The sequence below is a fragment of the Acipenser ruthenus genome, chromosome 52, assembly GCF_902713425.1.
Source record: "Acipenser ruthenus chromosome 52, fAciRut3.2 maternal haplotype, whole genome shotgun sequence".
Taxonomy (NCBI): domain Eukaryota; kingdom Metazoa; phylum Chordata; class Actinopteri; order Acipenseriformes; family Acipenseridae; genus Acipenser; species Acipenser ruthenus.
In genome coordinates this window covers 866918-938300 of record NC_081240.1, presented here as the reverse complement: position 1 = coordinate 938300, position 71383 = coordinate 866918, and the positions used below count along the sequence as shown (strand labels likewise).

At 41.0% G+C, this 71383-nt stretch overlaps 4 protein-coding genes and 1 long non-coding RNA gene across 7 annotated transcripts in view; 1 reads left to right on the top strand and 4 right to left on the bottom strand.

Annotated features, from left to right (window-relative positions):
- Positions 1-8126, bottom strand: part of LOC131722997 (tripartite motif-containing protein 16-like) — a 10333-nt gene extending 2207 nt beyond the window's left edge. The window contains exons 1-6 of the mRNA XM_059016253.1: positions 7483-8126; positions 5850-5863; positions 4974-5055; positions 4554-4787; positions 4240-4399; positions 947-1012 (exon numbers count right to left, since the gene is read on the bottom strand). Of these exons, the coding sequence (XP_058872236.1) occupies positions 947-1012; positions 4240-4399; positions 4554-4787; positions 4974-5055; positions 5850-5863; positions 7483-8064 (1138 nt within the window). The 5' untranslated portion in view covers positions 8065-8126. The remainder of the gene's footprint in view (positions 1-946; positions 1013-4239; positions 4400-4553; positions 4788-4973; positions 5056-5849; positions 5864-7482) is intronic.
- Positions 8127-15395: 7269 nt separating this feature from the next.
- Positions 15396-24556, bottom strand: LOC117432991 (butyrophilin-like protein 1). The gene is made up of 8 exons (XM_059016238.1): positions 24481-24556; positions 24044-24122; positions 21430-21481; positions 20221-20357; positions 18827-19022; positions 18053-18316; positions 17208-17241; positions 15396-16764 (listed from the first exon to the last, which is right to left on the bottom strand). Exons 3-7 carry the CDS (start codon positions 21479-21481, stop codon positions 17222-17224), a joined length of 669 nt encoding a protein of 222 aa, XP_058872221.1. The 5' UTR covers positions 24044-24122; positions 24481-24556; the 3' UTR covers positions 15396-16764; positions 17208-17221.
- Positions 24557-26671: 2115 nt separating this feature from the next.
- On the bottom strand, positions 26672-29224 carry LOC131723005 (uncharacterized). The gene is made up of 3 exons (XR_009320099.1): positions 29194-29224; positions 28530-28634; positions 26672-27040 (listed from the first exon to the last, which is right to left on the bottom strand). It is a non-coding gene; the product is annotated as an uncharacterized LOC131723005 (long non-coding RNA).
- A 223-nt stretch (positions 29225-29447) lies between these two features.
- Positions 29448-31294, bottom strand: LOC131722935 (scavenger receptor cysteine-rich type 1 protein M130-like). The gene is made up of 4 exons (XM_059016093.1): positions 30869-31294; positions 30458-30775; positions 30180-30221; positions 29448-29467 (listed from the first exon to the last, which is right to left on the bottom strand). Exons 1-4 carry the CDS (start codon positions 31191-31193, stop codon positions 29448-29450), a joined length of 705 nt encoding a protein of 234 aa, XP_058872076.1. The 5' UTR covers positions 31194-31294.
- Positions 31295-37445: 6151 nt separating this feature from the next.
- Positions 37446-68010, top strand: LOC117965748 (tripartite motif-containing protein 16-like). Of its 3 annotated transcripts, XM_059016210.1 has the most exons (8): positions 37446-38074; positions 61153-61248; positions 61459-61692; positions 61847-62006; positions 62651-62705; positions 63137-63144; positions 65867-65923; positions 67010-68010. In XM_059016210.1, exons 1-8 carry the CDS (start codon positions 37493-37495, stop codon positions 67543-67545), a joined length of 1728 nt encoding a protein of 575 aa, XP_058872193.1. In that variant the 5' UTR covers positions 37446-37492; the 3' UTR covers positions 67546-68010. The 3 variants fall into 3 exon arrangements, with proteins under 3 accessions (XP_058872193.1, XP_058872191.1, XP_058872192.1); XM_059016208.1 differs by lacking the exons at positions 61153-61248; positions 61459-61692; positions 61847-62006; ... (2 more) ...; positions 65867-65923; positions 67010-68010 and adding exons at positions 41946-42041; positions 42204-42437; positions 42592-42751; positions 46294-46359; positions 47568-48486; XM_059016209.1 differs by lacking the exons at positions 37446-38074; positions 63137-63144; positions 65867-65923; positions 67010-68010 and adding an exon at positions 56424-58766 and having other exon boundaries at positions 61847-62798.
- The last annotated feature ends 3373 nt before the right edge of the window (positions 68011-71383 follow it).

Sequence of the window (71383 nt, the reverse complement as noted above, 5' to 3'; positions counted from 1 at the left end):
ACAATGTTTATTTTTGGAGAGGTTTGGGGACCCTTGGGCTTAGCTTTGTAAAAACTCCTGTAGAATTTGATCCCTTTGTTCAAACAGTTCCAAATTGTTACCCAGTATAGTAGACAAGTTGGTGAAGCACTGGAAAAAAATCTGGCTCTTTTCATATGCTACAAGTTGAAAAAATGACTATAGAACATAAAAAAATGAAAAGCGTTTGTTGTTTTTTTATGTATTTTTTCTGGATATCTCCTTCCAGTGTGGTACCGAGTAAGACTTTTATCACACCTGAGGTTTTAGTCTTGATGCCCAAGGGGTTACCTTGAATTCAAGCCCTGAACCATGCCTGTGCTGTCTATACTTTAGAAGATATTGTGATTTATTTAAGGGCACAGCCCCCCAGGCGGAAATTGTCTGTGAGGGGCTGGGGTTTTGAGAGGTTAATGTTCCTACAGGGTATGTGTTGCCATTTTCTCCACTCAGACCCCTTGCTTACTAAATATCTTCAATAGAATATCACCCACTCTTCAAATATCTGTCTAATATTTTAATGAGCAATCCATCCCACAAGTGCAGTGATACTGCAATATACATTTACTACCAGCACAGGATGACTGGGAGGGATAGCTGTTCATTTTACCCCACAACTGGTTTCACATGCATTGTACATGTATTAAAAGATGGGATGATTATCTATTCAGGGATACCAAGATATTTAGGGAGAGAAAGGTCTGAGTGGAAAAACAGGCAACAAATGCCCCTCCCCCAGTCATTCTGCATGTATTCATCTGAACCAATACTTGTTGGAGAGGAGAGTAGATTAACGGCTTCACAATTACTAATAAATAATAATAATTGCTGCCCTCAAGCTCCACCCCTCCCTGTTCTGTAGTGTTAGCTCTTCTCACAATGGAGTGACACATCTTTCAATCAAATGTTTCAGTGAAAACAGACTTACATTTTAAAAACTCAGCTCTGTTCCTTGGCTCTGGAGCCTGCAGGCTGTAAACTGCAACTTCATTCACTGGGCAGAAAAAAAGAGAGAGAAATAGAATTGAAACATACAACAGTCACTGTCTGCGCTGTCCTCAAATCACTCCCTCCTCCCTGCTTCATCAGTCCCTGTTCCCTCCTCCATCCTCCATGCTCCTTCCTCTATGCTTCCTTCTCCCTCTTGAATGCTCCCTCCACCCTCCTGCCTCCTCCCACAAGCATCCTCCCTGCTCCCTTCTTCCTACTCCATCCACCCTGCTCCCTCCACCCTCCCCCCTCCACCCTGCTCCCAACTGCATCCTCCCTGCTCCCTATTCCCTGCTCCCTCCTCCATCCTCCCTGCTCCCTCCTCTATCCTCCCTGCTCCCCCCTGCCTGCTCCCTCCTCCCTGTTCCCTCCTCCCTCCTCCATCCTCCCTGCTCCCTCCTCCCTGCTCCCTCCTCCCTGTTCCCTCCTCCCTCCTCTATCCTCCCTGCTCCTTCCTCCCTGCTCCCTCCTCCATCCTACCTGCTCCCTCCTCCCTTCTCCACAAGTAATCAGACATGTTTTTTTTGCTGTTTTGGGGCGATCAGCCAATAATACAACCGTTTCCACCCTTTCTGCGTTTTCATTGGTCAGGTTATATGTCAGTCACACAGCCTGACGAACCTGCTGAATGTGAGCTGAAGCAATCGTAAAACGTCATCACTGAGAGCCGCAGTGGAACGTTATTATAGTTTAAAAAATAATGTTTACACACAGACACACACACACAATAGAAATAATAATATGTTTTTATATTTCTGATAAATAAAACGAAATAATAATAATAATAATAATAATAATAATAATAATAATAATAATAATAATAATAATAATAATAATAGGTGTTACACTTATGGAGCGCCGTTTCAAGCCCAGAGATACCAAAGCGCTGGGATGTGAATCTGCCCTCACAGCAACGAACATATATAGACATGTTTTATTTTTAATATCTCTTTATACATTATTCAGCTTCGTGTGATTCTTATTCTTCAGCAGCGTACTGTAAGGTGTCTGTACGCGTATGTTATTAATGTAGTTATAACGTTATATTAAACAGCAGCACATCCCACAATCCTCTCGGGAGCGCTTGATAAAGAAACCCGTCCAGCCCTCCCTGATCAATCCAAGAGAAACCCGCGTTTCCAACATCGGAACCACCTCGGCAACAGCCGCTCCGCATCCCATCTGAGGACAGAGCTGCATTTCCATGAGGGAGTCACCGCGAACATGGAGAAACCGGACACCCGAAAAATCACCCGGACCCGCACCAACGGGCTTTGAAATACACTCTGATTCGGACTGAAGGGAATCCACTTCACACAAAAAGGGTTCACAGAAATGTGAGCAAACACAACCACCCTCAGAACAAACCCGTGAACACAGAAATGGAAAAATAGAAATGTGAAAGCGCGTCATTTTAACACGCTCCCTAACAATTGCCACGGAAACCCTGACGACAAAAAAACAAAACAAACACAAAACAGGAATGTCACTCTGCAGAGAAGAAGAATTCAGCTCCACAACACCTGAAAAACTCCAGGAAACGTCAGCTTATTATCAGAAGAGTGTCTTTTTTAAAATGTATTTTTATTTATTTATTTTTTAAAGGGGTTGATACCCATTTCGTGCTTGAAAGGGAACGTGCTGTTTTTAAGTTACAAGTTCAAAGTGTTCTCTTTGGTTGCAGTCTCCTATCACTCCTAGTACAGACCACAGCAATCGCGGTTTTCTCTGTACTGTCTCACACAATGCAAACCTTATTTTAAACTGTGTTCACGTTATCAAAGTTGTTGCTGTTTTAAATACAATTCTTTATGGAGTTCACTCTCTGTTTAAAAACTCACTGACATAAACTAAGCAGAGTAAGGAAAAAAATGGCTCACCTGAGATTATAAAAATACTGCATGGGGCAGCGTGTGAGTGTGTGTGATAGGCAGTGTGTGTGTGTGTGATAGGCAGGGTGTGTGTGTGATAGGCAGGGTGTGTGTGTGTGTGTGTGTGTGTGTGTGTGTGTGTGTGTGATAGGCAGGGTGTGTGTGTGTGATAGGCAGTGTGTGTGTCCTTTTCTCCCACCTTTTACAAATTCAATTGATGATTATTGAGTCATTAGTGTCTCAACGACAATGCAAAAATGTGTCATTTCTGTGCTCTGTGTTGTTTCACATCGAGGTTTTTCAAAATATAACTTTGCTATATCTTACATGACACAGTTTTTCTTTTTGTATCCCATGTATAAAAAGAAGCTGCTTCTGAATAGCTGAGTTATCTAGTTTACTTGACATAAATATAAACACTGATAAACTTTGATTAGCGTTCCTCCAGTTCACATCAGTCTAGAGACAAACGCATTTGAATAACGTTTAAAATGGAAAATGAAGGATCACACCTAATTTAACCCCTGTCACAATTCACACAATTCACCTGCTCCCTCATCTCTCCTGCACGCTCCCTGCTGCATCCTCCCTCCTCCTTTTTCCCTGCTCCCTCCTCCCTGTGCCCTCCTCCCTCTATGCTCCCTCCTCCCTGCTTCCTCATCCATGCACCCTTACTGCTCCCTCCTCCCTTCTCCCTCTATGCTCCCGCCTCAATCTTCTTTTCTCCCTCCTCCCTGCTCCCTCCACAGTGCTCCCTCCTCCTTCCTCCATTTTCCCTGCTCCCTGATATCTTCTCCATGCTCCCTCCTCCCTGCTCCCTCCTCCCTGCATGTATTCATCTGAACCAATACTTGATGGAGAGGAGTGTAGATTAATGGCTTCACAATTACTAATAAATAATAATAATTGCTGCCCTCAAGCTCCACCCCTCCATGTTCTGTAGTGTTGGCTCTTCTCACAATGGAGTGACACATCTTTCAATCAAATGTTTCAGTGAAAACAGACTTACATTTTAAAAACTCAGCTCTGTTCCTTGGCTCTGGAGCCTGCAGACTGTAAACTGCAACTTTATTCACTGGCCAGAAAAAAGAGAGAGAAATAGAATTGAAACATGTGGATTAATACACAACACACACAAGACTCCAAACAGCAATCTGAAAAGAAACAAGGCTTATTCACGGCATTTCAGGGTGTAAAAATCTCTCCTCCCTGCTCATTCTTCCCTGCTGCCTCCCTCCTGCAATATTCATATAGCCAACAATCTGCAAGAGGTCTTTATTAATGTCTTGCAAGTCCTGTCCCTCCTCAAGCCAGGGTCTATTTGAGAAATCTCTACCAAAGGAATCTATTTCACACCAACCTGTTGTGGTTATTTTGACTAATTCCCCCTTGCAGAAGTCCTCAATATGGTCTTTAAGTTCAGATACAGATTTCCTCACAGCCCCAAAAGAGATGTCTGTATTGACAGTAACGCTGGGTAAGTCTCCAGCTTCAGGAGGGGCACAGAGAGACTGGAAATTCTACAACAGGAAAGTGGAGAAAAGGAGTTTTCAGTGAAACAGAATGGGGTCCAAAACATTCCTGGGGAAAAGCAAGGATTCATTCAATTGGAGAGGTCTGTCTGAAACCGTCCCAGTTATGGACTTGAGATTTTCTAACAAGCAGTGATGTTACCTGTAGAAAATGGATGTGATCCTCTGTCTCTGAAAGCTGTTTCAGCTCAGTGTTTCTCCTCCTTAGCTCAGCAATCTCCTGCTCCAGTTTCTTCATGCGTCCTTCAGCCTGATTCACTGCAGCCTTCTCGTTAGCTCCAATCAGCTCAATAACCTCAGTGTGGATCTTCTCAATGGATCGGATCAGCTCAGTAAAGATCTTCTCACTTTCCTTTATTTCTATGCATGCAGATCTCTGAGTGAAAGAACACAGTAGAGGAGACATGGTTAGAATTGATATCAAAAACACATCAGGGATAGACAGTAAACTTCTGTAGATGTGTTCCAGTCCATCTGTTAATAATAATAATAATAATAATAATAATAATAATAATAATAATAATAATAATAATAATGATACCCCCCTCTTGTCAATACCCACTTTCAGTGTCTCCACAGCCTGTTTCAGCTCATCAGTTTCTTTCAGTCTCTCCTGGATTCTCTGTCGTATTTCTGTCTTGTCTCTCCCAGCTGCTTCTGTGTAGAAACACAGTGACACAGTGACATTTCTGACAGGGCATTGAGTGATATCCTGTCACATTCAATACAGACTATTTCAGAGCAGGCTGTGTTTTCACACCTCTCCCCCCTTTATATGAAGTTAGATTAACATAAGAACATAAGAAAGTTTACAAACGAGAGGAGGCCATTCAGCCCATCTTGCTTGTTTGGTTGTTAGTAGCTTATTGATCCCAGAATCTCATCAAGCAGCTTCTTGAAGGATCCCAGGGTGTCAGCTTCAACAACATTACTGGGGAGTTGGTTCCAGACCCTCACAATTCTCTGTGTAACGATACACACATTATGCACACAGATACCCTAAGGGTCGAATGCACCAGCGTGGATTAACCACTAACCCAGATTAAATCAAGGATTATATTTGAATCATGTTGCACAAAACTTTAAACCAGGATTTATATGTAATCCTTGTTTAAAATTAATCCAAGGTTAAACATTTAAAAGATTAAATATAATGAAATTGCTCCACTCATTTTAATCCATGTTTAAATGTGATAGCTGAATTAAATTGAAAACTTCCTTGGAGGTGGTTTAAACTTGGACAAAGGCAGCAGTTTCAGACAACATGTGTGTATAGTAGTAAGATACAGCACCATCTAGTGCACAGCTGCCAGCAATACAAAAGGACACTTGATCCACAGTAGCTGTCCACTAGATGGTACTGTTTCATACTAGTAACAGTGAATGATGGCTGATCTAGCATGTGTTACATGTTTGTTTTGTTAAGCACCTAGGAAACTGAAGCAGATTTCTCTTTAATGGATATTTAGGGCTTCTGATTTCCGGTTTTAATCGATAAACACAGATAAAACAGCACTGATACAAAACAATGAAATCAGTGTAAAAAATGCCTAAATACACAAAATCCCCAGAAGAATGAGCCCGTGAGCAGAAGGACTTCACTGTGGAAGAGAGCAAAGGAAAGAGGGGACTAGTAGGGTGAGCGAAAGAAATTGTAGATTTTAATAAACAAAATCCTAAATAGATTATTACATTTCGTTTTAAAGTAACTTATACATATCTGTTTTAATCATGTAAAAATGTGTTTTAACGCACCAAATTAAGCTATTTTTTTCTGCCCGATTTATATTGTATATAATGTAAATATTATATTTTGTATATCATATTAATCTTGTATATTATTAATATTATTAATTTATATCTTAGCAGATGCCCTTATGCAGGGTGAATTACAATTGTTACAATATATCACTTTATTTTTTACATACAATTCCCCATTTATACAGTTGGGTTTTTACTGGAGCAATCTAGGTAAAGCACCTTGCTCAAGGGTACAGCAGCAGTGTCCCCCCCCACCTGGGATTGAACCCACGACCCTCCGGTCAAGAGTCCAGAGCCCTAACCACTACTCCATATCATATTAATCTTGTATATTGAATATCATATTAATCTTGTATATTGTATTGAATTGTGGTTTGTCACACTTGAGAATTATTGTATTTCTTGTTCTATTGTATGACTTATATTGTAACACTTGAATGTATGTGTATTTGCTTGCGATTGTAAGTCGCCCTGGATAAGGGCGTCTGCTAAGAAATAAATAATAATAATAATAATAATAATAATATTGAATATCATATTAATCTTGTATATTGTATATCATATTAATCTTGGTCTTTTCTGCTTTTTTTAAATTAGGAGCTTGACTTTTCTGGGAATGTCATTTTTAAAAAGTTTAACTAATTAAACTATAATATCTTAAACAATGAAACTGATCTATGATTTTATTAAGTTGCAAGATACATATAAAAAACACTAGGAATATAAATCATGCTAATTTTACAGTACAAATTCCAATGCACCACAAAACAGCTGAACAAATCCTTCTTACCCTGTGAGGCAGGGCTGAGGTCCTGCACGTGTAAACAGTGTGTTTTTGTGTGATTGTAAATAATGTTTTTGATAATCAAGTGTGTGCTAGATATGGCAGGGTATATTCAAATCCAGGATTTTAATCCCACCCAAGTCTAGAGAGGAGGTGTCAGGGAGACTGTTCCTGGAGCGGGACCTCCTTTCTTGTTTGGTCAACTTTTATTTTCTCGTTGTTTTCAAGCAGTGTTTTGTTTTGAATGTTTTGTGTTTTTTGTATCAAAGAAAACCTCCTGTGTCTCTCCTGTCAATCAGCGATAGCCACACCCGTAACAACACCCCTGTTACACCCTGAAATACATTGTAGTACATCATAGTTTAGAAAGAGCAATTAAAAAACTAGGGCTCTTTAAATAGCTCTTAATATACAATTAAAATCTGATCTGATGTGAAACTGTATAACCTAGTAAACAGACATGTTAAATATCCCTGGGAATTCTTATCTTCTAGGATAGCTACAAGGAAATGTTTCAAACCCTTACCTGTTTCACACTCCTTTCTGTCTCAGCTGAGACTGTATCATGGCTCTTGTGTTCCTTTTCTGTACACAGCCAGCAAATACAAGTCTGATCTGTTCTGCAGAACCCCTCCAAAACCTTCTGGTGTTCAGCACAAAGCTTCTGTTCCAGATTTCCAATTGCATTGATCAGCTTGTGCCTCTTGAAAGCAGCCCCCTCATAGTGAGGCTTGACGTGTGTCTCACAGTAAGAGGCCAGGCACGTCAAACAGGATTTCACAGCTTTGAACTTTCTCCCAGTACAGAAATCACACGACACCTCTCCAGGTCCAGCATAACTTTGAGCAGGAGGAGGACTGAGTCCTGTCTTCTTTAATTTCTCCACAACTTCAGCCAGCATGGTGTTTCTGCGCAGAACAGGCCTTGGGGTAAAGGTCTCTCTGCACTGGGGGCAGCTGTAGACACCTGTATGATCAGCCTGATCCCAGCAGTTCTTAATACACCCCATACAGTAACTGTGTCCACATGCTGTAGTGACTGGGTCCTTCAATAGCTCCAGACACACTGAACAGCTAAACTGATCCTCTGACCATAAGTTTGAAGCCATTCTTGCTGCAGTGAGACAGAGAGACTGACGATTTCACAAGAAACGAAACTTCACTGCGCTGATTTCCTGGAATTGAGTAAAGCTCTAAGAGGCGGGGTTTGGGACTGAGGCCAGGTTTAGACAAGCAGGCCGAGCAGAGACTGCTGAATCAGTGTGAGAGGAGCGGAGAGGAGAGAGTTGTGAGTGGGACTGGAGTTTGAGAATGGCATTGTCACAGTAACCCTTCTATAGCTACAGTATGTATCTGACTGCACTAGACCTTCACTTCTGTGTGGGTCTGAATCCTCAGAAGTTCACAAGGAAGTGAGTTTGGTGGAGTTCGATCTTCGTGGGCATTAATCCACATCTCAAAGTCCATTAGTCCTCAACCACAAACTTGTCTCTGAGCACCAACTGCTTTCTTCCCTCCAGTTCAGGGCAAGCTTGAGGCACAGAGTCTGAACTGCTCACTCCCCCTAAGAGAACGTGAAGGGTGGTCCATCCAGTCCAAGGAAGGCTGTATATTATGAGAACTAGACATGTTCTAGTGTTATCAGACAGGGTGTGTACGTTACTGACATGCTCATTTATTACAGTGCTGATTTCATGAGTTAAAACCATTTTATAGAGAACAGACACTCAAACAAAGCTTACAATCAAGGGACCTACTTTTCAAATCTGTGCACTATTTGTTTTATTCATTTCAGACAATGTCTTCCCTCTGATCAGCAGAACATCGTTCTCTCAAGTCCCTTCTTGTTTTGCTGTTGCTCGTTTTGTTTTCCACACTTCTTTATTTCCACTCTCTTTGACTCAGGTGAAGCCCATTGATCCTGCAGCCCCCACACTGGTTTCCTCTCCCCGTTCACTTCCTTCCTTCCTGTGTTACAGGTAATAGGACCCCACCTCCTGACCCCCTTCATCAAACATTTCAAAGAGATTTCATTTCAATCAGCCATGCTGCTGTGTTTTCATGAACAGATACAATTGGTCATTTTGAAAACTCTCCTGATAGATAGATATTAATGAACACTCATGGGGACCACACTGAGGTTAAAGGTTTAAACGTCATCTTTACATTTCTTACCTGATGAGGATTTTCTACGGCTGTTTCTGATTAGATTTTATTCACCATGCTTACTAACTATTCAAGCAAAACACTGCTTCTGAAAAGACTCCTGGAGGCTGATTGTGGGGAAGCGTATGACTGTTGCACGGGCTGCAGTGCACAATGCTTACCCTGTGGACTTCAGTGCCCAGCGCACCACCAATATGCTTCCCCACCTCGTTTCCCCACAATCAGCCTGGAGAAGAGTTTTCAGAGGCAATTCTTGCTGGAATAGTTAGGAAGCATTTCAAATAAAGATCTAAGCAAAAATCACATTGAATCATTCAGCACACACATACTAGGATATTAAAGATCAGAAATGTAATATTAAGAATATATAGATGATATAAACAATACTTTAATCAGCCTATTTTCAATTGTATTTCTTTAATAAAAATATTTACATGCAGTTATTGCTGATCAAATTTAAAACCATTACATTGTTTTGATTAAAGTGCAAATTAAAAATCATATTTCTTATATTAAAACTTAAATACAACCTTATTTAATCATTTTAAATTAGTTTATTTATTTATTTTCATTGTGAAAGTAAAATGACAATCTGACAATCTTTAGCTTGTATTTGAAGACGGTGCTATTATCTTTTCAGATGCACCAATATATTTAGAAAGCGATGGATCTGAGTGGGTAAAATGGACAGAAATGCCTCCACTTCAGTTCTCAATTGTTTTTGGAGGGGAGGGGAGTTTTCTTCTTCAACAAGAAGAACAAGTGGAATAACAAGAACAAGCTTGTTTCGATGTTTAGACTGTCCATTTCTCCTGATTTATCACAGTATTAACAATGTGTTTGACTGCTGTGTTAGAGTGTCTAGTTCTGTACAGGAATATAAGAAGGATGGAACTCCAGCCATTGGAATAGTTGTGTCAATACCCTCGATTCACCATGAAGTGTGATCCTGGGCTGGAATCACAATATGTGCTTCTGCTGTTTCTGTTGAGAGGATACAGAGACAGGGATGGGTCTCACAAGAAATGAAGCTTACCAGTGTTTCTGAATTCCAGGAGTTATATAAAGCTCTAAGAGGCAGGGTTTGGGACTGAGGCCAAGTTTAGACAAGCAGGCTGAGCAGAGACTGCTGAATCAGTGTGAGAGGGGCGGAGAGGAGAGAGTGGGACAGGAGTTGTAATCATTTTAGGAACAAATAACAACATATTTAGTTCTGTGGAGATTTTGTACTACTGTCATAAGGCTTGATGCAGTGAGGCAGAGACACTGATGATTTCACAACAAACAAAACTTACCTGTCTTTATGATTTCATGGAGTTACAAAGATATTGATGATGCAGTTGAATGACCCCAGGCAGGAAGCACAGGTAGTGAAGAGGTCCCCGCACAGGAAGTCATTGAACACTCTGAAATATTTACCCTGTGTTGCTTAAAAATATTGTGCTTGAAAATCAAGCAATGGAAATGTTGTTTGTCATTTTTAATTTTTAATGATTTCAGTGGGTTTCCTACCTGGGAGCAGTGTGTTCATGAGCAGTGAGATATACACCCCTTCCCTTTACACCTCTCTCCCTCTCTCTTTCTCAACCACTTAGCCTGGGTAGACTGGCTGCACGGGGCTTTCATGTGTTTTAAATGGCATGTTTTAGTCTTTTAGGGGCTGTTAGCTTGACTAACCATCTGGAAGTGTCTGATAGCTTGATCCCAGAGTCGAGAAGCGACTGAAATCATTTGAACCCGAGCTTGAGCTCTGAAGACAACAGAGCCTCACAGGCTCGTGCCAGCTGGGCACGATGAAGATGTGAAAAACCTGCTTTTATTTGATCCCACAATATTGTCCTGTCTCCTTTCATTCAGTTTGTAACTTTGTTATCTTTTTGGTGTTTGTCTATCCTGAGCGGACATTTCAGTTCTTCTATACTTCACACCCTCAGCTTCTGGGAGGATTCAAGTCTGTACCTGTAGTGTTCCTTGAGCAGCTTCACAATAGTATTACCCTGCTATCATTGGCTCCTTCAACTGGCAGGCAAACCTTTGAAAGATACAATAGGCTGAATCGCTCTGTTTTTTTCTTCTTACATCAGACCCAGCAGTCACTGGACAAAGACCTGTATGAAATAGGCTGGTCTGCTGGTATAGTTTAGTTACAAAGACCTGTATGAAATAGGCTGGTCTGCTGGTATTGTTTAGTTACAAAGACCTGTATGAAATAGGCTGGTCTGCTGGTATAGTTTAGTTACAAAGACCTGTATGAAATAGGCTGGTCTGCTGGTATTGTTTAGTTACAAAGACCTGTATGAAATAGGCTGGTCTGCTGGTATTGTTTAGTTACAAAGACCTGTATGAAATAGGCTGGTCTGCTGGTATTGTTTAGTTACAAAGACCTGTATGAAATAGGCTGGTCTGCTGGTATTGTTTAGTTACAAAGACCTGTATGAAATAGGCTGGTCTGCTGGTATTGTTTAGTTACAAAGACCTGTATGAAATAGACTGGTCTGCTGGTATAGTTTAGTTACAAAGACCTGTATGAAATAGGCTGGTCTGCTGGTATTGTTTAGTTACAAAGACCTGTATGAAATAGGCTGGTCTGCTGGTATAGTTTAGTTACAAAGACCTGTATGAAATAGGCTGGTCTGCTGGTATAGTTTAGTTACAAAGACCTGTATGAAATATGCTGGTCTGCTGGTATTGTTTAGTTACAAAGACCTGTATGAAATAGGCTGGTCTGCTGGTATTGTTTAGTTACAAAGACCTGAGCGAAATATGCTGGTCTGCTGGTATTGTTTAGTTAAAGCAGCACTGTGTGGTCATTGTTATAGTAGAATATACAGTGCCTTGCGAAAGTATTCGGCCCCCTTGAACTTTGCGACCTTTTGCCACATTTCAGGCTTCAAACATAAAGATATGAAACTGTAATTTTTTGTGAAGAATCAACAACAAGTGGGACACAATCATGAAGTGGAACGAAATTTATTGGATATTTCAAACTTTTTTAACAAATAAAAAACTGAAAAATTGGGCGTGCAAAATTATTCAGCCCCCTTAAGTTAATACTTTGTAGCGCCACCTTTTGCTGCGATTACAGCTGTAAGTCGCTTGGGGTATGTCTCTATCAGTTTTGCACATCGAGAGACTGAAATTTTTGCCCATTCCTCCTTGCAAAACAGCTCGAGCTCAGTGAGGTTGGATGGAGAGCATTTGTGAACAGCAGTTTTCAGTTCTTTCCACAGATTCTCGATTGGATTCAGGTCTGGACTTTGACTTGGCCATTCTAACACCTGGATATGTTTATTTGTGAACCATTCCATTGTAGATTTTGCTTTATGTTTTGGATCATTGTCTTGTTGGAAGACAAATCTCCATCCCAGTCTCAGGTCTTTTGCAGACTCCATCAGGTTTTCTTCCAGAATGGTCCTGTATTTGGCTCCATCCATCTTCCCATCAATTTTAACCATCTTCCCTGTCCCTGCTGAAGAAAAGCAGGCCCAAACCATGATGCTGCCACCACCATGTTTGACAGTGGGGATGGTGTGTTCAGGGTGATGAGCTGTGTTGCTTTTACGCCAAACATAACGTTTTGCATTGTTGCCAAAAAGTTCAATTTTGGTTTCATCTGACCAGAGCACCTTCTTCCACATGTTTGGTGTGTCTCCCAGGTGGCTTGTGGCAAACTTTAAGAAATGTCTTTCTTCTTGCCACTCTTCCATAAAGGCCAGATTTGTGCAGTATACGACTGATTGTTGTCCTATGGACAGAGTCTCCCACCTCAGCTGTAGATCTCTGCAGTTCATCCAGAGTGATCATGGGCCTCTTGGCTGCATCTCTGATCAGTCTTCTCCTTGTATGAGCTGAAAGTTTAGAGGGACGGCCAGGTCTTGGTAGATTTGCAGTGGTCTGATACTCCTTCCATTTCAATATTATCGCTTGCACAGTGCTCCTTGGGATGTTTAAAGCTTGGGAAATCTTTTTGTATCCAAATCCGGCTTTAAACTTCTCCACAACAGTATCTTGGACCTGCCTGGTGTGTTCCTTGTTCTTCATGATGCTCTCTGCGCTTTAAACGGACCTCTGAGACTATCACAGTGCAGGTGCATTTATACGGAGACTTGATTACACACAGGTGGATTCTATTTATCATCATTAGTCATTTAGGTCAACATTGGATCATTCAGAGATCCTCACTGAACTTCTGGAGAGAGTTTGCTGCACTGAAAGTAAAGGGGCTGAATAATTTTGCACGCCCAATTTTTCAGTTTTTTATTTGTTAAAAAAGTTTGAAATATCCAATAAATTTCGTTCCACTTCATGATTGTGTCCCACTTGTTGTTGATTCTTCACAAAAAATTACAGTTTCATATCTTTATGTTTGAAGCCTGAAATGTGGCAAAAGGTCGCAAAGTTCAAGGGGGCCGAATACTTTCGCAAGGCACTGTATTTTATGTGTGTTTAACATTTTCTCCAAAGCTTTTTTGTTCACTTCACGTTTCCAGAGAGCAGCTGCTGTTGACAGTCCACTTAGTTTATGTTCATTTCAGAAGTAGGTGCAGAACAAAACATTTATTGAAAATTCAAACTGTACAAAACATTATATGGGGAAAAAATGTTAATTGATAAACAGAAACATTAAACATTAAAAAAAAGTTATTAAACTGGGTGCTTTTTTATATTTTGGTTTTAATTTAAAACCTGATTATAAGTATTATTGACCTTAAACAGTGCTTTGAATAATAATACAAAATAAATGTAATAAAATTAATAATAAACAATGCATTTCTCCCACTCTCATAAAACGTTATTTAACTTCATTTAAACCATTAAAAAAAAGAAATCAAGAGTCTTTAACAGAACAGTGCTTGGAACAGTCCTGAAGGTTGTGTGAATAGAGCCCTACATTTCCAATGGAACCACACCAAGTGAAAAGAATTATTTTCAATCAGGCTCTGCGCAGGTACAGAGTTTGTCCTGAAGAGGGCGACAAAGGCCAGGCTTAAAACATGTTTGTGCTTTTCCACTGTGGGCAGATTGCACATGTAATGCAATTTGATTGTGATTTACGATATCCATGGAAATGTCTTCTTTCCTGTAATGATATTTCATTCACATTATTGTTAAAATAAGCAAAAATAAATAAATATTGCAACTGAACTGCATAACAAGTAGACCAAGTGCATCTAATGAAGTGCTTGTGAGGGTAATTATCCAACCATTTCAGAAATCAGATGAGATAATTTACAAACAAAATAATAATAATAATAATAATAATAATAATAATAATAATAACACGAGGAAAAGGCATCCTGTATCTATTGGTTGCCTGTATAAAGGTATGCATGTGGCTCCAGGTTTATAGATTTACCAGATGTAGCTAAATTATATAAATAATGCTTGTCATTGTCTAGATTATTGTTTAACAGACACACACACGCACGCACACACGCACATATATATGCTGAATAAATAAATTGTTACCGAACAGATTCCCCAGTGCTGTAGCATGCTGGAAAAAAAAAAAACACCTTGATCAAAGGGAAGCCGCTATCCAACCACCCTTGTATTGAGGAGACTAAACTGCAGTTCTTTGTTTCTCCCAGCAGGGGGCGATAATTTCTCGGTGTTGGAGGTATTTTAACCCCTTCATTTTTCACTTTCAGTTCTAGAATTCTTCAATGGTGACAAAAAATGGGACAAAAACATTGGAAAACCTGCTACATGCAGCACACACTTTTGTGTCATCCACAGGCCTGATTGAAATGGTATTCCTGACATGTATTGTGTTACATGTAAAAGATGCATCTCCCTGACACAAGTCTGTTTCAGTCATGATGGGACCACAGGGCAATAGATCTGACAGACTTTGATAGAGGGCTGATAAGAGGTGCTTGGCTGGCAGATGCTTCCTTTTTCAAATAGGCACAAATTACTACTGAGGCTTTTTCACAAGGAACAGTCTCTAAAGTGATGTGACTCTCTCTATGTATGGACCATTCTGACTTGACTGCAGATTTCCACCCCCAATACAACACAACCTGAAGGAATTAGAGGCTGGTAATCATTGAGGAATGGTCCCGTATCCCTCCAGCACAATTTAAAAAGCACCTTGCAGAATCGCTACCTGCCACGTCCAATCATTGCCATGCTGGCTGCCCATGGAGGCCCTACACCATATTGACACTGCTATGGCAGGTGTTTCTATTTGTTTGTACAAATAATGAAAAACCTTTTTTCTGTAAACAGATTATTTTAAAATACAAAATAAATGACCCAGACAATGAAGTGTAAATCATGTGTGTTTAATGTGATTTGTCCTGATTTGTTTACAGCTAATATACAGTTTTATATTTTCATTTATTGCAGACTTCTTATATCATCTATTCAGTGTTTATAACACATTATAAATGCTGTTACTACCCTGTGTTACCGTATTACTTCAATTTGGCGTCGCTGCGTTTATTTTAATAGAGCAGCCTCTATACGAGGGCGATCTTTATTAATACGATTTTCAAACGCTGCCGATGTTTTATTCCATGACTCATGACATTTTAGAAGTCAGGCGGCTGCTTATTTTCTGTAATACGGTAGCCTACCTGTATGTAGCAGCATGTGTGGCTCTGACAGTTACCGAGAGCCTATTAGGTGGGATTACAATACACTAGAAAAGTCGCATTCTTAGCAATGACTTCTTAACAACCACAAACCTGCTTCTAAACAAACCAACAACATTGTAGTACAGTCAGACATGGGGTCAAATGCATTTAAATACAAATGTCTTCATGTATTTGAAATTCTGAATTTGCTCGAAGCAAATGTGATGCATTTACTACCAAACGAAATACAAATATGTGACAAACACCAAATGCATTTCAAATACTCTTCCATACAATAGTTCTAAATTGATTGAGCGCTAAATTACTAAATTGAACTCTCAATTAAAAGTAATAATTGGCCTTTCAATAGCTTTTCAATTATTTGTAGCTCTTAAATGGCTAGATAATAAACATTTACTTTTCAAAAGTGGAGTCCTTCAGTTTGTATCTTTCAGGTTGATAAACTTTGCTTCCAGCAATACTGAAAAGTCTCTACTTTTATTAGTAGTAGTCGTAGTATTGAACAGTATTTAAATGCATTTGAAATGTTTTTGAAGCTTTCCCATGATTTGAAATGCAAATGCTTGTATTTCAGAATGCAAATATCAAGTCAAATGCAAATAGTTCAACAGTTTGCATTTAAATTTGCATTTGACCCCAAGTCTGAGTACAGCACCTCCTCGCTATGATGCCCTTTATTATTATCAGGGATGCTAGAAATCCGTTTGCATTGGAATGACACAGAAAAACACGGAATGTGCATTTTACACAGCATAGGTCAGAGGATCACAAAATATATAAAAACTCTGTCACTGAATACGAGAGCACGCCAGATCAGGCTTCGTGCAGAACCAGATGTCATGTTGCAATGAGAATGCGACATCACACTGTTCTGCATATAGATCTTATAATAGAAACTTATTCCAGCTACAGAAAGTAAAAAAAACGAACAGAAATAAGCTTGCGTTTACATTGATCTTAACAAACATCCTCATCATTTCAACACGACGCTCACTTCAAGGGTTTGCATTCGCTCTTCTCCACTTCATGGCAGGGGAGCTAAAAGATAACAAAACATTAGGTTACCTCTGTAGAAAATAATGATGACTGTTATTGAAAGGGTTACTCTTGTATTGTGTTTCTGGTTTTTGTTGCAACCACCAAGCTATTAATCTGTTAGTTTACTGCTCTAAGTATTTGGTTATTAGAAAAACAAAAAGTGAACACTTTTGCTCAGGGGCTTTACAATGTTTACAACAAGTAAACTGTATCTTCAATAAATAAAGACAGTGCTTCATTTAAATCATCAAATGAAAAATATACCCCCCAAAAAATGTCTCTTAAAACCTTTTTCAAATGGCCACATAATTGAGCAATTAAGAGCTGCAGTTGGAATGGAATGCAGAACCACTTTGGTGGCCCTGGAGGACTGGTATTGAAGAGCCTTGCTGTACAGTGTGATGTAATTAAACTGTGAGGTTTCAAAATAAATCAACAATTACCTCTGAGAGAAGACTTAGAGCTCCGTCTTCCCATCTGTACAAAAATTGAGAAAACGAAAGTCAATGAAAAACAAATACCTGACTGCCAGTACTAGTGTCTAAATACAACCCATTTCAAATATATATAAAAGGTGTATTCACAAAATGACATACTGCTGCAGGTTACTGTTTCTCAGTCATTACTGCTTGTACATTGTTTTAATTATTTGGAATCAATTATTTTACCCCCTGATAATGGCCAATTGTTTTTAAGACCTCACTGCTTCAACCCACGCAGTGACTCGGGAGAGTCAAAGACAAGCACGCTCAAGCGTCCTCCGAAACGTGTCCCGTCAAACCAGCTACTTCCTCTCACACTGCAAGCCGACAGTGAACCCAAACAGACCCATCACGTCAGATCTGGATACAACACAGCTAGCTTGCAGGCGCAGGGCCACCCACAGGAGTTGCTGGTGCGCGATGAGACAGGGATTACTTGACTCGAACCCTCCCCGCCCAGGCAGCACTTGACCAATCGTGCACCATCAAGTCAGCTGGGTAATCCTTGCCTGACTCTGCCAGGTGCCTGTGAGTCAGCTGTGCTGTCCCCTGCATAGTCCTCCAACGCGATAGGTCTGGTGACTTAGCTGTGGGCTTGCAGTGAAAAAAGAAGCTGGCTTGACATGTACATTTCAGAGGACGCTTGAGTGTGCTTGTCTTCACCTTTCCCCAGTCACTGCGTGGGGTTGCAATGGTGAGACAGGGTCTTAAACCACTGGATATTCAAACTGGGGAGAAAAACAGGGGTAAGAAGAATTGACGATTGCAAATAAATAATAATTAAATAAATAAATAAACACACGTACTTGTGAGGAAGTTGCGTATTGCTTTTTCTATCCCTCCTTCTTGGACAGCGCAGATGTACTGCTGGTGAAGATCACTAGTTTTCAGGACAGACATCACTTTGTACACTTCACCCTCTTTCTCTGCTGGTGCTGTTTCTGACTGGTCAGTCAGATTCTCTCCTTTCTCATTGGTCCACTGGACCTTCGGCTCACGATACCAGCCAGTAGAATTACAGGTAAAAGTGCTGGTCACGGAGTCGAAATACACTGTGGGATACTCAGGCTCTGATTGGATGAGAGGAGGGAGGAGGATATGGTTTTTTTAGCAATCATGACAATGTGCAAATGTAGGTCATCATCATTTTTTTTATATATATTTTGAAATATAATGGTGTAATTATATACTATTGCTTCAGCTATATCAGTGGTTTTCTACCCTGCTCTACCCCTGCCCTGCTGTTTTTTCTTCCAACATACTTTTTAAATCTCTGCTTAGCAAAGGAAGTTGATTCTTTTTACCCTTATCATTGAGTTAACAAACGTCATCTGATCTCACCTGATTCTTTTTGAACCTGCACTAATCACCAAATCCAGCTTACTAACTTCCACTGCTTTAGTTAGTTTCCAGTAGTGTTACTAGTTTGTTTTCTCTCCCCACTAATTTAAACAATGTTTCTCTTTATCCAGTATGCAGTTAAGGCTTAACTATGAATTAATGAAGGTTTAAAGGGAGGGAGAGAGCTGAAAATGAAGGGGTCTGGGGTTATCATATCTACCTGTAGTTTAAAGACTCACCTGGTATAAACAGGTTGACAGTTTCGTCATATTTCCTGGAGCGAGTGGCGACAGTGCAGTGATAGGAGCCCTGGTCTGTATATTGAACGTCTTTGAGGAGCAGCGACATGTCTCCTTTGTCAAGCCCGTCCTCTCTGACCTCTGCTCTGGGATCTCCAGGTACACCTCGCTTCCCCCTTTTTACACCCGGGACAGCCTGAAGACCAGATATACATCAATCAGGTTTTAAATGCCTTCTCTAAAACACTGTTTCTAGGGGCCCCACAAATGATATCACAGTAGTTTAGATTGTACAGACAGTCAAACCTGCTCATGTGACCTGCTCCTTTATTTAGAGACCACCTGGTCTAAGTGACCTCTTTAAATTTCTCCCAATGATATCTGTGCTTTCATTTCCCTGGATTAAGAGACCGCCTGTCTAACACGACCAGTGACATCAATTCTCTTACCCAACAATGGACTCAACCTGTATTAATAGTAATCAAAGTAATGTAATCAATAAACAATCTATTAAAACAACAGCGCTTTCTTGTAAAGGGAAAAGTGAGGAAAATGAAAGGTCTTCCTCATCCTAGATAACAGAATTAAAGTTACTGAAGCTGGAAAGTGATAGGTCTGGTGGCTTCACTGTGGGCTTACAGTGTGATATAAAGACGCTGGCTTGACAGCGCATGTTCTGGAGGACGCTTGGACGTGTGCTTGTCTTCACCTCTCCAGAGTCATTTGCAGGGGTTACAGCGGTGAGACAGGGTCTTAACAATTGGATATTTCAAATTTGAACAATAACTGGTGTAAAAATAATTGTAAAAAAAAACTGTCAAGGAAGATCAGACGTATTTGCTCTGATTTCTGCTCTTGGTGTTTGAAGTCGCCGCTAAATCAGAAACACATTGGCAGTAATAACAAGCAAACGAGTCCCATAGCTTTGCTTAATTGCCACATGTTAACAAATAAAATAACCCAAAAGCAGTCTTTTTTTATGAAAACCTTGATGATCTGGTAGGGGCTGTGTTTCTTCAGTTAGTCATATTGTTATCAAGTAACATGACGATGTACACAGAATAAAAAAGAAATACGTGAGAGAATGAATGACATGTTACCACTATTGTGTTACTATGTAGAGTAATAACAAACATGCTAGAGAAATTCACTGCTCACGTGTGATAAATGCTTATTGTATTTGCTTGGTATTTATCACCTGTGAACCAGTTTAAAAGATGTAGAAATGAAGCAGAGATATGGGACTCTTTGGCTTGTTATTACTGTCAATTTGTTGCTGATTTCACAGAGACTTCAAACATTAGATCCATTCCAGGCTGGAGTCAGGTTGAAAGCAGTGCGCAGAATTCCTGCAGGAGTATTAGGTGGGGTAGTACAGTAGAATGCTGGTTCACCTGAGCAACAACGTCATTTCCTTTCTTCCAGGTGACAGCAACGACATCCTGGGGACTGACGCCTTCCAGACGACAGCTGAAGGTGACATCACTGTAGGGTTTCTCTTGCAAATCCCGAACACAACGCAATCCAGACTCTAATGAGAATAGAAAAGAAGCATCAACAGGTAATTCAGTTATCTTATTATCTTCTTATTTGATTTATTAACTGTGAGAAAAGTTACAGTAAATCAAGTAACAAATAGTTTATTAACTGTTAACAGACTAGTAACTAATGTTTATTAATATATTTACTATTCGTTAACAGTTAATAAGCGCCCCTCAAAATAAAGCATGACCCATCGATCCAACAAGACACTTGTTAAAATGTTGTGCTTTCATTTTCTTCATTCTGCTTTGAAAGCAAAGTGAAACGAAATAACACCCCAACCACGACTCCCCACCCCAACCAGGACTCCCCACCCCAACCACGACTCCCCACCCCAACCACGACTCCCCACGCCAACCACGACTCCCCACGCCAACCACGACTCCCCACGCCAACCACGACTCCCCACCCCAACCACGACTCCCCACCCCAACCACGACTCCCCACAACAACCACGACTCCCCACAACAACCACAACTCCCCACCCCAACCACAACTCCGCACCCCAACCACGACTCCCCACCCCAACCACGACTCCCCACCCCAACTCCCCACCCCAACTCCCCACCCCAAACACGACTCCACACCCCAGCCACGACTCCCCACCCCAACCACGACTCCCCACCCCAACCACGACTCCGCACCCCAAACACGACTCCCCACCCCAACCACGACTCCCCACCCCAACAACGACTCCCCACCCCAACAACGACTCCCCACCCCCAACCACGACTCCGCACCCCCAACCACGACTCCCCACCCCAACTCCCCACCCCAAACACGACTCCACACCCCAGCCACGACTCCGCCCCCCAACCACGACTCCGCCCCCCAACCACGACTCCGCCCCCCAACCACGACTCCGCCCCCCCAACCACGACTCCGCACCCCAACCACGACTCCGCACCCCAACCACGACTCCCCACCCCAACCACGACTCCCCACCCCAACCCACGACTCCGCACCCCAACCACGACTCCGCACCCCCAACCAAGGCTCCCCACCCCCAACCACGACTCCACACTGCTTATTCATACTGAAGAGACAGATACAGTACATACCCACTGCACCATACAGCAAGAACACAAGACACAGTTGGAAGAGTGACATCATCTAAAAACAGAAAAAAAATGAAATTTGAAAGCAAAATATTTGTGCTTTTATGTATCAGTGCTTTTAATCCAGCCACTTCCTAATGAACCTGGCCAAGTGTAAATTGTGATTTCATCCCTTACAAAAAAGTTTTGTTTATAGAAATATATCTGAAATATTGCTGTTATATTGCAACAAACCAAAATTCCCCAGGTAGCAACAGGTTGCAGGCAGCCTTGCTGTGATCCAATTCTAAGTTAACAGAGAGGTTGCAAAAAAGATTTTGTGGTTTGCTGCAATATAAACAGCAATGTTCCAGATATATATTTTTTGTAAGGGATATAATAAGCTGTGTTCCCTTCCTGTTTACAGTCAGAAACTTGAATATACTTTAGTTTGAAAATCATTTCAATGTGATTTCCAGAAGCAATTGTAAATGAAAAGAGGCTCTTATACAGGAGCACTCCATAATTTAATATGAGAATAATACAATGCACACAGCTGAATCTCTTTTAATATTTATTTATTAGCAGTGACGACCAGAATTACCCATTTATACAGTTGGGTTTTTTACTGGAGCAATCCTTGCTCAAGGGTACAGCAGCAGGGTGTCCCCCACCTGGGATTGAACCCACAACCCTCTGATAAAGAGCCAGCGCCCTGACCACTACTCCACACTGCAGCCATTTATCAGCCTGCCTTGGGGGACAAGGGTCCTCAGATATGTGAAATCCACAGATAAACGAGGTGTGGTTAAATATGAGGAGAATGTATCAAAAATGAAGAAAACAGTAATGTAAACCAAAAGAATATTTATTATATATATATATATATATATATATATATATATATATATATATATATATATATATATATATATATTTTCAGTTCGCAACTCAGAACTCTCAGTCAGCAGCCACCTGGCTTACTCTATTGTAGATGCTCCTCGTATTAAGGCTGGTTTATACTTCTCTCGCAGACAAAAGCCGAACGTCAGCTGCAGACACTTCTACGGGTGAGCCAGAAGGACTGAAGCCCCTCCGAGCTGACGCAGCAAAGTGGTCGTAGCTGTCGGTCACACTTTCAGCCAGTCTGCGTTACTGTCGACTTGTGACTACGACTGCCAACAGGCTCCACAATCCCGCGACGCTTTGAGACGGGATTTTAAAATTGCCCGTCTCATGAATGAAGTGAATGTGTAAATTGGCTCTATATATATTTTTAGCAGCAAACAAATAAAACTGTAGCCTATCTAAGCACCAATATTCATTGTAGCAAAGGTTCATTTACACTTCAATTCCATTCATTTTAAAGGCAAGTTTAAAATCCTGGTTCATGTTTATTGGGTTCCTCATAAACTTGCTCTATCTCGCTTCACTGGCTTGTGAAAATCAAAAAATTGAACTGCGTTGTTTTACTGAGTATATTATTTTTTTGCTTGTGTGTTTGAGAACGTGTGACGCCCTGCGGGTAACTGAAGTCACAGATAAACAAACCTGCCAGTTCAGTTCTTCCTAGCAACCACTGATGCAAACAAGGACCTGCTGTATCTTAAACGTGATTGGAGGATTTGTATATATGACTGTTTGCTTGTCTAACCTTCAGGATGTACCACTACCGGTTACAAACCTGTACAACTCCGTTTCCCCTGGCAACAGGCGACGCAAGGACTTTTCTTAAACGTGATTGGAGGTTTTTTTTTTCTTATATATATTTATGCTGAGTAGAGGGAGGACTCGTGTGTGTGGAGAGGAGAATTAAAAAACAAAACAAAACAAGATTGAATATTGAGGCTAAAGTCCCAAATCTCTATACAAACCAACACAACCTACAGAATAGCCAACAGAATTCTATAGAATTTCAATCGACTAGACTATAAGTATTTAAAATTATAACCTATAGGTTATATAAGGGTTTTTGACGTCTAAAAAATAATGTGAAAACGTAAAAATATATTAATGCGGAAATTAGTGCAACAATAGATTTAACAAAAATACAAATATAAAGACGTGAAAAGTTGAAAAAAACGAACTTTATATTATATTATCTAACGCCTGGGTTCTCAGCTCAAACCGGGACATTCCTAAAACAATGTAATTCGTGCTTTGGTTAATTTTCACCAAATAAAAACGAGTTCCCGGATTAGAGAGGTGTGTTTTTAAAGATACTTTTAAAATGTAGGCTGAATACAATATGCAGAATACAAAATATATCTCGTTAGTTACAAACATTGGCTATTAAAAATGTAATGTCTGGAGGTTATACATGATGAAATATAGTCTTACGATTTAAGATGCAGCCCACACCAACTCAATTATTAAAAACTGCGCTTATCCCTCCTTCAGAATATTTACATGCTGTATATCATCTCTGTTGTAATTTATTTTATCAGGTGTGCTGTAACTGGAAAAGACATTCAGGGTTCAACAACTGCGACACTAAAGTCGGCTCTTCCATGTTTGTTCTCCATAGCCTTCTTTGTTTAAATTGTAACCATTTTTGTTTATCGATCATCATACAACATTAACACACCTTAAGTCTAAATCTACAACAGAAATAAGTTATTTGTGGTTTTGTTTTTACCTTTAGTACGGGTTTATCTTCGCCGTGTCTTCTAATTGTACCTGTGTCGTTCCCAGTAATGATGAGGCGCGCCGCGTTTCTGATAAGCGAAAGTGAAAGTTTAAGAATGCTAAATGTATCACACCCAATGACGATGTAGGATAATTAAATGAGAACATTCCCAAAAATAATTAAGGTAATTTGGAGTTTAGTAAACCTAAACTGTGTCTCTAAATTGTAGGGGAATGAGAACTAATTGGCCTATAAAAGGAAAATAAATATTTTTGTAAGAATTGATGCAGCTGTTCAACTTTTAATACTGTAATAATTGTTAGTAAAAACAAACAAAAATAAATCTTATTTGGGGAAAAAACAGCAGTATTACCAGTATTATTGAGATCATGATAATTGAAATACGAATTACTGGTGTTTAGGGTTTGGTTCATTTATAAACTCACCTGTTCGTATTGCAGTTGGTTTTCGGGATTGGTGTGCAGTAGTGGATAGGGTTGTTTCGGGGTCTTGTATTCGATAAGCTTTATTGACAGCTAAATGTGTTGAGAGACAGGGAAGTGTTTATCAGCTAGCTGCAGTAATACAAATAAAAAATGATACATTGTAAAACGTCTGCGTCCAGCTCATTTATTCAAATAATATTCGAATAATTTACACCGCGTCCGTATTTTGCATGTTGATGATTTAGAAGGTGCACTTGATTCAACTTACACTAGTATCTGAACATTAATAGGCCTGAGCATGTTTTAAATGTTTCTAATTTATCAAATCATTATGCCAGTTAACTAAACTGACAGATTAGTTTTGACATTCCAGAAGACACCACGGCCTACTAGGACTGGAGTTGGGCACCCCTGGAGTAAAAGTTTTGACAGCTGCTACAAAAACCAGAAGACACCAGACAGGTAGCTGGCTCTTCTGATTGCTAGAGAAAGCTAACTGTGGTTATAATGAGAACCATACAACTATGAACAGAGCAGAAGAATGAGAACACAATCACATGTAATCTTATAAGAAAACATACAGGTTAATGCATGAATATTACACACTACAAGATAGCTGATAACAAGAGATTTGTATGATTGCGCTATTATTATTGTATGATTGGCGAGTTATGGATAGTTTCCATCTGTTATGTTCACAAAACCCTGTGCATTTCTGAACACTGATGCACTGCCAGATTACACCAGCAGGGGGCAGCATTACTGTACATTGAATTCGCAACAGTAGAATTCCAATCCTTGGTAAAGGCTTCGCTTTACACCAGGGGTAGGAAACCCGTGCCACAGACACTTTTGTTGTTTGTTTTACCCAAGCCCCTTAATAAATTAATTGATTCAATGATTGTCTTAATTGGTCAGAATTCCCATTTGTTCCAGGTATTTAGCAAATAATGATTAGAAGATACCTACAAACCCTGCAGGATTGTGGCACTCCAGGACCAGGGATGCCTACCCCTGGCTTACACCCTCAACTTAAGTATTTTCAAATGAAAATATCAACAGATCCTTTTTGTACCATTTGTCAAAAAGGTGAAATAGATTCTACATTCCTTGTGCACTGGGAGTGCTCCGTTTTGTGTAATTTCTGGGAACGTGTGGCTATCGTAAAATTAAATAAAAATAACAAAATTCTGTGTTCTGAAAAAAGGACACTATTTCCAAGATTCTACTGTAAAAAAAAGATTTTTTGTGAATGTTTGTTTACAGGCATAGTCAAATACAGCCAAAAAACACCTGGTCCTGGGGGAGCATCCCACTGAAACGCCTGGTCCTGGGGGAGCATCCCACTGAAACGCCTGGTCCTGGGGGAGCATCCCACTGAAACGCCTGGTCCTGGGGAGCATCCCACTGAAACGCCTGGTCCTGGGGGCGCATCCCACTGAAACGCCTGGGGGAGCATCCCACTGAAACGTCTGGTCCTGGGGGAGCATCCCACTGAAACACCTGGTCCTGGGGGCGCATCCCACTGAAACGCCTGGGGGAGCATCCCACTGAAACGCCTGGGGGAGCATCCCACTGAAACGCCTGGTCCTGGGTGAGCATCCCACTGAAACGCCTGGTCCTGAAGGGTTCTCAATATGTAATTAGTGTAACGGTCACGTCAATCACACAATGTATGATTGACGTCTAAACTAGCCTATAGGATTTGTTCAGTATGGAATCCAGGAAGTTATATTTCAGATTGTACTTTGATCTCATCAACTCATGATGGCTACAGCACTTAGGGCATGCAAGGAGCAAGGAGCACATTTTTGGCAGACTTGTATAATGAGATTTTTTGTAATGTTGTATTTTGTACTGTGAGATTTTGTAACAACTGTAAGTCGTCTTGGACAAGGGCGTCTGTTAATAAATAAGTAATAATTTCATCTGGCAGTGACTTTAACCACACTGACCCTCCCCCCCCCCCAGGTTTCCCCCTCCTCCATGGAAAAGCCTGTTGGAGAGCCAGAAATAGAGACTTAGGAACATCCCTACACACCTTGAACCTGCAGCTCATGTATCTAGCTTTGGTGGCACAACATTGGGTGAAATTAAGAACAAAGGCACACAAAAAAGTAAATATATGTAAGGCTTGCTGTACTTTTATTCCAAGCAAAATAATGCCACATAGATTGAATATTGTATTTATCTAGTTTTAAAATTAAAATTTATATTTAAAATTATGTATATTTTGTTAGCTATCATGAAGCACAGTATGTTCACACTCATTGAAACAGCTATTCAAGAATGCAGTGAGAGATCGATCTTAAGATGCATCACAGTTACACAGGGAATCAAACACCATGCCGACTGCAACAGGGATAATGATAGACTAATTACCTAACAATGAAATTCTACTTAACAAACATCTACATAACAGCAAAGCAATATGAGCTCTGTAACTAAAAGCTTTCTGTTTAGCCATGGCATGTATTTAGCAAAAGTGATTGATTTGAGCCGAGTTAGGAGGACAGCTCAGCAGGATTCGAATCGTCTGCTTTTTTGATCCGGGAGTAAACTGTGGAGGAAATGAAACTGGGTTAGGGAGGCAGGTATGGTCGTGTGCACAGTGGTGCTCACAATTATACATTCTGGAGACTTTAATGTAGAGCTGGTAACTATCAGTCCCATAGTGTGCACCCTATTGACAGTGCTATGGCAGGTGAATCAGACCTATGGTGTACACCCTATTGACAGTGCTATGGCAGGTGAATCAGACCTATGGTGTACACCCTATTGACAGTGCTATGGCAGGTAAATCAGACCACTGGTGTGCTTTTGACAGTGAGAGTGATGCACTGCAGTGATTGGAGGAGAGCAGGTTGGGGTGGGGAGCATGCCAGACGGGGGGTACAAGAACAGGAGGGGCATCAGTTGGAGCGCGAGTTGCGAGAGAGAGAGCGGTGAATGAAAGGAAGAGATGAAGTGAAAGTGGCAGTGAGTAACGACCTGACAAACTGCAAGACCAGGAGCTGACAGGAGTCTGTGAGAGCGAGAGAGCGAGAGAGCCGGTACAGGCTGTGAGCGTGTCCAGAGGAGCACTGGAATTAAGAGAATTAAAAGAGACGTGGAGTGGAGAACTGGATAGCTAGAGAATAGGGGGGGGGTTATTGTTTTGGCGTGGTCTTAGCCTATAGAGACCACAAAATAATTAAAAAAGGAGGATATTCCGTTTGCGTCTGCAACCCTCGAGTCTGTCCACTTATTCTGCTTAAAATAAAAAGTAAAACAGACCCAGTTTCGCCACAATATTTTGCCTCTCAAATCTGTTCTTTTCTGTGGCCACATACCTGGGTGGTTTGAGTGAGACGGGTCACTCGTAACATTCTGGAGATGCGCTGTCGCTGAGATGTCTTATTTTCCCCGCGGTGAGTGACTGTCAGATCCCAACACAGAGCTACAGCTGCGTCGTTGTCCAAGCTGCTAGAGCTGCAGTTAAACTCTCAGTTAAACTCTCCTGATTTGCAGGAGTTCAATACTTACGAAGCTGCTCGTTTCTCAGTTCTGATGATGTTTTCTCACCCTTTTCTTTCTTTGATTTTGAGAGCTAGATTTATGGCGATACATTTTTGTAAAGCCGTTAACCTCCAATAATACCTGACCGTTTTGTGCACTGCACACGTGATGGCGCGCAGGTGACGCTGGTCGCGCGCACACTGCAGTAGCAAACCTGTCCTGTGCAAACTATTATTATTACCACTGTTCAAACAACACGAAAAAAAAAAAGTTTAGGGTATCATTTTAATGCACCCCTCCCCCCCCCCCCCCCCCCCCCGGGCCCCGACGGTGTTGAAGTGCTGTAAAAACTCTGCAGTGTGTTTGCAATATTCCTCTAAGTATTTGGAAGTTGTGATTGACTTTCATTCTTATTTTGCGCCGTGATTGCATAGTGCCCAATAAAATCAATGATTTAGAATTCACATTGAAGAGTATGAGCTATAAAAGGGGTTCCATCCCAGGGAAAGGTTCCAAGCTGATTATTAATATGTGAGCACTCAAGCAGTTACCTCTTTCAGTGATCACAGCGGTGCTCATTACCAGCAGGTAGCAGATGATGAAGACACAACGGACTGTGTAGAAAGTTGAACTGGAAATGAAATCCAGGAGGTCATCTGGACAGAGAGAGACATTGGAAAAGTGTTACTGAAAACACAGCTGAGGCAGTGAAGGGTTACCCCAGATCTGTGCAGTATATGAGGCACAGATGCTCGTTTCAAAATGTCTATATGATATATTGATGAATATTGTAAAGGGATGCTGAAATATGTCGGAATATCTGCTGGAACATATTGTCAGGTCAGCAGGGTGGTCTGTGATGAAGCCGTGCCCTCCCCCAATACAATAAAGTAGAGGCTGGGGAGGTGGAGGATAACGTTTAGAGGAGTTAGGGAGGAGCGATCGATTGGAGAAGCAAACCCCATGCCCCCCCCCCGTCCCCCCCCGATCTCAGCTTATATATATATATATATTGCACACTTGTGTAGTTCAGTAAATGACTACACTGTATTGTTGCTGTGAAGTCTTACTTCCTGATCCTAATCCTGTATCCAGCATCAGCACCTGCTGGCCCACTCCAGTCACTTTCCTAACCTGACCCTCCTCAGTCTTTGCTCCCCAGAAGCAGTCCCTTATTTTGCAGTAAATGCAGCTCACAGTGTTTGTGTTACTCACCGGTGAAGGTCTTCGGGGCAGTGCTAACTGTAAAAGCAAACAGAAAGACAGCTTGTGTTTTCTAAGTGCACCACTCTCTGCCAGCCCTAAACCCGTCTTGATGTTCAGTTACATTGGTTTGTTTGCACTGCAAGAGTTATCTAGTAGTTTAGAATAGCTTTGTTTGGGAACTTTGAGATCAGCCACCTGTGTCATACATTATAATGATGACTTCAATAGTTCAGTAAACAGAAGGGAGGAATCCGTGCTACAGATCAAGTTGAGAAATCCTTTCCTACAGGAATCCAAACCCCTTCACTTACACATTCCCACAACATTGGCATATGCAGGATATGGAAAGTATATATGGGGTAGCTTGATTGAATTATTTGATGTGCTCGATGTTTTGAAGCTATGAAGTGGTTGTTCCAAACTGAATCCCAGCCAAGGGGTTGCTGATGATGTCAATGACAGAGATGCACAGGCCCAATACAACTAAGGTACTGCATCTCCTGTAAATAGCCCACACATTTCTCAACACACTGGATGACTTAATATTGCCTGTTTAAAACTAAAGAGCCTTATCTTGATGGAAGTGCAAAGGCACATTTTAAACTGCATGAAACTAGCGAAGAACTGCTCTGAACAATCACGTAACTGCTCCTTTCTGCATCTCGGGTGTTTCAGACTTTGCTGCATCATTCCATGGCCTCAGATGAGACGTAAAGCCGAGGTCCTACTGGAAGTGACTCTACAGCAGCAGCAGCTGTGGTGCATGGTTCAACCCCAGTGTCTAAGTCGCTTTGGATGCTAAATGACTCAATAATAATAATAATAATAATAATAATAATAATAATAATAATAATAATAATAATAATAGGGGTGAGAAGGTCGGATGTCAATTATTGTTCCTTTGCTCTATTTTCCTCTCTGGGTTTATCAGTTTGCTCTTTCAGTTCTACCCATCACCATTATTCTATAGATTTGAATATAACAGCCCCACTTGCCTGTAGGAGTGGTGGTGGTAGGGTGCTGTTGGGAGGCATTTCCTAGAAAGAAAAAAAAATAGGTTGAGGTTTGTTTTGAATGATGGTTGAAGCTAAAGAGTTAAACAAAAAAAAATAATAAATTCAATGACAAACGTTTCAACTAGAATTATTTTCATTGTTTTCAAATATGTTCTTGAACATATTGCAAAATACTTCAAGTCGAAACGTCTGTCTTTGACCTTTATTTAATATTTATTTATTTATTTTTTACAGTATTTTTTAAAAACTGACTTTACCTGAACACACAGCCCCTGCACTATACTTCTGGCTGCAGAATGATCCTACAAGTTTATGTGAATCACATCTCTCCAGTGATGATTCTCTTCCAGTACATTCCATTCTATACTGCCAGACAGATCCTTGCCCCTGTCCAAAGTGGGATCCTCTTAGAGCAGACACAGCAGAGCCACAGCCCAGCTCTCTGCACACAACCTCCGCATTGTTCATGTCCCAGTCACTACCACACACTGCCCTCCACACACCAATGGAATTGAACTCAACTCTCCCAGAGCAGCTGCTGCTTCCATTGACCAGTCTGACAGGAACGGCAGCACCTGACAGTCAATAGAAGAGGAAATAAACTAGACATGTGCTGATTGGTCACATACCTGCACATATATACTTAAGAACAACACTGGAGTTCCTACCTGAACAAATTACACTGACCGCAGAACCATCTGTGCATTCCTGTATTCCGTTCTGTCCTGAAAGGCACCTCTCTAGAGAGGACTCTCTTCCTGTACAGCTTACTCCCAACAGCCAGGAGGGGTCTGTCCCTTCTCCAAAGAGTGCGCCCTCTTGAGGAGATATAGCGTAGCCACAACCCAGCTGTTTGCAGACCACATGAGCGGAGGCATTATCCCATCCATCGTCACACATTCTCCTTCTCTGACCTTCGAAATATAGCTCAACTCTCCCAGAGCAGTTATTACTCCCATTGATCAGTCTGATATCAAAGCCAAGTTCTGCCATTAAACAGAAGGGGAATACACATGCATTGCACTTTGAAATGTTAACACGTTGAAATGAGTTTAATGTGGAATCATTTCAAAGCAGTGGATTACATTTAAGAAAGTGCAGAATGATATTGTGTCCTGTCAGGGTGTGTAAGAGGGAGAGAATCTCATCTGAAATTGGTATAGTGGAGGACAGATGTTACCAGAACAATAGACAAGTATGCAAATGTAAAGGGAAGGGTGAAGGGGATGGGGGTGGGATCATTCACAAGAAAACAGAGTTCTGATTTCAATAAACTAATTGAGAATATCTGCTGACAGCTCTCTTTGCAGAGTACAATGTAACCAAATACATTTTGATGCAGACACATTGACAACCTGAGCCACTCTATAATTGTGCATTGGTTTTGAACAGGAGTCAATATAAAAATAATTGAGCAGTTCCCTACGTGAGTCGTCATGTCCGCATTGCAATCAATATGATAACGAAACAGAAGAAACGCCTTAAACATGCATGAGCCTGACATCTACATGAGTTACACAAACATGTTTTGCATTATTGTACAGAAAGCACATTGTGTGTCATTTAGACATTATAACACAGCAGAGGTTTTACATGTGCAGCGGCTCATTGTTTGTGAATCGCTGTAGCCTTCTTTTATATAATAATAAAAACACTTATTTATAAGAACCTACACCTGTGTTCTGTTGTATTTGAAATATATTGCTTTGTTTAATAGGTAGTATTCACTGAACAGCCCTGGTACAGTGGATTAATGCACACTCAAATATAGAAAATACAGAGTCAATGCTTTCATTATCTAAATCATTATTTCAGATTGATCATTTTAGGTCACATTGCCTGTGTTAAACCTGTTAAATACATGAATAATAAAGACAGTGGTTTGGTTCAAATCCATAACTATGGGTTTATAAAGTGCAGATGTTCCCAATATAACAGGATCACTGTCTGTTAGATCTTTGAGAACAGACCTCTGTGTTTGGAGCAGATCTTTGAGAACAGACCTCTGTGTTTGGAGCAGATCTTTGAGAACAGACCTCTGTGCTTGGATTAGATCTTTGAGAATAGACCTCTGTGCTTGGATTAGATCTTTGAGAACAGACCTCTGTGTTTGGAGCAGATCTTTGAGAACAGACCTCTGTGTTTGGATTAGATCTTTGCAATATATATATATATATATATATATTTTTAAAGCTGTAATAATCATCATTATTTTGTAATATTTTAAAATCAAATGGAAAAATGAAATGTTCATACCTGAACAAATGACACTGGCATCCTTATGACAAGTTGTCAAATCGTTTACAGAGCAGCTGATCAGAGATTCTTCTTCTCCTGAACAATGAAAACCTTTTCTCCAGTAGGGGGCAGTCCTGTTCCCAAAGCGTGCTCCAACTGGAGCAGACACAGCGTAGCCACAGCCCAGCTCTCTGCACACAACCTGAGCGTGACGCATGTCCCAGTAATCCCCACACCCCGCCTCCCACTGATCCTTGTAATAGAACTCAACTCTTCCAGAGCAGTTGTTCGCTCCGTTGGCCAGTCTGATGTTTAGAATATCTGCCATTGAATACAAGAGAAATACATTTTAAATGTACACTTGTCAGATTTAAAATACAAATTCATAATTGGTCTGAGATTAATTTCCCTTATTGTTTCACTATGATGAATGTATCACACAATCAAGGAATCAAATCCTTTATTTTTTTTAACTTAAAGGTTAGTATTTTGGATTAAATCATATTAACCAATTTGAAGAATTTTTGTGATTAGGGTGAACATTTATGTTAATAATTTCACACGTGAAACTGCCACTATTTCATTCTAAAGACAAGGACCGCAGAACAGGAATTATTTTGCCTCTTTCATGAGAGAGGCGTGCCTCACTTCCTACATCACCCAGCGTCTTGATCAGAAACAATCTAGCATGGAGCCTGCAGCGAGAGAGGGTTTGAATGCAGTAGAAACTCTGTTTAATACAACTGAGTTTCTTTAAAACGTACTTATTTATTAATAGCAAGACAAAATAACTACAGAAGGATGCTTTTCATCTCCATTGTAGAAACTCTACAGCTCTACAGGCAGTATCAAACTGTCAGTCCATGCAATCAAACACGTTTCTTTTCTTTTTCCTTTATTACTGAAATTGTTTCTCACTGGTCTGCATCATGATCTGCTGTTGGGGTCTTTTTTTTCTTTCTCAATCTGTATTTACAAAATAAGAAAACAAGACAGACATTTCCCAGCTCTTGTTTGTAAACATAACATCATACACCTGGCAGGGTGTGGATTTGATGACATCATTCAAAAGAGTACAACTACAAAACTGCTACAGAACTACAAACATGGAGCCACATTTTATTTCAGGCACTGCTTGTATACAAACCAAGATTCAAGTTTGATTATAGATTATAGAACACCCAAGGTAAGTTTCAAGGTAAGAGTTAGGTGAGTGTAATGGCGTGAGAATGTTTTGTTTGTAAACTTTTGTTGTGAAGGCGAATGCACAGCCTACTGTTTAAGCCTTTTATTTTGGCCCTTGTGCCACAGTTTGTTGGTTCCTGTGTTTTGTGTTTGTGAATGAAATGTACGCAGCAGCGTTTCACTGCAGCTTTTGTCTCCTAGTCTCTAATTCCTGCTGGTAACATCTTGGGCCGTGACGCTACCATGTCACACAAGTGTATGTGATTTTTTGTGGGACTATTATCTGACATTTTGGGGTTAGAATACTTTCTTTGAACCAGATTTCTGCCAATGTGTGATCGTGACATCAAACTACCTTCTGAATACCCAGAATGCCTCAGGCTTCTAACATCATAGTCCTGTAAATATAACCATTACACCCCCTTCAAATCCAGGATACTAATCCTAAATGTGTGAATACAGAGAGCTTCAACCAGATCTCTTTACCATGCTGTGCATCTGCATTGATACCGAGCTACTCAACCCAGGAGGTGAAGGCATGGCCAAAGAAGTTTTTAAATATGTCACTGTTTTCATTTCTTACCTGAACAAATGACCCCAGCATCTTCACTGTGATTACAGCTTGTTGTTTGCATAGGGATTATCGTGCAATGCATCTGTGATCTTCCTGGAACACATTCTACACTGGGTTTCCAGACAGGACCAGTCCCCTCTCCAAAGAGTGAAGCCTGTGGAGCAGATGCAGCATAGCCACAGCCCAGATCTCTGCACACAAGCTGGGCAATATCAGTGCTGACATCACACAATGTGCCCCATTGGTCTTCGTTCTAAACCTCAAGTCTGCCAGAGCAGCTGTGACTCCCATTGACCAGTCTGATATCCCACCTGCCTTCTGAAAAACAGAACGCATTAGCACAATATTTAACTGCTATACTGAAACCTTATGCTGAGAATCAAAATGCTGATATATGCCATTCAATACCCATAATAAGTCCTTTACTTTTACACTATATTATACATCTGAGCTCAGTATATACTGGTAACCTTAATGCATCCCATAATAATCCCAACATGTTACCTTGAAGGAATCCAAACAGAATCATTAGCAGACCCACAGCTCTACCAGCAAAGACAATACAATGGATTTTGAATAAATATATACACAGTGATCCTGAAATGGATTGGTCAATACCATTATGATACTATTAGAACAGAGAAACATCTAAATGCATACTGTGTCACTGTCTATCTGCATGGCTGCTGAAGATCTTGAGCTACCCATTGTAGAGATCTCTAATATTGCCATTATAGGGCCGCTGTGTGTCTGCATTGCCTTTGAGGATCGTTTGTTCTATAGTATATGGTATCAATAAAATACTTACGGACAAGTGGCAGGAAGGTGAGGATCCAAATCATTAATCTCATTTTCAAAACCGAAAAAAAGTAAGACGGGCTGATAAGTTAACAAAGTCCAAGTAACAAAGTAGATACAGATAAACACGTTTTAACTGTAATTCCTGATGAAGCGTGTGAAACTGCGATGGACTGTGTGTTCCAGGAGCCCCTTGTCTATGAGAGTTATCTGAAGCAGTGCAGATAACAAGACCTGTCACATGCTCTGAAGATGAGTCCAGCGGATGTGTGTGCATATATAGGCATTCAAATACAATCATTTTATTTCAATCAGTGATATTGCAATTAGAGTTTTGTCCACATGCATCCTGCATGAGAATGTTGTTTTGTAACTGGGATTACAATTTGATTGTGGTGCTGAGATCCTAATTGCAGTTTTTTAAAACAGTAAATTCTCAAGTAGTAAATGCTGTGTTTGCATGTGATCCTATCACTGGTACTCTGGAAAGACACTAGACACCATGTCAGCAGATTCTGAGATAAAAGGCACTTAACAAAACTACTGATGTTCTGTTAGATTATGCATGTTTACCATTACATCTGAATACATAGAACAATGTTGAAAATATATATAGAAATACCTGCCATAGCACTGTCAATGTTGTATATTTAAATATATTGTATTTATTTAGCTACAATGTAATGGGGGACACTGATTTGGGGGACATGCCATGTTTCCCTAATGTTTAAGCCCTTTGCTCTTTGTTGGGTAGCCCCGAAATGGCCCAGGGTCAATGGCAACATGACCATAGAGTTCTTAATCATAAGTGTGGGGAGGGGGCACAGTTTACAATGCAGTGAAGTCAATGGCAAAGTCCCTGTGGCAAGGCTGGGGTAAATACATGTATATAGTGTGTGTTCTGTTTCTTTCTAGCTTTGTAAATACAGTGTGTTCAAATGTATAAGTTTGTGTTGAATATGACAGGGCTGGGGTTAGAGTTCCCTCTCTAATTAGGACAAGTGTTAATTGATTTATTGATTAGCAATGAACTGAGGTCCCATGCTTTAAAGAGGAGCTGGAAAGCCCATTCCTTTGTTCTTTAGCAAGCCTCAGAGGGGTTGACTGAAGGCTCACGACTGGATGTTAAACCAGGGTGAATGAACCGAGCACATGAACACCGGGTATGGAATAGGGGTACTATAAGAATTGCCTCTGAAAACTCTTGTCCAGGTTGATTGTGGGGAAATGAGGTGGGGAAGCATATTGGTGGTGCGCTGGGCACTGAAGTCCACAGGCTAAGCATTGTGCACTGCAGCCCGTGCAACAGTCATATGCTTCCCCACAATCAGCCTCCAGGAGTCTTTTCAGAAGCAGTGTTTTGCTTGAATAGTTAGTAAGCATGGTGAATAAAATCTAATCAGAAACAGCCATAGAAAATCCTCATCAGGTAAGAAATGTAAAGAACATGATGACGTTTAAACCTTTAACCTCAGTGTGGTCCCCATGAGTGTTCATTAATATCTATCTATCAGGAGAGTTTTCAAAATGACCAATTGTATCTGTTCATGAAAACACAGTAGCATTGCTGATTGAAATGAAATCTCTTTGAAATGTTTGATGAAGGGGGTCAGGAGGTGGGGTCCTATTACCTGTAACACAGGAAGGAAGGAAGTGAACGGGGAGAGGAAACCAGTGTGGGGGCTGCAGGATCAATGGGCTTCACCTGAGTCAAAGAGAGTGGAAATAAACAAGTGTGGAAAGCAAAACGAGCAACAGCAAAACAAGAAGGGACTTGAGAGAATGATGTTCTGCTGATCAGAGGGAAGACATTGTCTGAAATGAATAAAACAAATAGTGCACAGATTTGAAAAGTAGGTCCCTTGATTGTAAGCTTTGTTTGAGTGTCTGTTCTGTATAAAATGGTTTTAACTCATGAAATCAGCACTGTAATAAATGAGTATGTCAGTAACGTACACACCCTGTCTGATAACACTAGAACATGTCTAGTTCTCATAATATAGAGCCTCCCCTGGACTGGAGGGACCACCCTTCACGTTCTCTTAGGGGGGGGGGAGCAGTTCAGACTCTGAGCCTCAAGCTTGCCCTGAACTGGAAGGAAGAAAGCAGTTGGTGCTCAGAGACAAGTTTGTGGTTGAGGACTAATGGACTTTGAGATGTGGATTAATGCCCATGAAGATCGAACTCCACCAAACTCACTTCCCTTGTGAACTTCTGAGGATTCAGACCCACACAGAAGTGAAGGTCTAGTGCAGTCAAATACATACTGTAGTTATAGAAGGGTTACTGTCACAATGCCATTCTCAAACTCCAGTCCCACTCACAACTCTCTCCTCTCCTCCCCTCTCACACTGATTCAGCAGTCTCTGCTCAGCCTGCTTGTCTAAACCTGGCCTCAGTCCAAAACCCCGCCTCTTAGAGCTTTACACAATTCCAGGAAATCAGCACAGTTTCATTTCTTGTGAAATCGTCAGTCTCTCTGTCTCACTGCAGCAAGATGGCTTCAAAAGTATGGTCAGAGGTTCGGTTCAGCTGTCCAGTATGTCTGGAGCTATTGAAAGACCCAGTCGCTATTCCATGTGGACACAGTTACTGTAAAAGGTGTATTAAGAACTGCTGGGATCAGACTGATCATAGAGGTGTCTACAGCTGCCCACAGTGCAGAGAGGCCTTTACCCCAAGGCCTGTTCTGCGCAGAAACACCATGCTGGCCGAACTTGTGGAGGAATTAAAGAAGACAGGACTCAGTCCTCCTCCTGCTCAAAGTTATGCTGGACCTGGAGATGTGCCGTGTGATTTCTGCACTGGGAGAAAGTTCAAAGCTGTGAAATCCTGTTTGACGTGCCTGGCCTCTTACTGCGAAACACACGTGAAGACACACTATGAGGGGGCTGCTTTCAAGAGGCACAAGCTGATCAATGCAATTGGAAATCTGGAGCAGAAGCTTTGTGCTGAACACCAACGAGTTTTAGAGGTCTTCTGTAGAACCGATCAGACGTGTATTTGTTTGTTGTGTACACAAGATGAACACAAGAGCCATAATACAGTCTCAGCTAAGAAGGAAAGGAGTGTGAAACAGGTAAGGGTTTGAACCATTTCCTTGTAGCTATCCTAGAAGATAAGAATTCCCAGGGATATTTAACATGTCTGTTTACTAGGCTATACAGTTTCACATTAGATCAGATTTTAATTGTATATTAAGAGCTATTTAAAGAGCCCTAGTTTTTTAATTGCTCTATCTAAACTATGATGTACTACAATGTATTTCAGGGTGTAACAGGGGTGTTGTTACGGGTGTGTCTATCGCTGATTGACAGGAGAGACACAGGAGGTTTTCTTTGATAGAAAAACACAAAACATTCAAAACAAAACACTGCTCGAAAACAACTAGAAAATAAAAGTTGACCAAACAAGAAAGGAGGTCCCGCTCCAGGAACAGTCTCCCTGACATCTCCTCTCTAGACTTGGGTGGGATTAAAATCCCCTAAAACATCCCTATTCCTTCCAGTGCTAGCGATCCTGGTTAACTCACACAGTGATCCGAGATACATTTTTCCTCTTGTGTTTTTCTCACCCTGGTTAACACACACAGTCGTGAGGATCCTACAGCAACACTCTCCTTCCCAGACAGTCTGTATCCCTGCTTGTAGAACCAAGAAACTGGCTTTTCAGACCCTTTTTAAAGGCATGTGGCCAGGGCTAAGAGATAATCAATTAATCGATTAACACCTGGCCACATTCCACACCTGGATTTGAATATACCCTGCCATATCTAGCACAAACTTGATCATCAAAAACATTATTTACAATAAAAAAAACACACTATTTACACGTGCAGGACCTCAGCCCTGCCTCACAGGGTAAGAAGGATTTGTTCAGCTGTTTTGTGGTGCATTGGAATTTGTAGTGTAAAATTAGCATGATTTATATTCCTGTGTTTTTTATATGTATCTTGTGACTTAATAAATTGATCAGTTTCATTGTTTAAGATATTATATTTTAATTGGTAAAACTGTTTAAAAATAACATTCCCAGTAAAGTCAAAAAAATAAAAAAACAAGATTAATATGATATTCAACATACAAGATTAATATGATACGCAATATACAAGATTAATATGATATTCAATATACAAGATTAATATGATATACAATATACAAGATTAATATGATATACAATATATAAGATTAATATGATATACAATATTCACAGGGCTTCTGTTTTTCGGTGTTTATTAATTTCATTAAACCAAGAGCCAGCCATGCTTGTGTTTGTAGTGATGTGGTGGAAATATGATCCTCACTTGGAAAATTGGTGCTGCAGCCGGAGGATGGAGCGAGCTTCACCCAGTGCTGCCTCTATGATGCAGGGCCTCTTTAATATATTGAAACAATGATTGCAGCACAGGAATCATAATATCTTCTTAATAAACTAATACATCACATTTTAAACGAGACTTTAATAATTGTGTTTTGAGATATAGTAAACAAAACCCATGCCTTTAAAAGTGACACATACACATCTATCTGTACTGGCAGAGCTGCTGTGCCCATGCCTTTAAAACTGACACATACGCATCTATCTGCACTGGCAGAGCTGCTGTGCCCATGCCTTTAAAAGTGACACATACGCATCTATCTGCACTGGCAGAGCTGCTGTGCCCGTGCCTTTAAAAGTGACACATACGCATCTAGCTGCACTGGCAGAGCTGCTGTGCCCGTGCCTTTAAAAGTGACACATACGCATCTATCTGCACTGGCAGAGCTGCTGTGCCCGTGCCTTTAAAAGTGACACATACGCATCTATCTGCACTGGCAGAGCTGCTGTGCCCATGCCTTTAAAAGTGACACATACGCATCTATCTGCACTGGCAGAGCTGCTGTGCCCGTGCCTTTAAAAGTGACACATACGCATCTATCTGCACTGGCAGAGCTGCTGTGCCCGTGCCATGCCGTTCTTGCCAGTCTGCCCACATTAAGAGGTGTGTTTTGCTTAGACGGATTGTTTTTATTGGTAAAGTGTTCATCTTTTTGTAGAAATATTTTCTTTATTTTAATTATGAAGTCAGTAGAGAGCGTAACTCAAATCCATTTCGCCACAATTTTCAATTCTGTTTTAAATTCCACGAGTGTGTGAATCCTCCCTATTGAACTGTAATACAACTTTAAATCCTACGAGAACAATCCTCTGTTTCTAATTGTAATCTTGCAATCCTCCAATAGAAATGCAGGAATTTGCTTCATTTAAAGTATTTACATATTTAAGTATTTAAATCAGTTTAAACTATTCAGAACGAGTCAATCAGTGCATTTACATGAGCATAAGAATTCCGATATTTTTCGGAAAGTTTTCTAATTCCGATATCAAAAGCCATGTAAACACATTTTTCGGAAAATGTATCGGAATATTCCTTACGTCAGTTTTCGGAAAACAGCACCTCGAAATTTCCAATTCAATTCCGAAAACGACCCAAATGTATATCATGTAAAGGCACTTCTAGGAAAACTTATTCAGACAGCGTACTGCACGTGTGCAAACTCTGACCTTCATTCCTGCACGTGGTTTTAGAAAACAGGGAAAATAATAATAATCTGTAGTCAGTCTGCATGGATCCATTTGCTCTGTTGATTCTTATTTTGTCATATACTTGTACTTGCTAGAACCGAAGTCATTGTATTTATCTTGCGCTTAATTGTATTAATACCTGTACTGTGATTCTTGAAATGTATTTTTGTTTACGACTGTAAGTCGCCCTGGGTAAGGGCGTCTGCTAAGAAATAAATAATAATAATAATAATAATAATAATAATAATAATAATAATAATAATAATGTTAGGGATAAAGTAATATTTGTCTGTATATATTTGTTACTGAAGCAGCACATGTTTTCCAGCTTTAAAATGAGGTGATAATTTAAAATAATGTCTGCAAAAGAAACTGGTAATATAGAACAGGATGAGCTGTTGGAAAGGCTGACTGCACATTGTGGGGAATCTGAATAGAGGTATAGGATAGTAATCTTTGAATTTAAGACCCGACACTTCAATAAAGCACATATTGGATTGGTCTCCGTTCTTTCACAGAAAAAAATGTCCGGTCTGTTCAAATCGTACTTAGGGTACTACAGTACTTTGCATGCGAAAATATCCTGCATTTTCCGAAAACTTCAATCCATGTATACAGTTTAATTTTAATCAGACTTTCTATCGTTATTCATGTAAACACAGAAAAGTGACGTTTTGAGAAAATCAGTTTTCTGATACAGTTTTCCGAAAACATTAGTTTAATGTACTGACTGACAGATACTGGAAAAGGTTGTTTTTATGTTATTTTATTGTATTTTTTCACATGGAAAGGGATGAAGTCAACGTGAATTGAGTAACCATGCCCAGTGTTTTAACAGTGTTTATTGCGTATACACCAATTTCATTTTTGTTTGGATCAGGTTTGTTTTATCTGTGTTTATCGGTTAAAACCCTAAATCAGAAATCCTAAATATCCATTAAAGAGAAAGCTGCTTCAGTTTCCTAGGTGCTTAACAAAACAAACATGTAACACATGCTAGATCAGCCATCATTCAATGTTACTAGTATGAAACAGTACCATCTAGTGGACAGCTACTGTGGATCAAGTGTCCTTTTGTATTGCTGGCAGCTGTGCACTAGATGGTGCTGTATCTTACTACTATACACACATGTTGACTGATCTAGCCTGTGCTGCAGATGTCTATGGCATGCAACTAGAACTGAACAGCAAAATATATTCAAGAACAACTGATAATTATTGCAAACATTGTAAAGAGGTAAGGGGACAAGAAAATAGAAAATATATATAAACTAAATTATTCTGTCAGGTTCAATAGCATACTTAAACAGACCTGTGTTGGGTGTGACAGGATATCACTCAATGCCCCATCAGAAATGTCACTGTGTCACTGTGTTTCTACACAGAAGCAGCTGGGAGAGACACAGACAGAAATACAACAGAGAATCCAGGAGAGACTGAAACAAGTGGAGGATCTGAAACAGGCTGTGGAGTCACTAAAAGTGGGTATTGACAAGAGGGGGGTATTATTATTATTATTATTATTATTATTATTATTATTAACAGATGGACTGGAACACATCTACAGAAGTTTACTGTCTATGCCTGATGTGTTTTTGATATCAATTCTAACCATGTCTCCTCTACTGTGTTCCTTCACTCAGAGATCTGCATGCATAGAAATAAAGGAAAGTGAGAAGATCTTTACTAAGCTGATCCGATCCATTGAGAAGATCCACACTAAGGTTATTGAGCTGATTGGAGCTAACAAGAAGGCTGCAGTGAATCAGGCTGAAGGACGCATGAAGAAACTGGAGCAGGAGATTGCTGAGCTAAGGAGGAGAAACACTGAGCTGAAACAGCTTTCAGTGACAGAGGATCACATCCATTTTCTACAGGTAACATCGCTGCTTGTTAGAAAATCTCAAGTCCATAACTGGGACGGTTTCAGACAGACCTCTCCAATTGAATGAATCCTTGCTTTTCCCCAGGAATGTTTTGGACCCCATTCTGTTTCACTGAAAACTCCTTTTCTCCACTTTCCTGTTGTAGAATTTCCAGTCTCTCTGTGCCCCTCCTGAAGCTGGAGACTTACCCAGCGTTACTGTCAATACAGACATCTCTTTTGGGGCTGTGAGGAAAGCTGTATCTGAACTTAAAGACCATATTGAGGACTTCTGCAAGGGGGAATTAGTCAAAATAACCACAACAGGTTGGTGTGAAATAGATTCCTTTAGTAGAGATTTCTCAAATAAGCCATGGCTTGAGGAGGGACAGGACTTGCAAGACATTAATAAAGACCTCTTGCAGATTGTTGGCTATATGAATATTGCAGAAGGGAGGAATGAGCAGGGAGGAGGGTAAATGGAGGAGGGAGCAGAGAGGAGGAAGCAGGAAGGAGAGAGCATGGAGGAGTGAGCATGGAGCATGAAGGACAGAATGGAAGAGGGAGGAGGGAGCAAGGATTAGGGAGGATGGAGGTGGGAGCAGGTAGGGAACAGTTAATTATTATAATGTCTCTAAAATATCAATTCCAATTCCTTTGAAGGAATTGCTTTTAAAAAGGAATTGCCTCAACCCTGGTTGTGCATTGCCTGTATATTAAACACAAACACGCAACTCTGGCTATGTACAGGACACCCCCGAAGAGACTGCAACCTCAATCCAGCTTCTAATACAAACTAATGTGCATCCACCTTAGTAAGCAAATGTTATTTTATAGTACAGTCCCGACAGACAACCCAAGATGAAATACTTACAGCACAGCAGTCCTTCACGTCTGTATTAATAGAGGGGATCGTATTTTACAGGATCAGATATGACAGGCTCTGTATTAATAGAGGGCATCGTATCTTACAGGATCAGATATGACAGGCTCTGTATTAATAGAGGGGGTCGTATCTTACAGGATCAGATATGACAGGCTCTGTATTAATAGAGGGGATCGTATCTTACAGGATCAGATATGACAGGCTCTGTATTAATAGAGGGGGTCGTATCTTACAGGATCAGATATGACAGGCTCTGTATTAATAGAGAGGATCGTATCTTACAGGATCAGATATGACAGGCTCTGTATTAATAGAGGGGATCGTATCTTACAGGATCAGATATGACAGGCTCTGTATTAATAGAGGGGATCGTATCTTACAGGATCAGATATGACAGGCTTACTCCCCCCACACTGGGGAATACATGGCAGCATTAACTTAGGATACTTGATGATAATAACCTGGCTAATTAGTACTTCACATCACACAGTACTAAGCAGCTGGGTTATTTTTTGCAAACATGTTAGTAGTTTTATAGTGTGTTTACTGTGTGAAGTAATAATATGTAATTGAACTGATGCGTTTTAATTTCAGAGTTTATGTAGAAATGGAAGGACAGAAAGGAGCTGTAACAAAATCTATAGAATACAGCATGGGGTGGTGTGTGATATGAGAATGTAATGCACACCGAGGGGGTTATCCAGGCATTACATGCTCATGTATCTCACACACACACACACACACACACACTGCCCCATGCAATATTTTTATAATCTCTGCTGAATTCCATAAAGAATTGTATTTAAAATAGCAACAACTTTGATAACGTGAACACAGTTTAAAATAAGGTTTGCATTGTGTGAGACAGTACAGAGAAAACCGCGATTGCTGTGGTCTGTACTAGGAGTGATACGAGACTGCAACCAAAGAGAACACTTTGAACTTGTAACTTAAAAACAGCCCGTTCCCTTTCAAACACGAAATGGGTATCAACCCCTTTAAAAAATAAATAAATAAAAATACATTTTAAAAAAGAAACTCTTCTGATAATAAGCTGACGTTTCCTGTAGTTTTTCCGGTGTTGTGGAGCTGAATTCTTCTTCTGTGCAGAGTGACATTCCTGTTTTGTTTTTGTTTTGTTTTTTTGTCGTCAGGGTTTCCGTGGCAATTGTTAGGGAGCGTGTTAAAATGACGCGCTTTCACATTTCTATTTTGCCATTTCTGTGTTCACCGGTTTGTTCTGAGGGTGGTTGTGTTTGCTAACATTTATGTGAACCCTTTTTGTGTGAAGTGGATTCCCTTCAGTCCGAATCAGAGTGTATTTCAAAGCCCGTTGGTGTGGGTCCGGGTGATTTTTCGGGTGTCCGGTTTCTCCATGTTCGCGGTGACTCCCTCATGGAAATGCAGCTCTGTCCTCAGATGGGATGCGGAGCGGCTGTTGCCGAGGTGGTTCCGATGTTGGAAACGCGGGTTTCTCTTGGATTGATCAGGGAGGGCTGGACGGGTTTCTTTATCAAGCGCTCCCGAGAGGATTGTGGGATGTGCTGCTGTTTAATATAACGTTATAACTACATTAATAACATACCCGTACAGACACCTTACAGTACGCTGCTGAAGAATAAGAATCACACGAAGCTGAATAATGTATAAAGAGATATTAAAAATAAAACATGTCTATATATGTTCGTTGCTGTGAGGGCAGATTCACATCCCAGCGCTTTGGTATCTCTGGGTTTGAAACGGCGCTCCATAAGTCTAACACCTATAATTATTATTATTATTATTATTATTATTATTATTATTATTATTATTAGGAGGAGGTAGGAGGGAATATTGAGGACCCGCCGCAGCAATACAGTGTTGATGGCATCCTTAAACTTGATTTCAACTTGAAATTACAGAAGAAAAAAAAAGATTCAGAAATTATTATTATTATTATTATTATTATTTAGTTGTAGTTATCAAAAATATAAAAACATATTATTTCTATTAGTTGTGTGTGTGTGTGTGTAAACATTATTTTTTAAACTATAATAACGTTCCACTGCGGTTCTCAGTGATGACGTTTCATGATTGCTTCAGCTCACATTCAGCAGGTTCGTCAGGCTGTGTGACTGACATATAATCTGACCAATGAAAACGCAGAAAGGGTGGAAACGGTTGTATTATTGGCTGATCGCCCCAAAACAGCAAAAAAAACCCGTCTGATTACTTGTGGAGAAGGGAGGAGAGAGCAGGGAGGATGGAGGAGGGAGCAGGGAGGATGGAGGAGGGAGCAGGCAGGATGGAGGAGGGAGCAGGGAGGATGGAGGAGGGAGGAGGGAGCAGGCAGGTGGGAGGAGGGAGCATGAAGGTTAGAGCAGGGAGGAGACAGGAAGGAGGCAACAGGGAGGAGGGAGCAGAGAGAAGGGAGCATGAAGACTGGAACAGACAGCAGTGAGGAGGGAGCATGAAAGAGTGAGCAAGGAGGAGGGAGCATGTATGTGGGAGGAGGCAACATGGAGGAGGGAGCAGGGAGTGATGAAGCAGACTGGAGGGAGAAAGGTGCATGCAGGAGGGAGCAGGGAGGTGGTAGGAGGGAGGAGGTAGAAGGGAGCAGGAAGGATGGAACAAGGACTGATGAAGCAGGGAAGATGGAGTGATTTGAGGTTGGAGCAGGCAATGACTGCTGTATGTTTGATGCACAAGGGTGTCCTAATATGTACACTGTACTGTTGGGCAAAGATATGTGATGGAGAGGAAGGAACACAAGACTCCAGTGCAGTGGCAGACGTGTTCACATTGACTTTGGCTGCTGCACCGATACGGAAGGAATACATATTCATTGTAATCATGAACATCTTGAAGTACGGATTTTTACATCCTGAAATGCCGTGAATAAGCCTTGTTTCTTTTCAGATTGCTGTTTGGAGTCTTGTGTGTGTTGTGTATTAATCCACATGTTTCAATTCTATTTCTCTCTCTCTCTCTCTTTTCTGCCCAGTGAATAAAGTTGCAGTTTACAGACTGCAGGCTCCAGAGTCAAGGAACAGAGCTGAGTTTATAAAATGTAAGTCTGTTTTCACTGAAACATTTGATTGAAAGATGTGTCACTCCATTGTGAGAAGAGCTAACACTACAGAAGAGGGAGGGGTGGAGCTTGAAAGCAGCAATTATTATTATTTATTAGTAATTGTGAAGCCATTAATCTACACTCCTCTCCAACAAGTATTGGTTCAGATGAATACATGCAGAATGACTGGGGGAGGGGCATTTGTTGCCTGTTTTTTCACTCAGACCTTTCTCTCCCTAAATATCTTGGTATCCCTGAATAGATAATCATCCCATCTTTTAATACATGTACAATGCATGTGAAACCAGTTATTATTTATTTATTTCTTAGCAGACGCCCTTATCCAGGGCAACTTACAATTATTACAAGATATCACATTATACAGATGTCACATTATTTTTACATACAATTACCCATTTATACAGTTGGGTTTTTACTGGAGCAATCTAGATAAAGTACCTTGCTCAAGGGTACAACAGCAGTGTCCCCCACTGGGGATTGAACCCACAACCCTCCGGTCAAGAGTCCAGAGCCCTAACCACTACTCCACACAGTTGTGGGGTAAAATGAACAGCTATCCCTCCCAGTCATCCTGTGCTGGTAGTAAATGTATATTGCAGTATCACTGCACTTGTGGGATGGATTGCTCATTAAAATATTAGACAGATATTTGAAGAGTGGATGATATTCTATTGAAGATATTTAGTAAGCAAGGGGTCTGAGTGGGGAAAATGGCAACACATACCCTGTAGGAACATTAAGTGAACTGTAATTGTATGCAGAGCTGCATTTGATTGGTTCCAATTGAAGAAATTTGATAAGATCGAGGAATTATAATGAACAAAACAATCATGAGGGTTTAAAGATAGCTTCCCATGTACCCGCATGGACCTCTCAGAACTACATTTCCCATCATCCTCCTGCTCACATATGTAATTGAGATGGAATTACCAGTGAGCAGGAGGATGATGGGAAATGTAGTTCTGAGAGGTCCATGCCGGTCCGTGGGAAGCCATCTTGAGGCAGGGAATGAAATTTAAATGTTTAAAAAAGTGGTCAAAATGTATTAAAAAAAATAATTAAAACAACACACACACCTTCCATAAACAGGATGTGAGGATGCAGCAGACAATGACTGTTGATTTTCTCAGTGATTTGACTTTTCTAACCGTCTCTCCTCTACCCGTCCTCTTCTCTTCAATCAGATTCCTGTCAGCTCACACTGGACCCCAACACAGTGTATGAAGAGCTCTCTCTGTCTGAAGGGAACAGAAAGGTGACATGGGGAGAGACCCAGAGATATCCTCATCACCCAGAGAGATTTGATCGCTGGCCCCAAGTGCTTTGCAGAGAGGGTTTGTCTGGGACTCGCTGTTACTGGGAGATTGAGTGCAGTGGGGGAGAAGCTTCTATAGGAGTCACATATAAAGGAATCAGCAGGAAAGGAGGGGATCGTTTCTGTGGCCTTGGATGCAATGACAAGTCCTGGAGTTTGCGCTGCTCTGACTCCAGTTACACTGCCCGGCACAATAACAATAAAACTGCAATAACTGCCCCCCGCTCCCCCAGAATAGGAGTGTATCTGGACTTTAATGCTGGCACGCTGTCCTTTTATGGCGTCTCTGACACAATGACCCTCTTGCACAGATTCCAAACCACATTCACTGAGCCGCTCTATCCTGGGTTTGGGCTTTGGGGTTCTGGTTCCTCTGTAACAATCTGCCAGCTGAACTAGACTGTTTTGTGTTGTAAGAAACCCTTTGTATTGAACTCCCTGTCTGTCCTCTCCACTCCTCGGGTGAAGGGAATGTTCAATCTGACACAACTTTGGATGAAAGTTAGGGGGTAAAACGGCGCCACCTGCAGAGCGAAACGAGGTGAATTATTTGTTTTTAGCAACGAATGGATTTCATATGAAGTAACTGTATTTAATTTCTTTTTTAAGATTTAATATGTTTTATATATATTTTAAAAAATGGCATCCAATAGTCAGTGCTGTAACAGTTTTTAAAAAAGTGAACTTAAGTTTGCTTTATTGTGTGTGTGTTTTTGTTTTTTGATTTCCATAAAATGTTTAATATTTCAGATTTTAGTAATGTGATTTAATAAAAAAAATTAACGTGATAGACTGACTTTTTCTCATTTCTTAATACTCATTAACATGGTTTTTCAAATGAGAATGAGAAAGAAAGAGGGGAATGAGAGAGAAAGAGGTCTGGTAAAGCATAGGGAAGCATTGTAAAGCACAGAGAGGTCTGGTAAAGCATAGGGAAGCATTGTAAAGCACAGAGAGGTCTGCTAAAGCTTAGTGAAGCATTGTAAAGCACAGAGAGGTCTGGTAAAGCATAGGGAAGCATTGTAAAGCACAGAGAGGTGTGGTAAAGCATAGGGAAGCATTGAAAAGCACAGAGAGGTCTGGTAAAGCATAGGGAAGCATTGTAAAGCACAGAGAGGTCTGGTAAAGCAAGCATTGTAAAGCACTGAGAGGTCTGGTAAAGCATAGGGAAGCATTGTAAAGCATAGGGGAGCATTGTAAAGCACAGATAGGTCTGGTAAAGCATAGGGACGCATTGCAAAGCAGAGAGGTCTGCTAAAGCATAGGGAAGCATTGTAAAGCACAGAGAGGTCTGGTAAAGCATAGGGAAGCATTGTAAAGCACAGAGAGGTCTGGTAACGCATAGGGAAGCATTGTAAAGCACAGAGAGGTCTGGTAAAGCATAGGGAAGCATTGTAAAGCACAGAGAGGTGAGGTAAAGCATAGGGAAGCATTGTAAAGCACAGAGAGGTCTAGTAAAGCATAGGGAAGTATTGTAAAGCACAGAGAGGTCTAGTAAAGCATAGGGAAGTATTGTAAAGCACAGAGAGGTCTGGACTGTAACCCTGGGCTTGAGACTCAGCTCAGTGATTTGGATTCCTGAACAGCTTCTTAGTAAAGGTATTATTCAGCATGCCGCCGCACCGTGAACTAATAAGAAAAGACTTTCAGTACCTGGCAGGCTCTTGTGACATATCAGGAGGGTCATTCTCTTTACTCCTTCTTCTTCTCCTTGGAGTCGGGTCCATGCCTCTCTCTACTGAATCACTCGTTCCTCAGTTAGCTGTGTTTCTCCTCTGCAACACAATTGAAACAAGTCCGTTGTTAAAGAGTACAGTGCTTCAAATGTCATTTTTCTTTCTCTTTCTTTAGACTGGCCCCTTATCTTTTCATGCTGTTTGAAATCATCCCGACCGCTTCTTGTTATCACAGTTACTCAAATGCTGTGTTCGTTTTTGGAAACGTCTGTGTTGCTAATTGAGTGCCATGGGAGCATTGTATTTTAAAAAAAATTGTATCAATTAAGATTATGTTTTATTTTGAATGATTCATTTTGAACTTTAAATATAAAGGTTAATACTAACAGTTACAACAGCACTTAATAGGAAAAAAAACGATGATCTTTTTGTGTGTTTTGTCCAGTTGTTCTGCTTGGATTTTGGTGTCTGACCAAATTTATATTAGAGCTTGAGTTTCTTGCACTGTTCATGTCGTTAGGGTTACCCGATTTGCCCTGAAAAACTAAATAAGACGTTCTTTTTCTCCAAGTCACTGACGCAGAACCAAAATAACAGTATTGTGCGGTAAAGAAACAAGGACCAGGGGTCGCAAATGGATATTAGATAAAGGGGCATTCAGAACAGAAAATAGGAGGCACTTTTTTACACAGAGAATTGTGAGGGTCTGGAACCAACTCCCCAGTAATGTTGTTGAAGCTGACACCCTGGGATCCTTCAAGAAGCTGCTTGATGAGATTCTGGGATCAATAAGCTACTAACAACCAAACGAGCAAGATGGGCTGAATGGGGGCCTCCTCTCGTTTGGAAACTTTCTTATGTTCTTACGTATTTAACACAATAATAGTTTCACAAAATTATAGAGGAATAGTTGTATGCTTGTGTCTTTAGAAAATATCAGTTTACAAAAGCTCTCTTATTTTGCAGACTCCATGTTCACAAGTATGCGGAAGCCCCTTTGGCAGTCAGCATACTCTGACATCATAAGTCACATGACCGGAACCTGCGTGACGTCGAGTTATTTTGCTTAAACATCAATAATAACCGAACAACGAAGAATAAGAAGCGAAAAGGAAAATATAAAGAAAAAATGATGTAGCCTATCATTGTGATAAGATGAAATATTGAAGTACCTTGACAGGATGTTTTGCCGGTACGCAGTTCCGGGCCATACCAGCTGACTTTCAACTCTGATTATTAGTATTATATTTATGTGTGTTATTATTATTATTATTATTATTATTATTATTATTATGGATATAGTTTTATTATCCACTATCCTCAACAATACGAAGTATAAAATCGACTCGCACAAGCGCTCCTCTTCACTGTAGCTGAAGCGAGCTGCGGGTCACATGACACAGGAAGTAAATGTCTTCAAAGCAGTTCCTTGGGTTGGGCAGCAGCTGGTTCATGACGAGAGAGAAACACAGACCTGTTCAGAGTCATGCGAGTCACGAACGACTTTAAATAATCCTGTGTGTGTCTTTATCTCACCTCGCTCGACCCGCTGACAAGTCTTGACAGCCCGCTATTAATAATGAACCGGGGAAATGCTGAGGTTCCCATGCAGCTGTGGAGACATCTTTGTTTCCTCCTCCTTGAAGTCATCTCCGTGTCTGTATCTCCGAAATCACTCGTTCCGCAGTTAGCTGTGTTTCGACTGTGCAACACAACTGAAATCATTAACGAGGGGAGCACAGAGCACCCCGATATACTCACAGCAGAACAGCCTCCATTCACAAAACCTATAGCAACGCGATCATTAACGAGGGGAGCACAGAGCACCCCGATATACTCACAGCAGAACAGCCTCCATTCACAAAACCTATAGCAACGCGATCATTAACGAGGGGAGCACAGAGCACCCCGATATACTCACAGCAGAACAGCCTCCATTCACAAAACCTATAGCAACGCGATCATTAACGAGGGGAGCACAGAGCACCCCGATATACTCACAGCAGAACAGCCTCCATTCACAAAACCTATAGCAACGCGATCATTAACGAGGGGAGCACAGAGCACCCCGATATACTCACAGCAGAACAGCCTCCATTCACAAAACCTATAGCAACGCGATCATTAACGAGGGGAGCACAGAGCACCCCGATATACTCACAGCAGAACAGCCTCCATTCACAAAACCTATAGCAACGCGATCATTAACGAGGGGAGCACAGAGCACCCCGATATACTCACAGCAGAACAGCCTCCATTCACAAAACCTATAGCAACGCGATCATTAACGAGGGGAGCACAGATTTGTAATTTCCAGTAAAATGTAATGTTTCTATATTTCAATCTGTGCCAAACGTCACTTTTAAAACCCGTGTATTATGAATGTAAAGCCTAGTCCGGGTCTGTCCCGCGACACATCCGTTTCATTTACACTGTAATGCGGACTCACAGGAACACAATATTTCTACCTGTGCTGAGTGGGAGCTGCACAGGGACTGTGTTTTACGTGACTTCGTTAAATTGCAATAAACTCTCCTTCAGACTTTCTGTGTCCTCACCTCGGACTGTATAAAGTAGGATAGGACAGTCAATCCCGTGATGCAGTTCGGTGCTCAATTACAGGCGCCATTTGTGGAGCCCACTCAGTACTGAATACATTGCGGAGATGCTGTGGAGCCCACTCAGTACTGAATACATTGCGGAGATGCTGTGGAGCCCACTCAGTACTGAATACATTGCGGAGATGCTGTGGAGCCCACTCAGTACTGAATACATTGCGGAGATGCTGTGGAGCCCACTCAGTACTGAATACATTGCGGAGATGCTGTGGAGCCCACTCAGTACTGAATACATTGCGGAGATGCAGTGGAGCCCACTCAGTACTGAATACATTGCGGAGATGCTGTGGAGCCCACTCAGTACTGAATACATTGCGGCGATGCTGTGGAGCCCACTCAGTACTGAATACATTGCGGAGATGCTGTGCTGCAGCGCCAGGATATACCGGTGTTTCTTTTAATAACAATACAAAATATCGTAAATATAAAGAGACTGACTTATTTATGCTTGATTATGTCAAGAAACATTTTGCCAGGCTAGCGTGAATACTTTAAAAGCATTGCGAGCGCGCTGTGAAAGAGCTCTACGGGCTCCAGGAATGCGTCACTGTTTACTAACTCCGCCCACTTGTGACATCATTGTCCTATCCTTCCTTATATAGTCCTGGGTCCGCCCCCAGTGCTTCGTAAAGCCGACAGCTATTGGCTGGTCTCGACACACATGATACAAGAGTTCCGTCAGACTTTCCAACAAGCAAGACTTTCATTTGACGCGCGTTTTATGGAGCCTCGTTATCATAACGTCTCTTATTATCATTAACGTCCGAATTATAATTATACGATTTTAAACCATCAAAAACGAAACCTGCCGAACCTCTGGAACCAGACCGATAAAAAGAAACTCAAAACTGGATGTCAAAAACGGAAGCAAAAGACGAAAAAAAAATAAACTGCAATAAACACACTGTCAACCTTTCTGTGTACATTTCAAAATGATTATTTCCGTAAAGGGTGTGTTCTGTTTTCTGTTAACTGTTACTAAATAGGCTATACTAAAAAAAAAAGTGCGCTACAGGTAATAATTTGATTTTACTGCATTATTATTATTATTATTATTATTATTATTATTATTATTATTATTATTTATTTCTTAGCAGACGCCCTTATCCAGGGCGACTTACAGGTGTTACAAAATATCACATTACAGATAAGAGCCGTTATAAAAATACAAAGTCAGCGGCAAACAGGAGCAAATTCAACTAAGAACAATACAGAAAATAATCACGTTTGAGAGCAAATTCGACTAAGAGCCGTTAAACGTCTCAGAAAAACATTTGCTTAGAAAAGTACATTCCATTCCACAAAAAAAAAAAAAGTGAATTCGGTTTCCTTTCAGAGTAAATTCAAATACAAGAGACAGGAAACAGTTCTAATTGAGAGCAGTAGTTTAGGCCTACTGTAGATATTTATACAAAATGTTTTTGTTTGTTTGTTTTTTAACTCAGACAACTCCAGACATGTCCGGCTTAGAGAGGGACAACTAATTCTGAAGACCGTTTTGAAAGAAATATATCGTTGCTGTGGGGGTGGCTCGAGTCTCAAACTGGGGGTCCATTCCCTGGGGCTTGAGATCTCGGAGGGTCTCTTCAAGCTCCTCTCTGCAAAGACAAGTTTATAATCCTAATGTTAGGATGTTTTTAATATTACACTCTTCAATATCACCGCGACAGCATCGCTCCATGAAATCATAAACACATCGTTACAGTAAAATGATTTCACGTTGAAATTTCTTTGACGCTGTCGTGCTTCTCAGACGCTTTGTGTGGTCAAATTGATCACATGACCCAGGAGCCGTTATCATTTGTAAAACCTGGCTTTGAGAAGCTTGTCTGGAGACTCCTAACTGCCAGACAGCCTTCCCCGTTCCATTCAAATCATGTGACAGTGTGACCTTTCAACTCTGGACTCTGCATGTGTACAGGCAGAGTTGAAAGGTCAGACTGTTAGATTGATAAGGAGGGGAGACATGTAGAAACACAACGAGAATTTAAAATCGGCTTATCCTCTACGGTAAACCTGCGAGGTATTTTTTAACAAACCTCCTCAGTTTCTCCTCCTTGTACACCGCCTCCAGCTCCTTGTTATCCCTCCTCAGTCTCTCCAGTTGCTCCTTGTCCTCTGAGCCCCCCTCTGTCTGCTCCTGGGCTTTCCCTCTGTTGATGAGAAACACGCATGCAAATCATCATCAAAGACATGTTACTATTCATTAAAACCCTAAACACAGCTCCCAAGTGAAAGGGCAGCAGTTACTGGGAGAGTCATTGAGGTGCTGGTGCTGCTGGTGAACCTGGACTGGAGTCGTCAGGTATGTTATTAAACTGGAGCACGCATGCCTCTGCAGAGAGAGGAGATAAGACCTGATATTACCTGGCAGGCTCTTTGCTGTTCCTTCTCCTTGGAGTTGGGTTCATGTCTCTCTCTCTTCCAATTCACTCGTTCCTCGGTTAGCTGTGTTTCTGCAGCAGAAGTGAAACAAGTCAGTAACTAATGAGTACAGAGCCTCAAAAGATCCTTTCTTTAGACCGCCCCCTTATCATTTCATGAGGTTTCATCATCCCAAGCCCTTCTTATTATTGCTGTTACTCCAATACTGGGTTGAATTATTTTTTTGGATGAGTCTGCTATTTGTTTGTTTGCAAATTCAAACACAGTGAATATATAATATATTGTGTAAAACGAATCACGCCTGTGTTATTGTAGTGCAGCAGTGTGGAGTAGTGGTTAGGGCACTGGACTCTTGACCAGAGGGTCGTGGGTTCAATCCCACGTGGGGGACACTGCTGCTGTGCCCTCGAGCAAGGTACTTTACCTAGATTGCTCCAGTAAAAACCCAACTGTATAAATGGGTAATTGTATGTACAGTTGGGTTTTTACTGGAGCAATCTAGGTAAAGTACCTTGCTCAAGGGTACAGCAGCAGTGTCCCCCCCACCTGGGATTGAACCCACGACCCTCCGGTCAGGAGTCCAGAGCCCTCGCCACTACTCCACACTGCTGCCCTAATTGTTTATAAATTATCTCTTTGGATTTTTTAAATGGTTTGATAATGTTTTTTCCTTGTGGTGTTGTTGTTATTATTATTATTATTATTATTATTATTATTATTATTATTATTATTGTGTTTTAATTGTTTATAAATTATCTCATCGGATGCATTTCGTCTACTCATTAGGCAGTTCAAAGTTTCAATATTTATTTATTTATTGCTTACTTGAACAATAATGTGAGAGAAATATCATCACAATAAAGAAGACATTTCCATGGATATCGTAAATCACAATCAAATTGCATTACATGTGCAATCTGCCCACAGTGGAAAAGCAGAAACGTGTTTTAAGCCTGGCCTTTGTCGCCCTCTTCAGGACAAACTCTGCAGCTGCGCAGAGCTGATTGAAATTTATTCTTTTCACTTGGGAAATGTAGAGCTATTCACACAACATTGAGGACTGTTCTAAGCGCTGTTTTAAAGACTGTTTATATATATATATATATATATATATATATATATATATATATATATATATATATATAACATATATAACAATGACCACACAGTGTTGCTTTAACTAAACAACACCAGCAGACCAGCCTATTCCATACAGGTCTTTGTAACTAAACAATACCAGCAGACCAGCCTATTTCATACAGGTCTTTGAAACTAAACAATACCAGCAGACCAGCCTATTTCATACAGGTCTTTGTAACTAAACAATACCAGCAGACCAGCCTATTTCATACAGGTCTTTGTAACTAAACAATACCAGCAGACCAGCCTATTTCATACAGGTCTTTGTAACTAAACAATACCAGCAGATCAGCCTATTTCATACAGGTCTTTGTAACTAAACTATACCAGCAGACCACCCTATTTCATACAGGTCTTTGTAACTAAACTATACCAGCAGACTAGTCTATTTCATACAGGTCTTTGTAACTAAACAATACCAGCAGACCAGCCTATTTCATACAGGTCTTTGTAACTAAACAATACCAGCAGACCAGCCTATTTCATACAGGTCTTTGGAACTAAACAATACCAGCAGACCAGCCTATTTCATACAGGTCTTTGTAACTAAACAATACCAGCAGACCAGCCTATTTCATACAGGTCTTTGTAACTAAACTATACCAGCAGACCAGCCTATTTCATACAGGTCTTTGTCCAGTGACTGCTGGGTCTGATGTAAGAAGAAAAAAACAGAGCGATTCAGCCTATTGTATCTTTCAAAGGTTTGCCTGCCAGTTGAAGGAGCCAATGATAGCAGGGTAATACTATTGTGAAGCTGCTCAAAGAACACTACAGGTACAGTCCTGAATCCTCCCAGAAGCTGAGGGTGTGAAGTATAGAAGAACTGAAAAGTCTGCTCTGGATAGACAAACACCAAAAAGATAACAAAGTTACAAACTGAATGAAAGGAGGCAGTACAATATTGTGGGATCAAATAAAAGCAGGTTTTTCACATCTTCAGCGTGCCCAGCTGGCACGAGCCTGTGAGGCTCTGTTGTCTTCAGAGCTCAAGCTCGGGTTCAAATGATTTCAATCGCTTCTCGACTCTGGGATCAAGCTATCAGACACTTCCAGATGGTTAGTCAAGCTGACAGCCCCTAAAAGACTAAAACATCCCATTTAAAACACATGAAAGCCCTGTGCAGCCAGTCTACCGTATATCCGTGACGTGTGGTGGTGACTGAAAATATATAAAAAAATGATCTGATCTTAAATGAAAAGAAAGACAAATATCATGCTATTTGGTTCGGAGAAAATGATACAAAATACTAGTTCAAATTTCTCTCTTGTTACTCGTAACACCACAGCATTGGAGAGAGCCGACACTTTTAAATATCTAGGGGTTTATATTGACACAACTCTTCAATTTGATAAACCCATTAAAGATGTATGTAGTAAAATTGGAAGGAAGCTTGGAGGATTGTGTGGTCAGCGCCACTGTGTAAGCTTTACAGCAAGGTTTAAATGAGTTACTTGTGTTCCCTATTCTAGACTATAATGATGTGATGTGCGGGTCTGCTAGTGAGGAATCGCTGAAGAAGATCGATACAATGTGTAACAGGATGTGTATCTGTGTGCTCCCGTGTACTCCGCTAGCGCATCACTGCAGCGCGTATTCTACATTAAACTTGCTATCGCCTGCTAACACAAGGAATTATCACTGGAATCGGATTCTCTTTAAAGGGGCACACAACACATTACCAGTTTATTTAAACAGCTTGTTTCTGAGTTTACCTGTAAATACAGCCTATCGTAATGTCTGAGACACACAATACTTTAATATACCGACTGGGAAAAGTGCTGCGGGAAGAAAGTCTTTCGTTTTGTTCTGCTGCTACAGACTGGAAGCTGTTACCCGCAGGACTGAGACCTGACATCTCCTGTGGGAATTAAAAAAACAAACCCTGTTGTTCTAGTGCTTAAACAGGCTTGTGTGTGCGCTGTGTAAATCTGAGGTGTACTTTGTGTATTGTCTTGTCGTTATGCGTTTATATTATTTTTATTTTTGAAACCTGTAACCTGCTGCTGTTATTTCCAGCACGCCTTTGTAAACGAGCTACTTGTAGCTCACATGGCCTTCCTAAATAAAGAATTAAAAATCAAATAAATAAATAATAAAGAGCGCGTCACGTTTACGGTTATAACCGCACTGAAATATACTGGCTTTAAAACAAGAAAAGACAAACGATGCAGCTGCGCAGCAGAGACAAGAGAACGAGGCAAGCGCGTTTATTGTTTGGAAAGGAACTGTAATGTTATTACTGCCATTAAAAGCTAAACGCGTTCTATTACCTCGTTATTGACTAAAGTAATATTATTACAGTAAGGCGTTACTAAAGTAACGAGATGCCGTTCAAACCGTCATCACAAACATACGTGTAACAGAACATTCCTTAATTTTACATGTTATAGATTTGGGGCTAAAACACAAAGTCAGACTCTTCAGCCCTGATATTAAACAGTTGTTAATATCAGTTGCTTCATTCCTAATCTTAACATTGTAATATTTGTTGGGGGATTTAGAAACAGTTTCATAGAATATCTGATTCGTCAGTTTCTGCTCCCCCTGCTTGTCTAAACCTGGCCTCAGTCCCAAACCCCGCCTCTCAGAGCTTTACACAACTCCAGGAAATCAGCGCAGTGAAGTTTCGTTTCTTGTGAAATCGTCAGTCTCTCTGTCTCTCTGCAGCAAGAATGGCTTCAAAAGTATGGTCAGAGGATCGGTTTAGCTGTTCAGTGTGTCTGGAGATATTGAAGGACCCAGTCGCTATTCCATGTGGACACAGTTACTGTATGGGGTGTATTAAGAACTACTGGGATCAGACTGATCATACAGGTGTCTACAGCTGCCCCCAGTGCAGAAAGACCTTTACCCCAAGGCCTGATCTGTGCAGAAACACCATGCTGGCCGAACTTGTGGAGGAATTAAAGAAGACAGGACTCAATCCTCCTCCTGCTCAAAGTTATGCTGGACCTGGAGATGTGCCGTGTGATGTCTGCACTGGGAGAAAGTTCAAAGCTGTGAAATCCTGTTTGACGTGCCTGGCCTCTTACTGTGAAACACACGTCAAGCCACACTATGAGGGGGCTGCTTTCAAGAGGCACAAGCTGATCAATGCAATTGGAAATCTGGAGCAGAAGCTTTGTGCTGAACACCAGAAGGTTTTGGAGGGGTTCTGCAGAACAGATCAGACGTGTATTTGTTGGCTGTGTGCAGAGGAGGAACACAAGGGTCATGATATAGTCTCAGCTGGGACTGGGAAACAGGTAAGGGTTTGAACCATTTCCTTGAAGCTATCCTAGAAGATAAGAATTCCCAGGGATATTTAACATGTCTGTTTACTAGGTTATACAGTTTCACATCAGATCAGATTTTAATTGTATATTAAGAGCTATTTAAAGAGCCCTAGTTTTTTAATTGTTCTATCTAAACTATGATGTACTAACATGTATTTCAGGGTGTAACAGGGGTGTTGTTATGGGTGTGGCTATCGCTGATTGACAGGAGAGACACAGGAGGTTTTCTTTGATACAAAAAACACAAAACATTCAAAACAAAACACTGCTCGAAAACAACTAGAAAATAAAAGCTGACCAAACAAGAAAGGAGGTCCCGCTCCAGGAACAGTCTCCCTGACACCTCCTCTCTAGACATGGGTGGGATTAAAATCCCCTAAACTTGTTCCCTATTCCTTCCAGTGCTAGCGATCCTGGTTAACTCACACAGTGATCCGAGATACATTTTTCCTCTTGTGTTTTTCTCACCCTGGTTAACACACGCAGTTGTGAGCATCCTACAGCAACACTCTCCTTCCCAGACAGTCTGTATCCCTGCTTGTAGAACCAAGAAACTGGCTTTTCAGACCCTTTTTAAAGGCATGTGGCCGGGGCTAAGAGATAATCAATTAATCAATTAACACCTGGACACATTCCACACCTGGATTTGAATATGCCCTGCCATATCTAGCACACACTTGATTATCAAAAACATTATTTACAATTAAATAAATATACACTATTTACACGTGCAGGACCTCAGCCCTGCCTCACAGGGTAAGAAGGATTTGTTCAGCTGTTTTGTGGTGCATTGGAATGTGTAGTGTAAAATTAGCATGATTTATATTCCTAATGTTTTTTTATATATGTCTTGCAACTTAATAAAATCATAGATCAGTTTCATTGTTTAAGATATTATAGTTTAATTAGTTAAACTTTTTAAAAATGACATTCCCAGAAAAGTCAAGCACCTAATTTAAAAAAAGCAGAAAAGACCAAGATTAATATGATATACAATATACAAGATTAATATGATAGGCTCTCGACTCTTTACTGGAGGGTCGTGGGTTCAGTCCCAGGTGGGGACACTGCTGTTGTACCCTTGAGCAAGGTACTTTACCTAGATTGCTCCAGTAAAAACCCAACTGTATAAATGGAGAATTGTATGTAAAAAATAAAGTGATATCTTGTAACAATTGTATGTCACCCTGGATAAGGGCATCTCCTATGATATAAATTAATAATATTAATAATATAAAAGATTAAGATGATATACAATATAAATCGGGCAGAAAAAATAGCTTAATTTGGTGCGTTAAAACACATTTTTACATGATTAAAACAGATATGTTTAAGTTAGTTTAAAACGAAATTTAATAACCTATTTAGGATTTTGTTTGTTAAAATCTACAATTTCTTTCGCTCACCCTACTAGTCCCCTCTTTCCTTTGCTCTCTTCCACAGTGAAGTCCTTCTGCTCACGGGCTCATTCTTCTGGGGATTTTGTGTATTTAGGCATTTTTTACACTGATTTCATTGTTTTGTTTCAGTGCTGTTTTATCTGTGTTTATCGATTAAAAACAGAAATCAGAAGCCCTAAATATCCATTAAAGAGAAAGCTGCTTCAGTTTCCTAGGTGCTTCACAAAACAAACATGTAACACATGCTAGATCAGCCATCATTCACTGTTACTAGTATGAAACAGTACCATCTAGTGGACAGCTACTGTGGATCAAGTGTCCTTTTGTATTGCTGGCAGCTGTGGACTAGATGGTGCTGTATCTTACTACTATACACACATGTTGTCTGAAACTGCTGCCTTTGTCCAAGTTTAAACCACCTCCAAGGAAGTTTTCAATTTAATTCAGCTATCACATGTAAACATGGATTAAAATGAGTGGTGCAATGTCATTATATTTTAATCTTTTTAATGTTTAACATTGGATTAATTTTAAACAAGGATTACATATAAATCCTGGTTTAAGGTTTTCTGCAACATGATTCAAATATAATCCTTGATTTAATCTGGGTTAGTGGTTAATCCACGCTGGTGCATTCGACCCTTAGGGTATCTGTGTGCATAATGTGTGTATCGTTACACAGAGAATTGTGAGGGTCTGGAACCAACTCCCCAGTAATGTTGTTGAAGCTGACACCCTGGGATCTACTAACAACCAAACGAGCAAGATGGGCCGAATGGCGTCCTCTCGTTTGTAAACTTTCTTATGTTCTTATGTTCTTATGTTAATCTAACTTCATATAAAGGGGGGAGAGGTGTGAAAACACAGCCTGCTCTTAAATATCCTGTGTTGGGTGTGACAGGATATCACTCAATGCCCCATCAGAAATGTCACTGTGTCACTGTGTTTCTACACAGAAGCAGCTGGGAGAGACACAGACAGAAATACAACAGAGAATCCAGGAGAGACTCAAAGAAATTGAAGAACTGAAACAGGCTGTGGAGACACTGAAAGTGGGTATTGACAAGAGGGGGGTATTATTATTATTATTATTATTATTATTATTATTATTATTATTATTATTATTATTATTATTATTATTATTATTATTATTATTATTAAGAGATGGACTGGAACACATCTACAGAAGTTTACTGTCTATGCCTGATGTGTTTTTGATATCAATTCTAACCATGTCTCCTCTACTGTGTTCTTTCACTCAGAGATCTGCATGCATAGAAATAAAGGAAAGTGAGAAGATCTTTACTGAGCTGATCCGATCCATTGAGAAGATCCACACTGAGGTTATTGAGCTGATTGGAGCTAACGAGAAGGCTGCAGTGAATCAGGCTGAAGGACGCATGAAGAAACTGGAGCAGGAGATTGCTGAGCTAAGGAGGAGAAACGCTGAGCTGAAACAGCTTTCAGAGACAGAGGATCACATCCATTTTCTACAGGTAACATCACTGCTTGTTAGAAAATCTCAAGTCCATAACTGGGACGGTTTCAGACAGAGCTCTCCAATTGAATGAATCCTTGCTTTTCCCCAGGAATGTTTTGGACCCCATTCTGTTTCACTGAAAACTCATTTTCTCCACTTTCCTGTTGTAGAATTTCCAGTCTCTCTGTGCCCCTCCTGAAGCTGGAGACTTACCCAGCGTTACTGTCAATACAGACATCTCTTTTGGGGCTGTGAGGAAAGCTGTATCTGAACTTAAAGACCATATTGAGGATTTCTGCAAGGGGGAATTAGTCAAAATAACCACAACAGGTTGGTGTGAAACAGATTCATTTGGTAGAGAATTCTCAAATAGACCATGGCTTGAGGAGGGGCATGACTTGCAAGACATTAATAAAGACCTCTTGCAGATTGTTGGCTATATGAATATTGCAGCAGGGAGGATGGTAAATGGAGGAGGGAGCAGGGAGGAGGGAGGAGGGAGCAGGGAGGAGGGAGCATGGAAGAGAGAGGAGGCAACAGGGAGGAGAAAACATGGAAGAAGGAGCAGGAAGGAGGGAGCAGGGAATACAGAGGAGGGACTGATGAAGCAGGGAGGAGGGAGCAGGGAGGAGGGAGTGATGTGTGGATGGAGCAGACAATGACTGCTGCATGTTTGATGCACAAGGGTGTCCTAATATGGACACCGTACTGTTGGGTAAAGATATATGATGGAGAGGAAGGAACACAAGACTCCAGTGCAGTGGCAGACATGTTCACATTGACTTTGGCTGCTGCACTGATACAGAAGAAATACATATTCATTGTAATCATGAACATCTTGAAGTACGGATTTTTACATCCTGAAATGCCGTGAATAAGCCTTGTTTCTTTTCAGATTGCTGTTTGGAGTCTTGTGTGTGTTGTGTATTAATCCACATGTTTCAATTCTATTTCTCTCTCTTTTTTCTGGCCAGTGAATAAAGTTGCAGTTTACAGTCTGCAGGCTCCAGAGCCAAGGAACAGAGCTGAGTTTTTAAAATGTAAGTCTGTTTTCACTGAAACATTTGATTGAAAGATGTGTCACTCCATTGTGAGAAGAGCCAACACTACAGAACAGGGAGGGGTGGAGCTTGAGAGTAGCAATTATTATTATTTATTAGTAATTGTGAAGCCATTAATCTACACTCCTCTCCAACAAGTATTGGTTCAGATGAATACATGCAGGGAGGAGGGGGCAGGGAGGAGAGAGCATGGAGAAGATATCAGGGAGCAGGGAAAATGGAGGAAGGAGGAGGGAGCACTGTGGAGGGAGCAGGGAGGAGGGAGAAAAGAAGATTGAGGCGGGAGCATAGAGGGAGGAGGGAGGAGGGAGCAGTAAGGCTGCATGGATGAGGAAGCAGGGAGGAGGGAGCATAGAGGGAGGAGGGCACAGGGAGGAGGGAGCAGGGAGGAGAGAGCAGGGAAAAAGGTGGAGGGAGGATGCAGCAGGGAGCATGCAGGAGAGATCAGGGAGCATGTGAATTGTGTGAATTGTGACAGGAGTTAAATTAGGTGCGATCTTTCATTTTCCATTTTAAACGTGATTCAGATGCGTTTGTCTCTAGACTGATGTGAACTGGAGGAACGCTAATCAAAGTTTATCAGCGTTTATATTTATGTAATGTAAACTAGATAACTCTGCTATTCAGAAGAAGCTTCTTTTTATACATGGGATATAAAAAGAAAAACTGTGTCATGTAAGATATAGCAAAGTTATATTTAGAAAAACCACGATGTGAAACAACACAGATCACAGAAATGACACATTTTTGCATTGTCGTTGAGACACTAATGACTAAATAATCATCAATTGAATTTGTGAAGGGGGGGAGCAAAGGACACACACACTGCCTATCACACACACACACCCTGCCTATCACACACACACACACCCTGCCTATCACACACACACACCCTGCCTATCACACACACACACCCTGCCTATCACACACACACACACACCCTGCCTATCACACACACACACACACACACACACACACACCCTGCCTATCACACACACACACACACACACCCTGCCTATCACACACACACACACACACACACACACACCCTGCCTATCACACACACACACACCCTGCCTATCACACACACACACACACCCTGCCTATCACACACACACACACACACACTCACACACCCTGCCTATCACACACACACACCCACACTCACACACACACACCCTGCCTATCACACACACACACTCACACACACACACACACCCTGCCTATCACACACACACACACACACACACACACTCACACACACACACCCTGCCTATCACACACACACACACACACACTCACACACACACACACACCCTGCCTATCACACACACACACACACACACACACACACTCACACACACACACCCTGCCTATCACACACACACACACACACACACACTCACACACACACACCCTGCCTATCACACACACACACACACACACACCCTGCCTATCACACACACACACACTCACACACACACACGCGCCCCATGCGGTATTTTTATAATCTCTGGTGAGCCATTTTTTTCCCTTACTCTACTTAGTTTATGTCAGTGAGTTTTTAAACAGAGAGTGAACTCCATAAAGAATTGTATTTAAAATAGCAACAACTTTGATAACGTGCACACAGTTTAAAATAAGGTTTGCATTGTGTGAGACAGTACAGAGAAAACCGCGATTGCTGTGGTCTGTACCAGGAGTGATAGGAGACTGCAACCAAAGAGAACACTTTGAACTTGTAACTTAAAAACAGCACGTTCCCTTTCAAGCACGAAATGGGTATCCACCGCTTTAAAAAAATAAAAATAAAAAAAGAAACTCTTCTGATAATAAGCTGACGTTTCCTGGAGTTTTTCAGGTGTTGTGGAGCTGAATTCTTCTTCTCTGCAGAGTGACATTCCTGTTTTGTTTTTGTTTTGTTTTTCTGTCGTCAGGGTTTCCGTGGCAATTGTTAGGGAGCGTGTTAAAATGACGCGCTTTCACATTTCTATTTTTCCATTTCTGTGTTCACGGGTTTGTTCTGAGGGTGGTTGTGTTTGCTCACATTTCTGTGAACCCTTTTTGTGTGAAGTGGATTCCCTTCAGTCCGAATCAGAGTGTATTTCAAAGCCCGTTGGTGTGGGTCCGGGTGATTTTTCGGGTGTCCGGTTTCTCCATGTTCGCGGTGACTCCCTCATGGAAATGCAGCTCTGTCCTCAGATGGGATGCGGAGCGGCTGTTGCCGAGGTGGTTCCGATGTTGGAAACGCGGGTTTCTCTTGGATTGATCAGGGAGGGCTGGACGGGTTTCTTTATCAAGCGCTCCCGAGAGGATTGTGGGATGTGCTGCTGTTTAATATAACGTTATAACTACATTAATAACATACGCGTACAGACACCTTACAGTATGCTGCTGAAGAATAAGAATCACACGAAGCTGAATAATGTATAAAGAGATATTAAAAATAAAACATGTCTATATATGTTCGTTGCTGTGAGGGCAGATTCACATCCCAGCGCTTTGGTATCTCTGGGCTTGAAACGACGCTCCATAAGTATAACACCAATTATTATTATTATTATTATTATTATTATTATTATTTAGTTTTATTCATCAGTGATATAAAAACATTATTTCTATTGTGTGTGTGTGTGTGTGTGTGTGTAAACATTATTTTTTTAAACTATACTAACATTCCACTGCGGCTCTCAGTGATGACGTTTTACGATTGCTTCAGCTCACATTCAGCAGGTTCGTCAGGCTGTGTGACTGACATATAATTTGACCAATGAAAACGCAGAAAGGGTGGAAACGGTTGTATTATTGGCTGATCGCCCCAAAACACCAAAAATAACGTCTGATAGCTGGAGGAGCAGGGTGCAGGGAGCAGGCAGGATGGAGGAGGGAGTAGGGAGGATGGAGTAGGGAGAAGGGAGCAGGGAGGATGCTTGTGGGAGGAGGCAGGAGGGTGGAGGGAGCATTCAAGAGGGAGAAGGAAGCATAGAGGAAGGAGCAGGGAGGATGCAGGAGGGAACAGGGACTGATGAAGCAGGGAGGAGGGAGTGATTTGAGGACGGCGCAGACAGTGACTGTTGTATGTTTCAATTCTATTTCTCTCTCTCACTTTTTTCTGCCCAGTGAATGAAGTTGCAGTTTACAGTCTGCAGGCTCCAGAGCCAAGGAACAGAGCTGAGTTTTTAAAATGTAAGTCTGTTTTCACTGAAACATTTGATTGAAAGATGTGTCACTCCATTGAGAGAAGAGCTAACACTACAGAACAGGGAGGAGTGGAGCTTGAGGGCAGCAATTATTATTATTTATTAGTAACTGTGAAGCCGTTCAACAAGTATTGGTTCAGATGAATACATGCAGAATGACTGGGGGAGGGGCATTTGTTGCCTGTTTTTCCACTCAGACCTTTCTCTCCCTAAATATCTTGGTATCCCTGAATAGATAATCATCCCATCTTTTAATACATGTACAATGCATGTGAAACCAGTTGTGGGGTAAAATGAACAGCTATCCCTCCCAGTCATCCTGTGCTGGTAGTAAATGTATATTGCAGTATCACTGCACTTGTGGGATGGATTGCTCATTAAAATATTAGACAGATATTTGAAGAGTGGATGATATTCTATTGAAGATATTTAGTAAGCAAGGGGTCTGAGTGGGTAAAATGGCAACACATACCCTGTAGGAACATTAAGTGAACTGTAATTGTATGCAGAGCTGCATTTGATTGGTTCCAATTGCAGAAGTTTGATAAGATCGAGGAATTATAATGAACAAAACATTCAAACAGCAAGAGGGTTTAAAGGGTTCATAAGGTCCTTTGTATTTTATTGTGTTGCATGTTCCCATGTGTTGCTACAGCTGTTTACGTGAGGTGTGTGTATTGTTTTAATTATTTTTATCTTTTTTACATTTTGACCACTTTTTTATACTTATAGATAGCTTCACATGTAACTGCATGGGCCTCTCAGAACTACATTTCCCATCATCCTCCTGCTCACATATGTGATTGAGATGGAATTACCAGTGAGCAGGAGGATGATGGGAAATGTAGTTCTGAGAGGTCCATGCCAGTCCGTGGGAAGCCATCTTCAGGCAGAAAATGCAATTTAAAAGTTTAAAAAAGTGGTCAAAATGTATTAAAAAAAATAATTAAAACAACACACACACCTTCCATAAACAGGATGTGAGGATGCAGCAGACAATGACTGTTGATTTTCTCAGTGATTTGACTTTTCTAACCGTCTCTCCTCTACCCGTCCTCTTCTCTTCAATCAGATTCCTGTCAGCTCACTCTGGACCCCAACACAGCGTATAGAGAGCTCTGTCTGTCTGAAGGGAACAGAAAGGTGACACAGAGGAGAGAGACCCAGAGATATCCTGATCACCCAGAGAGATTTGATAGCTATCCCCAAGTGCTTTGCAGAGAGGGTTTGTCTGGGACTCGCTGTTACTGGGAGATTGAGTGGAGTGGGGGATGGGCTTCTATAGGAGTCACATATAAAGGAATCAGCAGGAAAGGAGGGGATCATTCCTGTGGCCTTGGATTCAATGACAAGTCCTGGAGTTTGGACTGCTCTGGTTCCAGTTACACTGCCTGGCACAATAACAATGCAACTGAAATAACTGCCCCCCACTCCCCCAGAATAGGAGTGTATCTGGACTTTAATGCCGGCACGCTGTCCTTTTATGGCGTCTCTGACACAATGACCCTCCTGCACAGATTCCAAACCACATTCACTGAGCCGCTCTATCCTGGGTTTAGGCTTGATTGGTTTCCTGGTTCCACTGTAACAATCTGCCAGCTGAACTAGACTGTTTTGTGTTGTAAGAAACCCTTTGTATTGAACTCCCTGTCTGTCCTCTCCACTCCTCGGGTGAAGGGAATGTTCAATCTGACACAACTTTGGATGAAAGTTAGGGGGTAAAACGGCGCCACCTGCAGAGCGAAACGAGGTGAATTATTTGTTTTTAGCAACGAATGGATTTCATACGAAGTAACTGTATTTAATTTATTTTTTAAGAATTGTTATGTTTTATATATATTTTAAAAAATGGCATCCAATAGTCAGTGCTGTAACAGTTTTAAAAAAAGTGAACTTAAGTTTGCTTTATTGTGTGTGTGTTTTTGTTTTTTGATTTCCTTAAAATGTTTAATATTTCAGATTTTAGTAATGTGATTTAATAAAAAAAATTAACGTGATAGACTGACTTTTTCTTATTTCTTAATACTCATTAACATGGTTTTTCAAATGAGAATGAGAAAGAAAGAGGGGAAGAGAGAGAAAGAGGTCTGGTAAAGCATAGGGAAGTATTGTAAAGCACAGAGAGGTCTGGTAAAGCATAGGGAAGCATTGTAAAGCACAGAGAGGTCTGGTAAAGCATAGGGAAGCATTGTAAAGCACAGAGAGGTCTGGTAAAGCATAGGGAAGCATTGTAAAGCACAGAGAGGTCTGGTAAAGCATAGGGAAGCATTGTAAAGCACAGAGAGGTCTGGTAAAGCATAGGGAAGCATTGTAAAGCACAGAGAGGTCTGGTAAAGCATAGGGAAGCATTGTAAAGCACAGAGAGGTCTGGTAAAGCATAGGGAAGCATTGTAAAGCACATGGAGGTCTGGTAAAGCATAGGGAAGCATTGTAAAGCATAGAGAGGTCTGGTAAAGCATAGGGAAGCATTGTAAAGCACAGAGAGGTATGGTAAAGCATAGGGAAGCATTGTAAAGCACAGAGAGGTATGGTAAAGCATAGGGAAGCATTGTGAAGCACAGAGAGGTGTGGTTAAGCATAGGGAAGCATTGTAAAGCACAGAGAGGTCTGGTAAAGCATAGGGAAGCATTGTGAAGCACAGAGAGGTCTGGTAAAGCATAGGGAAGCATTGTAAAGCACAGAGAGGACTGGTAAAGCATAGGGAAGCATGGTAAAGCACAGAGAGGTCTGGTAAAGCATAGGGAAGCATTGTAAACCACAGAGGTCTGGTAAAGCATAGGGAAGCATTGTAAAGCACAGAGAGGTCTGGTAAAGCATAGGGAAGCATTGTAAAGCACAGAGAGGTGTGGTAAAGCATAGGGAAGCATTGTAAACCACAGAGAGGTCTGGCAAAGCATAGGGAAGCATTGTAAAGCACAGAGAGGTGTGGTAAAGCATAGGGAAGCATTGTAAAGCATAGAAAGGTGTGGTAAAGCATAGGGAAGCATTGTAAAGCACAGAGAGGTCTGGTAAAGCTTAGGGAAGCATTGTAAAGCACATGGAGGTCTGTTAAAGCATAGGGAAGCATTGTAAAGCACAGAGAGGTGTGGTAAAGCATAGTGAAGCATTGGAAAACAGAGGGGTCTGGTAAAGCCTAGGGAAGCATTGTAAAGCACAGAGAGGTGTGGTAAAGCATAGGGAAGCATTGTAAAGCTCAGAGGTCTGGTAAAGCATAGGGAAGCATTGTAAAGCACAGAGAGGTCTGGTAAAGCATAGGGAAGCATTGTAAAGCACAGAGAGGTCTGGTAAAGCATAGGGAAGCATTGTAAAGCTCAGAGAGGTCTGGTATAGCTTAGGGAAGCATTGTAAAGCACAGTGAGGTCTGTTAAAGCATAGGGAAGCATTGTAAAGCACAGAGAGGTCTGGTAAAGTATAGGGAAGCATTGGAAAGCACAGAGAGATCTGGTAAAGAATACGGAAGCATTGTAAAGCACAGAAAGGTCTGGTATAGCATAGGGAAGCATTGTAAAGCACAGAAAGGTCTGGTAAAGCATAGGGAAGCATTGTAAAGCTGAGAGAGGTGAGGTAAAGAATAGGGAAGCATTGTAAAGCACAGAGGGGTCTGGTAAAGCATAGGGAAGCATTGTAAAGCACAGAGAGGTGTGGTAAAGCATAGGGAAGCATTGTAAAGCACAGAGAGGTCTGGTAAAGCATAGGGAAGCATTGTAAAGCACAGAGAGGTCTGATAAAGCATAGGGAAGCATTGTAAAGCACAGAGAGGTCTGGTAAAGCATAGGGAAGCATTGTAAAGCACAGAGACGTCTGGTAAAGCATAGGGAAGCATTGTAAAGCACAGAGACGTCTGGTAAAGCATAGGGAAGCATTGTAAAGCACAGAGAGGTCTGGTAAAGCATAGGGAAGCATTGTAAACCACAGAGGTCTGGTAAAGCAAAGGAAAGCATTGTAAAGCACAGAGAGGTCTTGTAAAGCATAGGGAAGCATTGTAAAGCACAGAGACGTCTGGTAAAGCATAGGGAAGTATTGTAAAGCACAGAAAGGTCTGGTAAAGCTTAGGGAAGCATTGTAAAGCATAGGGAGGTCTGGTAAAGCATAGGGAAGCATTGTGAAGCACAGAGAGGTCTGGTAAAGCATAGGGAAGCATTGTGAAGCACAGAGAGGTCTGGTAAAGCATAGGGAAGCATTGTAAAGCACAGGGAGGTCTGGTAAAGCATAGGGAAGCATTGTAAAGCACAGAGAGGTCTGGTAAAGCATAGGGAAGCATTGTAAAGCACAGTGGTCTGGTAAAGCATAGGAAAGCATTGTAAAGCACAGAGAGGTCTTGTAAAGCATAGGGAAGCATTGTAAAGCAAAGAGAGGTCTGGTAAAGCATAGTGAAGCATTGTAAAGCACAGAGAGGTCTGGTAAAGCATAGTGAAGCATTGTAAAGCACAGAGAGTTCTGGTAAAGCATAGGGAAGAATTGTAAAGCACAGAGAGGTCTGGTAAAGCATAGGGAAGCATTGTAAAGCACAGAGAGGTCTGGTAAAGCATAGGGAAGCATTGTAAGGCACAGAGAGGTCTGGTAAAGCATAGGGAAGCATTGTAAAGCACAGAGAGGTCTGGTAAAGCATAGGGAAGCATTGTAAAGCTGAGAGAGGTGAGGTAAAGCATAGGGGAGCATTGTAAAGCACAGAGGGGTCTGGTAAAGCATAGGGAAGCATTGTAAAGCACAGAGGGGTCTGGTAAAGCATAGGGAAGCATTGTAAAGCACAGAGAGGTCTGGTAAAGCATAGGGAAGCATTGTAAAGCACAGAGAGGTCTGGTAAAGCATAGGGAAGCATTGTAAAGCACAGAGAGGTCTGGTAAAGCATAGGGAAGCATTGTAAAGCACAGAGAGGTCTGGTAAAGCATAGGGAAGCATTGTAAAGCTCAGAGAGGTGTGGTAAAGCATAGGGGAGCATTGTAAAGCACAGAGGGGTCTGGTAAAGCATAGGGAAGCATTGTAAAGCACAGAGGGGTCTGGTAAAGCATAGGGAAGCATTGTAAAGCACAGAGAGGTCTGGTAAAGCATAGGGAAGCATTGTAAAGCACAGAGAGGTCTGGTAAAGCATAGGGAAGCATTGTAAAGCACAGAGAGGGCTGGTAAAGCATAGGGAAGCATTGTAAAGCACAGAGAGGTCTAGTAAAGTATACAGAATCATTGTAAAGCACTGAGGTCTGGTAATGCATAGGGAAGCATTGTAAAGCACAGAGAGGTCTGGTAAAGCATAGAGAAGCATTGTAAAGCACAGAGATGTCTTGTAAAGCATAGGGAAGCATTGTAAAGCACAGAAAGGTCTGGTATAGCTTAGGGAAGCATTGTAAAGCGCAGAGAGGTCTGGTAACGCATAGGGAAGCATTGTAAAGCACAGAGAGGTCTGGTAAACATTAGGGAAGCATTGTAAAGCACAGAGAGGTCTGGTAAAGCA

What these genes read in the sequence shown, in the direction of transcription:
- LOC117432991 (XM_059016238.1), bottom strand. Translation starts at nt 21,481, where the DNA reads ATGATGTCACTCTTCCAACTGTGTCTTGTGTTCTTGCTGTATGGTGCA. An exon ending in CTTGCTGTATGGTGCAGTGG is followed by an intron (nt 20,358 to 21,429) that starts GTATGTACTGTA and finishes TATTCTCATTAG; the next exon opens with AGTCTGGATTGCGTTGTGTT. An exon ending in TGTCAACCTGTTTATACCAG is followed by an intron (nt 18,317 to 18,826) that starts GTGAGTCTTTAA and finishes TCATCCAATCAG; the next exon opens with AGCCTGAGTATCCCACAGTG.
- LOC131722935 (XM_059016093.1), bottom strand. Translation starts at nt 31,193, where the DNA reads ATGGCAGAACTTGGCTTTGATATCAGACTGATCAATGGGAGTAATAAC. An exon ending in GGTCAGTGTAATTTGTTCAG is followed by an intron (nt 30,776 to 30,868) that starts GTAGGAACTCCA and finishes ATTGACTGTCAG; the next exon opens with GTGCTGCCGTTCCTGTCAGA. An exon ending in TACCACCACCACTCCTACAG is followed by an intron (nt 29,468 to 30,179) that starts GCAAGTGGGGCT and finishes GGATTCCTGTAG; the next exon opens with GAAAGGATTTCTCAACTTGA.
- LOC117965748 (XM_059016210.1), top strand. Translation starts at nt 37,493, where the DNA reads ATGGCTTCAAAAGTATGGTCAGAGGTTCGGTTCAGCTGTCCAGTATGT. An exon ending in AGGAAAGGAGTGTGAAACAG is followed by an intron (nt 38,075 to 61,152) that starts GTAAGGGTTTGA and finishes GTTTCTACACAG; the next exon opens with AAGCAGCTGGGAGAGACACA. An exon ending in AGTCAAAATAACCACAACAG is followed by an intron (nt 62,007 to 62,650) that starts GTTGGTGTGAAA and finishes TTTTCTGGCCAG; the next exon opens with TGAATAAAGTTGCAGTTTAC.